Genomic DNA, 58,400 nt, shown 5'->3' with positions numbered 1-58,400 from the left:
GCAGGGCTGTATTAGGTTTCTATAACTGTTAGATCAAAATACTGTAAACCAGCTGGCTTCAACACACAATTCACTGTTTATCTCAAAGCTGAGATCCAGAAAGTCCAAGGTCAAGCTATGGCAGAATTGCCTTCTTGTGAAGGAGTCTGTCCACATATAGCAGATGCCTCTTGCTCTCTGTCTGTGTCTTTGTCTCTTTTTTTTTAATATTTATTTATTTATTTATTTATTTATTATGTATACAATATTCTGTCTGTGTATATGCCTGAAGGCCAGAAGAGGGCGCCAGACCTCTTTACAGATGGTTTTGAGCCACCATGTGGTTGCTGGGAATTGAACTCAGGACCTTTGGAAGAGCAGGCAATGCTCTTAACCACTGAGCCATCTCTCTTTAATCACCAGCAGATACATTAGATTAAGGTATATCTTAAGTTACCCATTTTAACTCAATTGTCTCTTAAAGATGGAGTACTGAAAGGTAGAACTTCATCATATGAATGAACATGGGGTAACAAAGCAGCCATAAAAGATGCACCCACCTACACAATACAAGGGTAATTTTCTCACTGCTCTCCTTGGACTATTTCTCCATGTTCTTCTAATGGTTTTCACCTCTCAGGAGCAGCGTAGAATCCTCCCATGTCCAATAGAAGGCAGAATCTTGGAGCATTCATATTGTGGTAGGAGTGGTATTTTAGTTTTAAAGACAGACACTGCCCAAAAAGTGGGGAAACATTTCACCAAAATGAAAAGAAAAGGAAGAGAAATATGATATGGAATCTGAATAGGGTGGGATACTTCGGAGAAGGAAGAGAAATTAGCAAGAGACAATGAACAGTGAGGTAGAAGAGGGGTGAACTAGAATAAAGTATGGTGCATTGTATGCCCATGGCCATATACTGAAATAACAAAACTGCCTCAATGAAGCACATCACTTTGTATGTCAACTTCGAGTTTCTTAGTGAAACACTGCATCTATAAGTATATGCAGTTACTATTTGTCAATTAAAAATGAAAATATTTTTCAAAACAATGCAAAACCTTTTTTTAAAACACGGGCCCAGTGACTATAATCAACTTGAAGACTGTGAATGACATATCAATTATCACTGGAAAAAATACAACATATTTCACTTGAATTCATTCACAATTCACTTCTGCATCTTTCTTCAATAGTTGTCTCACCTAAAAAGAATGCACAGAGCAGGTCTTTCTCACCCTTGTAAGGTAAAATCTAAGCAAATATCACAAATTGTTTTAGTACTGATTTATTTCCATATCTAAGTTTTTCATATATATATATTTTTACATATATTTATTTTTACATATTTGTACTAATACCTTATTGTACATAACCTAACCACCATATACCAAAACGCAAGTTGTGTATAGTAAGACATTAGTAACAATATGTAAAATTAAAAGTTATAATACTCTACAATAAAATTTGTATGAATGTAGTCTCAAAACATCTTACAATGATACCGTATTACCCATTCTCATTCATCTCTAATGTGAAATGATGCGATGTTTAGGGGACGAAATAAAGTGATGTGATTGACTAAGCACCTGCCAGTCATTGGGGACATGCCTTTGGTAGTTTGAAGGATGACACACATCGTGCTTCTTTTCCTTCTTCAAAATTTCATAAGATGAAGCTGGGTTCTTACTCCAGATCTGGACAACCTCAGTGCATGACTTTTTTAAATTCCATAATAAAACATAGGACTTCTACTTAGTGGAAGCCATTTCTGGCTGCTCTGTGGCAAATCTGAATTGACAGCATTGCTATCTTTGTGCATGGAGGTCATTAACCAAGCGAGAGACACTGGTCTCAAGCACTGCTCTCCCACAGTGGTGAACACGACCAAGACAGCTGCTGTATGGCTAGTGGGCCGATCAGCATTCAGTGTGTAGATACTAGAGAAAGGAAGACGACATTACTCAGAATCATGCTCAGTTTAAAATTTGACTTTAACATCTGTTCTCTGTGACGCTTAGGCTGACCTGATTCTGAGGGGATCCTCTACCCTAAAAACTGGTTACTAGGGATGCTAAAGAGATGGTTTAGTGGGGTAAGTGGCTGGCATATAAGCATAAGTACCCTGGTTCAGTCTCCCCTCCCCCAGCAGCCATGTTAAAAGCAGGGCATGTCAGTGCACAGCAGAAATCTCAGTGCTGGGAAGCAAAGAAGGGGGAATTCCAAGAATTCCTTGATTGATTAGACACTCTAGGAAGTCAGCGAGTTCCAGTTTTAGACAGTAAGGTGATAAATGTAGAGAAAGCCATTTAGTCTTGACCTCTGTCTCACCTCTCCACATGCACACAAACTGTGTGGCTCCACACACTTAAGTGCACACATGTGCACCGTATACACACAAATGGTGGCGATGATGGTGAAAGAAAAATTTACAGGAGTGTGCCACCATGTCATTTCTGGAATTTCCCATTTGGCCTTGTTGATGAAAACCAGTAGTGAATAGCTGAACTAAAGAAAGCAAAACATGAGGGAGTTTGCGTAGGAAGGAACATTGGTCTTTGCTTTCCCATCTCCCACTCTGTCCTTCATTGTACGATGAGGTAGCTCCTTACCTGATTCAGCACATACTTAAGGAAGACCTGTGGAAGCATCCTCTTTAAAACCAAGATGACAGCCGGGTTCTTATATTATCCAATATTACCACATGGTTTGAATATTGCTTTAGAAATGCTAGTTAATAAGGATGAAACCAACGGAAAAACAAATATGGGAATTTGAAATTAGGGAATTAAACTATCATTATTTTGAGATGTGATGGCTGAAAATCAATTTGTTTACATTTACTTCTTGGCATTGATGTCTATTCCTACACTCCTGTAAGTCTTTTTGTAATGCTGAAGCAGATCACAGAAGCTCTCACACATAGAATTGTTTGGTTTTCCTGAAATATGAAAATGCTTAGTCTTAGGTTATGTTACAAGGAACACTTTACATAATTTCCTTCCTACACTAGTTAAAAGTTCCACCCTCGGGGCATCTTACTCCAGTGATGGTGGAACACATTATGCAGACCAATATTTCAAATGAGAACATTTAGAAAATCTGGGGAAAGCATTTTTAACAATATTTTATTATCTGAATGAACTTTATACATGTATGAAATTATCAAAGGACAAATTCAGTAAGCCCACAAACAAAATGCATCAGAGGGGTGAAAAAGCAGTAGGAAGTTATTCAAGGCTCACTGGGGGAAAAAGAAGTGAATTTAAAGTTTAGGATGACATTTTCTATCTACCCAATATTATCCAATTCCAGAAGAAATACTTGAAAGAAGGAAAATGGAGCACAATTCTGCCAGACTTAACAGGCATGGAGAAAAGATTAGATTTGTTTTTTTATGTCCCAGCCAGAAAGAGGAGCCCACCTCAAGCCCACAGCCAGTGTTTTTAGTAAAACCTTGGAACACAAATATTTCCTGAACAGGAGGGTTGGCCTTTCCCATGAATTATGGTGGAGAGAGACAGCTCGATCTCTTAGTGACACGCCAGAAGTAAGTGCATCTGTTGGAAAAAGCTCACATCCACCAGTCCCTTAAAGCATAAAAAAACGCTTCACAAGATCAGGTTCAACCTCACTAAAAATGAGGACCAAAATGATATGAGACAATATTATGGAAATCAACAAATAGTATGGATAATATGAAATGTACGGAAATTCATGTTATTCTTTTACAATAACTAAGTTGAATCCCATTGATAGTTTTAATACAACTATGTTAAGAATATTCAATGAAATGATAATCAAATTTGGAAAGTTCAGAAAAGAATTATAAAATGTTTCTATTTTATTTTTATTTAAAATAGTTTCCCCTCCCTCTATTCCACCCAGTTCCTGTTCACCTCCCCTCCCATCCAGATCCACTCCCTTTCTGTCTTTCATTAGAAAACAAATTGACATCTAAGGGTTAATACTAAAACAAAATAAATTATAAAACAAAACAAACAAAAAAATTAAATCAGAATAGCATAAAGCAGACGAAAGAAAAAGAGCCCGGGAAAATACACAAGACAGAGATGCAGATGCAGCCACCCACTTGTTCTCACACTCTTCTTCTCTGGTTCTTTTCTTTCTTTTTATTTGTTTTGTTCAATTGCAATGTGTTTGCTTTTATTTTATTATGCTATATTATTATATTATATCACATTTTACTTTATTATTACCCCATAGAAGCCTGTTTGTTTTATTATGAGAGACTGAGAAGGGGATGATCTGGATGCAAGAAAAGATGGTGAGAAAGTAGGAGGAGTGGGGGGGATGGGAAAACATGATCAGGATATAGTATATGAGAAAAAAAAATCTATTTTCAATAAAAGGAAAAATATAATTCAAATATAAACAAAAATGGCATTTTACTAAAAGAACAAGCAAAACCCACGTCTTAGCTGATGGATAAAATAGAAATTGTGCCTATGTAAACTCTAATGGCACTAGCAGTTGCTCAACTCCACCAATGGCCCTGCAGATCTCATAAATTCCGTAATCCTTCGGGTCCTGTTACAAAACAAAGGTTTGTAAGACCTCCAACTCTCTCTACACTATCACTCACATGCTGTAGTCAGCCCAGGAAAGCTATTAAGATCAGGGCTGGAGAGATGGCTCCAGGGTTAAGAGCACTGGCTGCTTTTCCAGAGGACCCGGATTTAATGCCCAGCACCCATATGGCAACTCACAACTGCTTGTAACTCCTCTTGCAGGGGATCCACACCTTTACTCAGACATATATGCAGGCAAAACACCAACGTACACAAAATACAAATAAATAAATTATAAAACTAAAATGTGTGTTTCTTGTAGACAACAGATAGATGGATTTTAAAAAAATGAGATGCACGATCCATTCCCTCCCCAAACAGATGACTGACTATATTTTATACTAAAAATTATCCCCACTGTGAGTCTAGTATAAAAGAAGGCAGAGGCAGGTGGTGGTGGCACGCACCTGTAATCCCAACACTCAAGAGGCAGAGACAAGTGGATTTTTGTGAGTTTGAGACCAGTCTGGTCTACAAAGCAAGTTAGTTCCAAGACAGCTGGAGCTGTTACACAGAGAAACCCTGCCCAAAAAAAAAAAAAAAAAAAAAAAAAGCCACACAGGGTTTGGCAAACAAAGGTTTGGGGTCTCAGTAAGGGAGCAGAGACAGAAAGTTTTCTGTTGAGATGCAGTTAATCTTAACATGCCCCAACCTTTGTTTGGTACAGGAGCCAGGGAAGAAACCTGAGAGTCATCCTCACAGGTGTGGGAGATATTCTAGAGTTTCTCTGTGCCACAGACATCTGAATTACATACCCACTGAAGCCCTAGACATAGCATCATTACTTGGCTCTGAGGCCGTTCAGAGTGTAAAGTGGTATCTGCAATGACTTCAGCACAGACAGAGGACTGTGAAGTGTGTGTTTCAAGAAGTCCTACCTGACACTGTTTCACCAGATGGGCAGACATGGGAGATTAACATATGAAATTAAAAGACAAAGAAAGGAGCAAAGTTGGAAGAGGTGTTTAAAGTCACTAAATGCCACAAAAGGACTGATAAGCATGATATATTTTTAATTCTCCTCATCAAACTATTTTGAACTTATCAACTTTAAAAGTTAATGCTTTCTCAGAAATAGGAAGATGACTGAGACAGGACATAGCTGTAAGAGCAGAAGTCTGGCTGGTCATGAACACTCAAAGAAGAGACAACAATGCCCATCATGTCTCCCATTGTTGGGAGTGTGTGTGTGTGTGTGTGTGTGTGTGTGTGTGTGTGTGTTAACCTTCCCCCAGGAGAAGTTCTCAGCATTCAGAGATAAAAGAGAAATTTCTTTAATTGCAGCTGTAGCTTCTAGTTATGGCTTAAAGAAGCCCAGCTTCTTCGAGCAGAAATATTTAACAGTTATGTAGAGTTAGACGTTATCCTAATCTTGTGGGCATTTCGGGGTTCTTTTGTTGTTTTGTTTTGTTTTTAATCCCTGCCCCCAGAGGAGAGTTTTCCTGGAGCTAAGGAAGCTTTGTAGAGCTGGAACTTGCAGGTTTCTAGTAGACAGCTTTATCTTTAGGAAACATTACTTGTTTTCTAAGTGTCTAGTGGTGGTGGTTGCTTCTCAAGGGAAAAGGCAGCTGTTAATCTTTCATAACAGAGGAAGGGGCAAGCAGGCTTACAGAAGCAGAGATTGCAGTTCAGTTGTAGTTTTGTTGCCTCAGATGAGTGTTCCTAATTCTGTTTTCTTATTCCCACGTAACTGAATATTTCCTAGGTAAGTGTGTCAATCATATTTAATTAATGTTAAAGTTTGCTCTTTTCTCTTTCTCCTTCACCATCATGGCTAGAAAGGAGGGTCGCCCAAGTTTGGGGTGGGGGTAGCTGCTAAGTCTGCTTCTTGGAGTTAGAGAATTGCACTCCAGAAATGAAGTACAACCAGAAGCAACATGGGGTTCGTGAATGCGAGCCAGCAGAACAGGAGTGTATCCTAAACCTACTGAGCTGTATTTCTTGTACTTTGTGGAATGCCAAGATTGAGAAATCCTGTTTATAAGAGCTAGTTCCAGGACAGGCTCCAAAAACCACAGAGAAACCCTGTCTTGAAAAAGAAAAAAAAAAAAAAGAGAGAGAGAAATCCTGTCTCAAAAAACTAAAAAAAAAAAAAAAAAAAAAAAAAGAAAGAAAGAAAAAGAGTGAAGCGAAGCCCCATGCTGTGTGAGTCAGAATCGCCACACAACTGGGAGCTGTGATTACTAAGTGATTGGACACATGTGACCTTTGAGTTAATCATATCAATATTCATCTATTATCCCTGCCACTAAATAACATACTCTAGAAAAGCCATTTTAGTTACTTCATTTACAAAATGGAAATTCTTAACAGAAATAAGTAAATTTTATTTATTTACTTAATTTTTAAACCACTGGTTTATTTTACTTAATTTTTAAACTACTTAACCATTGAATTAGCTTGAACACTGTATCCTTCAAAGAGCATATATGCGTACCTTCAAAAGCCAAAGAATCTTAGCCATACCTATTGTTAAAAGACCCAAAGGCCTTTCTCTCTCTCTCTCTCTCTCTCTCTCTCTCTCTCTCTCTCAATGCTCATATCTGATTCTCTCACCTCTGCTCACTAAATCCAACTACATTTCATGCTCACTCATTCTGAAATCTTTCTTTGATAACGATGCAGTCTTAACCTGTGTGGACTTATGTGACTGGGCTGGGCGACTCCCAGGCACGACCAGCAGCCCTGGGCTGCACTTGCACTGCTGTCTTGGGGAGCTCAGGCCAACGTGGCAGCAGCCAGAGTTCATGCAGAAGGGGAAAAAATTGCGTGAGTGCAGGAGAGTGACTGGTGAGCTGGAGATGCCAGAGTGAGGAGCACCAGCTGGGGAGAAAGGACAAGAGTTCCTCTTCTGGGGGAAACTGAGAAGTCTTGTGAGCACACACTTGGCACCAGTCCTGTCTGCTGGGTGGCAGAGTCACAGGATTCACACAGCAGTTCCTACTGATAGCCACTGGGTGTGCGGGTCTAACCACTTGTGTGTGGATTGAAAGATGGACACCCTCACAGTGGGAGACAGACAGACAAACACTGGGCAGGAAGCATTCCAGTGCCTACAAGCTGCAAGTTCACACAGAATTTGTTGTAGCAAGAGGATGAATATGAGAGAGACGGAATATGAATATAGCAATCCTAACAACCTGTTTTCAGAACCCAAGGAGGGTTTTGTGTAATGAAGCACCCTGACCTGACTCCCGACAGACTGTGAGGATGAGGATGCTGAGCAACCACAGTCATCAGCGGATCATTTGCCAGTAGCCCGCAGCATGAGGGGTACTGAAAACAAGAGCGTGCAAGCTCTCCCAATCCGCTGCAGATATTCTCTGCAGAAGGATTAATAAGCACCTTTTTCCTTTGTGCAAATCTGTTCTTATAACCTCCATATGTGTTTGTTTACTTTTTACTTACTTATCTGTAGGAATATGCAAATAGAAGTCAGGGGACAACTTGCAGGAATTGGTTCTCTACTTCCGTTGTATGGGTCCTAGTGACCAAACTCACGTCATCAAGTTTAATGGTTGGTGTCTTTAGCCTCTGCATCATCTCTCTGGCCTTCACATTTTGTTTCTGTTCTTTTCCTTTTTTTTTCATAGTATATTGCTATAATTCTTCTATTTAGTTTGCTACTAATAACTGAATTTCCTGATGAACCCAATTTATAAGCTATACTTCATCTATATCCCCAGATAGTTAGACAGACTGACAGATAAATAGATGAGAAAACTGTATAAACAGGGTCAGGTGCCGTCTATTATTTCAGTCATCCATCGTTATCTTTATCTTGAGAGCAAAGAAGTACGACACATACCATTTTGGGGTGAAAAAAACAGTTTAGATCTCATGCATAAGTGAATTACACAGTGCTTAAGTTGACTATGTTTGGTATAGCTTGTTCATTGTGCCAAGCCTATGTGGTAGAAAGCCTTGCGAAGTTTCTGGAAATCTTTATACTAATTATATGGCCACCAAGGCCGAATTATTGGTTCTATATTATTGTATGTGTTCCTAGATTCTTTCTCAATACTGAGTACAAGAAATTTGCTTTAGTCCCCCAATCTCCTGCTAGGGACAAACACTGAAGAAAGGGGGAGGGGATGTCACGGAGTAGCAAGAAGTAGACAGCCGCTTGCCTAGTGTCATCAAACTTAGATAGGTCAATTATAAGCTGAATTGTGTCACTTAAACTATACAAGTTAAAGTGTTAATTCCAAACACTCCAGTAGTGACTAAATGGTTAAATTATGTACTTAACATCCTATCAAATCCAGTATGATAGATGTGGTGCTTGCAGGAACAGATGACAAGGCCACAGACACACAGATGCTGAACCTGTGGGAGTACAGCCATCTCAGAACGTCTAACCCAGACTCTTGAATAAAACGAATGCTGACACCCCATGATCCTTGACTTCAAGCCTCTAGAAACCATCTACTCATGGAACATTTTAGCATCCCTAGTCACTCATGAAAAATTTCAAAAGAAAAGAATTACCATATGAGAATTATGACAGTCCAGCATAAACTAGAAGCTTAGAAATTTCACATCAAAAATGATTTCCAAACTAGAAACCCAAGTGAATACATACAAAACGCAAATGAAGATGACACAAACCAAACATTCATTATTCATTATTTAATGCAATAAACATCTTCACAACAGTTTAATCTGCCCATGACTTCTTTCTCACTCAACTAGAAAATACTGTTTCTCCAACTCAGAAATATTTTCACATTAGTAAGGATGAATTCATTGTAAGAATTTACTAATGTGAAAATATTTTTAACAACATAGTGCTAATACTTATTCTGAAAACAAATTCATAGTAGATGAATGACTCTTTAGAACCTCCCCACTTAAAATGAGTTTTATGGCTTTCCTAAACCAAGGATAAAAGAAAGCATAAATCAAAGGATTCATGGCTGAGTTATAATAGGCACTCCAGCAACAAATTTCATAGATGTAGGCAGGAGTAATGAAACCCATGAAAGCATCAATCAGTGTGTCAATTGTATATGGTAACCATGAGGACACAAATGCCACTACAGTGACCCCCAAGGTCTTTGCAGCCTTCCTCTCTCTCTTGGCCACTCTGGCTTTGTAAGTCTCTGAGGATGACTCTGTTTTGTTGCCACCTATGGTAGTTTCAATTTTTACAGCTTGTTGTTTCGCTATCAAAAAAATTTTGCTGTAGAGAATGATCATAACAAGGGTAGGTATGAAGAACAAAAGAAAGTCTATCAAAACCCAGTCTTGATTGACAACAATTTGGCAGCCTCCTACACAGTTGAGAGCACTCACTAAGCTTTCCATCCCCTTAGCACTGATGCCTGTGTAGAACACAGCGCTGCTATACACCAGGGGCAGAATCCAGGAGACACTGATGCAAATTCCTGACACAGACACAGTGAACTTGGTGGGATAGACCAGAGGGTCAGTAAGAGCAATGTACCTGTCAATGGAGATGAAGCACAGGTGGAAGAGAGAAGAATAGCAAAATGCTGCATCCCAGCAACTGTGTAGGCTACAAAACTTGTCTCCAAAGTACCAGCAGCTCTCGATGGACCTGACCATGCTGAAGGGCATCACAGAGATACCCACCAAAAAGTCAGCGCTGGCTAGAGAGGCGATGAGGAAATTGGCTGGAGAGTGCAGCTGCTTGAAATGGAGAACTGAAATCACCACCAGGAGGTTCCCACACACTGCCAGCACAGCCCCAAAGCCAAAGACCATGTACAGGATGGCCCTGGCCCCTGGCGAGTAGGGAGTTTTAATGCAGGATCCATTCATGTTCTCATAGCAGAGCTGCAGGACTGGTTGGGAAAAGTTGCTGGTCATGAGTCTGCTTTATGGTGCTTGAGGGATTTCTGTCCTGCTGGAAGACAACAGTAATTCTGAGCTCTAAAAATTAAAGAGTTGGATCTCCTTATCTGAAAAATTATCTTTAAATATTACCCAGGATTATATTTCTTTTTAATTTTATTTTTTTAAAAAATTAAACTCAGAAAATTGTTTTGATAATTACATTTAGTTTCATCTTTAAATTCTGGTGTATCTAATGCAAACCTTACTTTAGTCCAGGAATTATTACCTGAATAGTTGAAGAAAAGTATTCTCAATAAAATTTTGAGTTCTGAAGTTAAAAAAAATATTACACAGTATTTGATCACTTGCTTTAAGTATTTTCCTAGATTACATCCTTCTACGTATAATGAAAAATTAAAAGACATAAATTTCAGAAAATTATCGTGAGTTCCTAATCACATGATAATTAACAATTATCTCTAAACTTCATTGCTAACCCACAGCAAATGTCCTATGAATTGTTATCAACCCAGGAATCACATTAGATTAATCATTTGGAAACTTTTTACTTAACTACCTGTTTCCAGCAGTGACACTTTTTTCTGCAAAGGCAAAGAAGGGACCTTTTAATGGGTTTCTCCCTTTTAGAGTTTTAGACAGTCAGCCAACTCACTAAAACCATTATAAAGTCCTCTCAGAGAGTCCCTGTGGCACGAGGTGTGAATCATAAAGGGAAACTTGCTTTGATAATTATAATCACCAAGTTCTCTGAAGTGTGCTCTCTGTGCTGTGCCACTCTGTGGAGAAGATTCTCAGTTCCACCACCCAAGGGTTTCTCTTAGTTCAATCTTGCCTTCTTCATTAATCTACCTTCAGGTTTTCTAAGGCCTAGGACAACACAAAAATGAACATAAGAAAGACTGTTTACTTCAATAAAGGGGGAGGGGTATATGAAAGGCTTAAAGCATCAAGCTTTTACCTGTCTTATGTGGTCTCTCATGGAGTTTGGTGTTTGCAATGGTTTACTTCATTAGTGTCTCAATTACTTTTCAATTGCAGAGACAAGCTTGCTGCCATGATCCACACCACGGTGGTCATGGACTAGATCCCAAGACCAAAGAGACTTATCAAAAAGCATTACTCACAGCTCTAGATGGTTAGAGTCCATGGCCATTGTGGTGTGGATCATGGCAGCAAGCAGACAGGCATGGTACTAGAGAAATAACTGAGAGAGCCTACATCTTGATCCATAAGCACCAGGCAAAGAGAGCTGAGATTGCCATGTGTTTATGTAACCTCAAATATTAGCTCAAAGTCATGTCTACTAACCCTTCCAAATAGTTTCACCAACTGAGGACCAAGTATTCAAATTTTATGGGACCTATAGAGGCCTATGGGAGCAATTCTTATTTAATCTACCACTTAGGTACAGGTTTTTTTTCATATTTTGGTTTCTTTTTTTAATTTGATTCTCTGTTCCCCTCCCTGACTCTCCCCTTCCTTCAGCCCTCTCCCATGTTCTCCATGCTCCGAATTTACTCAGAAGATCTTGTCTTTTACTACTTCCCATGTAGATTAGATCCATGTATGTCTCTTTTAGGGTCTTCATTGTTGTCTAAGTTCTCAGGGATTGTGATTTGTGGGCTACTTTTCTTTGCTTTATGTTTAAAAGCCACTTATGAGTAGAACATATAATAATTGTCTCCTGGGTCTGGGTTACCTCACTTAAAATGATGTTTTCTAGCTGCATCCATTTATCTGCAGATTTCAAGCTGTCATTATTTTTCTCTGCTGTGTAGTACTCCATTGTGTAAATGTACCACATTTTCCTTATCCATTCTTTGGTTGAGGAGCATTTTGGTTGTTTCCAGGTTCTGGCTATGATAAACGATGCTGCTAAGAACATAGTTGAGCACATGTCCTTGTGAACTGAATCGAAGACCCAGATGTTAATTCACATACCTATGAATACCCAATTTTTGACAAAGAAGCAAAAAATATCAAATGGAAGAAAAGAAAGCATATTTAACAAATGGTGCTGGCATAACTGGATGTCAATATATAGAAGAATGAAAATAGGTCCATATCTATCACCAAGCACAAAACTCAAATCCAAATGGATCAAAGACCTCAACATAAAGCCAGCCACACTGAACCTCATAGAAGAGAAAGTGGGAAGTACACTTGAATGCATTGGCACAGGAGACCACTTCCTAAATATAATCCCAGTAGCACAGACACTGAGAGAAACAATTAATAAATGGGACCTCCTGAAACTGAAAAGCTTCTGTAAAGGAAAGGACATGGTCAACGAGACAAAATGGCAGCCTACAGAATGGGAAAAGATCTTCATCAACTCCACATCAGACAGATGTCTGATCTCCAAAATATACAAAGAACACAAGAAATTGGTCATCAAAAGAACAAATTACCCGATTTTTAAAAAATAGGATGCAGACCTAAACAGAGAACTCTCAACAGAGGAATCTAAAATGGCTGAAAGACACTTAAGGAAGTGCTCAACATTCTTAGTCATCAGAGAAATGCAAATCAAAGCAACTCAGAGATTCCATCTTACACCTGTAAGAATGGCCAAGATCAAAAACACCGATGACAACTTATGCTGGAGAGGCTTGGGATAAAGGAAACACTCCTGCATTGCTGGTGGAAATGCAAGCTGGTGCAGCTTCTTTGGATATCAGCATGGTGATTTCTCAGAAAATTAGGAAACAACCTTCCTCAAAACCGAGCAATACCACTTTTGGGTATATATCCAAAGGATGCTCAATCATGCCACAAAGACATGTGCTCAACTATGTTCATAGCAGCATTGTTTATCATAGCCAGAATCTGGAAACAACCTAAATGCCCCTCGACCAAAGAATGGATAAGGAAAATGTGGTACATTTACACAATGGAGTACTACGTAGCAGAAAAAAAAATAATGACATCTTGAATTTTGTAGCCAAATGGGTGGAGCTAGAAAACATCATATTGAGTGAGGTAACTTAGACCCAGAAAGACAATTATCATATGTACTCACTCTTAAGTGGCTTTTAAACATAAAGCAAAGAAATCACAATCCCAGAGAACTTAGACAACAATGAGGACCATAACAGAGACATACATAGATCTAATCTACATGAAAGTAGAAAAAGATAAGTTCTCCTAAGTAAATTAGGAGCATGGGGACCTTGGGAGAGGAGCAGGGAGGGGAGCAGAGAAGAGTAGAGCTCAATAAAAATTAATAAAAAAAAGAGTCTAAGTTTTTAAAACATTTTAAATGCCATATTCTGTAAGTCTTTGAAGTGTTTAAAGAATACCTATCAATTTGAAATATATCTCTGCATATCTAGAAAAATTAACATGGCTATTAATTTTGACAATTACAGATAACTATTAATTTGCATTTCTTAGGTATATATTACATTTTTAAATAAGCTGCATAAACATAATACCTTAAACATGAGTAGAAATGTATATAGTATAACAAAATTGACATTAAATTTGCATAAGTAAACCAATGTAAAGTATTTTGAGATTAAAAGTCACATTTTATTAAAGCAAATTTAACAATCTACCATTTTATCATTTCTATATCATATCCCCATTTTCTCTCTAGGAAAAGATTGACTATGACCATTAACCATTTATAACCAATCCCCTTTAAATGAAGATATACATTTATAAACAATATTTAGGGAATTTGGGTGTAGCTTTCTATACTACTTCTGGCTGATTGGGGGCACTAGCAATCTCATGGGGATCTTAAGAAAATTTAGAATTATGGTTAAATCTTGGCTGTAGTGGTTTGTGAGATTACATAGTCTCAGCCAATTGCATTGAAGCTGTTACAGATGTTGGATCACCTGGGCCACAACTCCCATGGAGAGCTGGGGGGGGGGTCTTACTTGATCAAACCATATTAGCCTAGAAGGAATCTATAGTTTTTCATCTTCTGTGGAAATAAAAGCAGAACCCCTTTTCCAAAGCAACATATCCTTAGATCCAAAGTTCTAAGTTAAGTTACCTCTATATTCATTTAGCTTAGCAGCCCCCACAATCAAATGTCTTTCTGCAGCTAGTTTATTAGCAGTCGAAAAAGTTTCCTATCATGGATAGACTTCCAGCAGGGATGGGGAGTGGTCCACTGAAAAAAAATCTCACCCACATGGCTCAGCATGGCTGGATTCCTCCTATGAATTTGGGTTTCTTTAATACCACAGTGCTTACATTGCTTTGGTGACCACCTCATGGACGTTGTCCATCAAGGAGGCTACATGACTCTTACACTCGGGAAAGTTGTTTTCCTGGTATCAGTATTCTCTTTGCTTTATGTTTTTCAATTCTAGACAATGAGTGGTTGTATAAAGAGGGACTGGAGAGACCAAAAAATAAGAGATATCATTCAGTGGTCTGCATCTGGGTGGCATGGGCAGGAAAGATAAAAATGTACTAAATTGTATGTGATTTTGAAGTTTTAATTTAAATTATATTTTGAATAAGCTCTGAAATTCATATGCTATGTAGGATTTCCAGAGTTGGTGTGTTTTCTACTGGGTCCCTTCAATAAAAAGTCACTGAAATAAGGGCTTATGCAATAAACCACCACAAGCAGAGAGATTCTTAGAGATTAATCATGCACTAACATGTTCAGATTTGTAATCAGTCTTTCAATGCTTATGAAAATAGTTAGAAAACTTTATTGATCTTGATAAATTGTAAAATTATTTGTCTAATTAATTGAAAGGTGTCTTAGTCAGGGTTACTATTGCTGTGATGAAACACCATGTCCAAGGCAGTAGGTGGAGGGAAGTGTTTAATTGAGCTACACTTTTAGGTAACAGTCCATCACTGAGGGAAGTCAGGGCAGGAACTCAAATAGGCCAGGAACCTCCTAGAGGCAGGAGCTGTTACAGAGACTTATTGCCTTGCTCAGCATGACTTGCTCAGCCTGCTTTCTAGGATCAACAGCCCAGTAATAGCACCACTCTCAGTGGGCTGGATACTCCCCCTTCATCACTAATTGAGGAAATTTGTTACAGCTAGAACATATGGAGGCATTTTCCCAATTGAGATTCCTTCCTTTAAGATAACTTTAGCTTGTGTCAAGTTGATATCAAACAGGCTACAAAAAGGGAATGGCTACTTGGAGTATACTGAACTGAATATTAGAGCTACTTTTGAATGCAGACATTTACAGTATGCATCGATTATTAAGAGCTTTTATTTATGTATACTGTCTGTCAGTCAAGTGAAGAAGGAATCCTGTTCTATGGCTGCAGGAAAAGACTCTTGTTGAAACAACTGAAGTCAAAAGAAACTGATGACGTTTAATATCTAAACTGAAGAGTTATGAGCAGAGAACATTAATGAGTCTGAGGAGCCTTTAGTCATCTGCAATCACACAATGACAGACTTCCTCAAACATACTAAAAATAAAAAAATAAGCCAAGTGTGGTAGCTTAAGCCTCTATTCAGAACATTAAGAAAGTTAAGGCAGGGGGATTTCCTGGAGTTCCAACACAATATAGAGTCTGAGCTATAGAGAAAGACTCTATCTTAAATAAAAATGAGAAATAGGATCTTACCTAAGGGAAAGTTTTAAATATGCTTGACAATAAAAGACAGCATGCATTGATAATAAATAGCACCCCAGCCACCTGGCTAGCTTATGCCCCGAAATAACAACACACAAACTGTATTCATTTAAACACTGCTTGACCCTTTAGCTTTAGCCCTTACTGGCTAATTCTGATATCCCGATCAATCCATCTCTAATAATCTGTGTAGCTCCGGTCTTACCGGGAAAGATTCAGCATGTCTGACTTGGCGGCTTGCTTCATCGTGTGTGTCTGCCCAGGAGAGCGGAACATGGCCTCTCTGAGGCGTCTGCTCCCGAGAGGAGAGCTGTCGAGTCTGAGCTCATTTCCTCTTCCTCCCAGCATTCTGTTCTGTTTACTCCTCCCACCTATGTTTTAACCTATGAGGCCAAGCAGTTTCTTTATTACTTGACCAATGACCTTCCTCCATCATTAAGGCAGGGGGATTTCCTAGAGTTCCAACACAATATAGAGTCTGAGCTATAGAGAAAGACTCTTTCTTAAATAAAAATGAGAAATAGGATCTTACCTAAGGGAAAGTTTTAAATATGCCTGACAATAAAAGACAGCATGCATTGATAATAAATAGATTTGGTGTATGTCACCATAGAAATGAAAAAAATAAGAATCAAGAACTCTTCAATATGTCTTGATAACTTTGCCAAATATATAAGGCTCAAATTTTTCCTTTATTTTTCTATTATATGTATGGGTTTTTTTTCTTCCATGTATATCTGTGCACCATGTGCTTGCCATGCCTTTAGAGGCCATAGTTCCAGTTGGGGCTAGAGTCACCGATGGTTGTGAGCTGTCATGGAGTTTTCTCTTAGAAGAGAAACCAGTGCTCTGTACTGCAGAGCTGTTGCTCCAGCCCCAAATCTTGCAGTTTTATAATTTCTTATCTGAAACATGCTAATCGAGAATAGTCTATACAGCTAGCTTATTTCTCTACTGTACACTGCCCTCTAGATCATTATTAAGATAGTCATCTCAAATATACACAATTGTATTGTCCAGAATTAATTGTTCAAAAATTCAGATTATTAGAGCATGAGGCTTTAGAAATACATCTCAGAATCCTAATAAAAATGTGTTTTTAAGACTCGGGGTGACTGTATATATTGTCCCTTACCTTAGTGATTTCTTCTTCTGAACACATTATTAATTGGCTCTTGTGTATATTTTTTGAAAATTTCAATAAATTTTTAGAAACCTTATAAAAGACTGGTGGATCAAAAAATTATACATTGCATTGAATGAATAAAAAAATTCCTCAAATTCTACATTAAAACAAATAACAATTTGTAATGCTTCTAGACTGTGACCAATCCTATATACTTGCTCCCTAGAAAATAGGTCACTAAAGATATATAACTATTTGTGACACCGTTTTTCTTTCCTCTGTAAACAACTGTGTAGGTGTTAGCTAATACATAAACAACTTGGTTTATTTTTGCTGGCCTTAAAAATTACATTTTTGAATGTGCAAGTAGTGGGCTTCAGAGAGTAGAGACCCACACATCCCACTTTTCTGAACAAGAGACAGCCTATAAGGGTCACTTCATTTCATTTACATTGAATTAGAAAAATACTACTAAGGGACTAAAAGGCTAAATATTAAAAAAAAATGAGGCTTCAAAAGATTAACAAAAGGAAAGAACTAGAACTTTAGGAAGACAGGAAAGGGAAACAAGCAACATTAATCAACACAAAACACAGTGGAAAATGATTAGGTCTAGAATCATCTGATTTCATTACAGATAGAAACTAATTTTACATTTCTTGAAGAAAATAGAAGCTGGATTGAAGTATTTTTATCAGAGCTAAAGCATAATTCATGCCTCTAAAGACTGAGTTGTGGCATTCAGTCTCCCGGTAATGTTCTTCCCAAGTGTCAATTCCCAATAACCCAAGAATCTACTCAAGAAACAAGTTAGTGGCAGAGGAGTTCTCTCTCAAGATCTGCCAGTGGCAATCAGTTTAATGGCTTTTCGAAACCAAGGATAAAAGAAAGCATAAATCAAAGGGTTCATGGCTGAGTTGTAGTAAGCGATCCACACTAGGATTTCAAACACATACGTGGGAGTGATGAACCCTAGGAAGGCATCAATGATGGAGTCAATGAAGTATGGCAGCCATGACAGGAGAAAGGCTGTCACTGCGATCCCCAGGGTTTTGGCTGCTTTCCTCTCCCCCTGGCCACTCTGTCCTTGTAGCTGTCTGATGCCTTGGCAGTCTGGTTGCTCATTCTCTCAATCTTCTGAGCCTGCTGGTTAGCAGTGAGGAAGATCTTAGAGTAGACAGTTATCATTACAAGTGTAGGGATAAAAAATATCAGGAAATTGATGAAGACCCAGCTCTGATTAACTGCAATTTGACAGCCTCCCACACAGGTGAGGGCAGTCACTAGATCCTCCAGCCCAGCTTCATTTGCCCCTGTGTAAAGGAGGGAAAAGCTATAGATAATGGGAGGAGCCAGGAGAAGGCAATGCACTTGCCAGAAGTAGAAGCTATGAACCTGGTGGGGTAGGTGAAAGGGTCACTGACAGCAATATATCTATCTACGGAGATGAAACACAAGTGGAAGATGGAAACACTACAAAATGACACATCAAAGCAAGTGTGTAATTTACAGTAAGTGTCCCCAAAGTACCAGCAGCTCTCCACAGACCTCACTGTGCTGAAGGGCATCACGGTCAGTCCCACCAAGAAGTCAGCACAGGCCAGGGATGCCACCAGAAAGTTAGCAGGGGAGTGCAGCTGCCTGAAATGGAGGATTGACATCATCACCAGAAGGTTTCCACACACAGCCAGCACAGCCCAGAGCCAAAGACTGCATAGAGGATGAGGCGAGGGCCTGGGGAGTATGAGTTCCTGATGCAGGATCCGTTCAGGTTCTCATCGCACAGCAGGGCAGATGGGGCAGAGAAAAGATCTCTGCTCACTGTGCTGTCTTGATCCTGCAGAAAACTTTCATTATCTGTAACCAAGTATGCTATTCCGGAAATCCTCAGAAAAAAATGCAGATTGTGTATTTGCTCATGTGTTTTCACTTCCTAACATTATTTGCTTCCTAATTCACAGTCAAACTTTCTTATTTCAGGGATGTTCTTTAAGCCTATTTTAATTTTTTCCCTGCTCTATCTGTTTCTTCACATCTCAAAAGCAGAGGTCTGGTCTGGGATGCCAGTTTAAATCTCACTTTTTATTGGCATTCAACCCTTATTTAACTCACCTACACTATGCCTCCAGCACCTTTAACTCTCAGGATGAGGCCTAATGATGCCCAGAACTGTCCCTAGACTGAATCCCCATGGTGTAAGGTGAGGTAAGTGAGAGCTCATCAGTAGGGATGTTGTTTGTGCCACAACCAAGTCCCTCATTCTAATTTGGGCATAGCTAACCTTTCTGTTCAAAGCATGTGAATGTGATTCCTGTTCTAAGAGAACGTTACACAGAATTTCAAACTTTGTCCATTCACTAAAAATAACCGTTCCCCTTCATGAGAAATTTTGTCAATGACTCTCATATTAAACGTGAATAAAAGTTTTTTTTTTGCGTTAAAAATCTTTCTTCCTTCAGGCATTGGTCTGTATTAAAGAAACAAGATGCAGTCGTGAAAACAATTCCTTTTCTCCTAGTTCAGCTTTAATATTTTTTTATTTGGTAAAGTTGGGATATTGACTGCAAGGACTTCCTTGTGGGATGAAGCAAGGAGGCCAGTATCGCAAACAGGAGTACATTCTCTGTGTTCTATGAGTTAACAGAATCATTAGAAAGATACTGTAAAATGCACGTGCGGAAGGGTACCATGGTCAGGCCCTCCAAGAAGTCAGCACAGGCTGGGGATGCTATCAGAGTGTTGGGGAAGAGTACGTGATTCTATTTAACTTTTGAAATGGTTCTCCTCACAAAACACTGTTACAGAATCTGCCTCAGCTCTGAAAAACTTATTCCCTTATAAATTTGGACACTGCTAGTATTGGTTTTTCTGTTTTGTTTTGTTTTATTTTGGGGGAGGGTTGGTATTAAGCTGTAATTCTACTCTAAATACTTCACATTAAAATCTATCTAAAGATTCCTAAGCAATTTTTTGCTTTCGTCAATGCATGTGAATATGAACCTTTTCTGTAGCTTAATGGTAGTCAACATGGAATTGAATTTTTCATAACAATGATAATGATAATAGTAACAATAATAATAGTATACAAAATACATTTTTTTTCTTATTTGCCTACTGCAACAAAAAAGTGTAAAACACTTTCAATTATATTTATGGTTATATTCAAATAAAGCCACACTTTCAGGGCAGGGAGCTGCCCAGTACACAGACAGTAGCTGCCCTCAGTACCCATGTGCGGATGGGAGTTTGGATCCTCAGAACCCTAATAAATGTCTGTTGAGCATGGCTGCCCACCTGGAATTTGGGGGCTCAGAAGAAAAAGACATAGCAAGTTGGCTAGCTAGAGTAGTAGAATTGGCAATCTCTGGGTTCAAGAGAGAGACCTTGGCTCAGAGAATAAGGGGAGAAGCCGGGCTGTGGTGGCGCACGCCTTTAATCCCAGCACTCCGGAGGCAGAGGCAGGCAGATCTCTGTGAGTTCGAGACCAGCCTGGTCTACAAGAGCTAGTTCCAGGACAGGCTCCAAAAAAAAAAAAAAAAAAAAAAAAAAAAAAAAAAAAAAAAAAAAAAAAAAAAACAGAGAAACCCTGTCTCGAAAAACCAAAAACCAAAAACCAAAAAAAAAAAAAAAAAAAAAAAAAGAATTAGGGGAGAGCAACTGGAGATGTCTCCCAGTGTCACATACACATGCAGACATGTGGACATTCTTACAAATGTTAAATATAATGATAATAATTTTTTAGTTCTCTGTTTAATTGCAAGCTGTTCTTTTTATTATTGGAGATTTTTTTTTGCCTACACTTTATGATTGTAGGAACATTTATTTAATTTTAATTGTTTGGATAGTTGATGGCACAGTATCATCTTTTAATATATATTACTTGGGTGGGTTTCAATCTATTGGTCATAATTTCAAGCATTTATTCATCTTTTTAGTTTCCATCTTTGTGACGAACATGTCACAATCTATGTTTATATTTAATAGTATTAATACTTTGTCCAAGTAATTAAAACCAACTTTTTCTTCAGAATCCAAATGAATTTCCCCAGCTAGGTCTTTGGGCAGCAGAGGAGAAGGTGCCTGAACTGGCCTTATCCCATAGCCACACTTATGAATATCTTGCATATTACCATAGAACCTTCATTTGGATGGAGCTAGAGACAGAGACCCACATTGGAGCACCGGACTGAGCTCCCAAGGCCCAGATAAAGACCAGAAGGAGGGATAACATGAGCAAGGAAGTCAGGACCGCTAGGAGTGAGCCCACCCACTGAGACGGTGAGGCTGATCTAATGGGAGCTCACCAAAGCAAGCTGGACTGGGACTGATGGAGCATATGTTCAAACCAGACTCTCTGAGCGTGTCGGACAAGGAGGGCTGACTGAGAAGCCAAGGACAATGGCACTGGGTTTTGATCCTACTGCATGTACTGGCTTTGTGGGAGCCTAGTTTGTTCGGATGCTCACCTTCCTAGACCTGGATGGAGAGGGAGGATCTTGGACTTCCCACAAGACAGGGAACCCTGACTGCTCTTTGAACTGGAGAGGGAGGGGGAAGGGGATGGGAAAAAGGGATGGGAGGAGGGGAGGAGGTGGAAACTTTTAAGTAAAAATAATAATAACAAAAAAGAAAAAAACAAAACACCCAACTTTTTCTTCTAAGACGTCAGAATCCAAATGAATTAATTTATAATTTCCTGAACTTATTTACCATTTTTAAACAGTCCTAAAATCCATTACCATTTCCTAAATAATTTATTCTTTTTTTCAGGTATTATTTTACATTATGAGTTTTTTATTATCAGCACTGTAGAAACAGGAGTGTTTATAGAAAATCATGACAAAATTACTGTATACTATCACTTACAGAGGAGAGGAGTAATTCTGACTACTCCTATCTGGTCATCTTGCCAAAGTAGAGCAGTTCAGAGTCACACATTCCACCAAACAGAGGTGAGAGGACTGGGAGGGGTCTAGCGGGGCAGATGCCCTCCAGGCACACGCTCTGAAGGCAGGAGGAGTTGGGGGGTGGAATGGGCAGGACACCATGTACTCAGAGGTCTGGCCAGCCGTCTGTCCTCCACAGAAAGAGCTGCCAAGTTAGGGTGTTTTGGTTTAAAATTTCTGGTGGGGACAGGAACCCCTGAAGGGAACACATGTAAAAATAGTGGACACAGCGGGGCGATGACAGCTGTTGTCCAAGAGCTTCTATGCAAAAATAACAATTAATAAGGAGAGAGAAAACTAAAGAGTCTGTCAATGGTTTGCAGTTCTAACGATGAACTGAAAGGATGAGGCGGTGGAGACGACAGTTTTTATTGCTGGCCTGTTCTGCGTGGCTTAGCTGGCCTCCATCCGGAGTTTCTTCCTGCTCTTGGCTCTTCAGGCTCGGACTCTGAGCTGGAGTCTGAACCCCCATCGAAGGCAGAGATGGTGCCGCCCTTGGCGTTGGTGTAAAGGCTGTGGTCTGAGGAGGGGTAGTTGGTCTGCAGTTGGGCACTTGACCTTGCCTTCCCCAGTGCACGGACTTGCTGCTCCAGAAGAGCATTCTACCGCTTAGGTCATCAATGTCGTGCTGGTGCGTGTGGTTTTTCCTTCGCATATACTGGATATACTCTGTTGTTTTGTCTAAGATTTGGGCCTGGGATGCCTTCTCTCCTTGGAGTGATGGGACTGAGTTCCGCAAACTGTGAAAGCTGTCTCCAGTGCATTATGGTGAGCCCTTTTGTCAGCGTTGCTCTCTGCCTCGATGTTGGCCGAGGAGGGGAGGGATGGAGGGAAGGGGGACGTCACCTACAACAACAAGCCAAGTGCCCCCAGGCACTCACTCACTCACTCACTCACTCACTCGCTCCCTCACTCACTTACTCACTCACACACACTCACACACCTACTGTAACTCTTCTACACTTACATTAGACAATCCAAACTCAATAAAGACATCCAGGCTAATCTGGCTTTTGCCTTTAGACTAAATGAAAACCTAATGCTGAGGTAAGATATAATTAGGAGATATTCCCCATGCCTGTAACATTCCTGTACAAATGCAAATACCACTGTTGTTTGCAAAATTGTGTTCACTAAATGGGTCTGCTAAAAGTCAGATCAAGATTAGACAGTAGTTTTGTTGCCATGGGGTTGAAGATTCTAATACTGAAAGCATGATTTTCATGCCAGCGTTTGGTTCTTTGGTGAATATAAGTTTTCCTTCTCATTTCTGCATTAGTGTTAGTTTAGAAGCTGTTGGTTGCTGAACACATTATTTAAAACCCACACACTAGTAATTATCCAAGTGATAAAGAGTATGAACCATTCTTTATTAGTGAAGGATTTTGTAATGATGGTCTATAGTCACAGCACAGCCAAAATTAAGAAGACATTTAGTGAAAGAAAAAAGAGATAATGGTTTAATGCCCCATCTTTATGTGTTAGACACTAACACAATGGTTCCCAGTTTTACTAATGCTGTAATCCTTTAATTCAGTTTTTCACATCGTGAAGACCTGACCCCAACCATAAAAGTATTTCAGTATTGCTACTTTGTGACTGTAATTTTGCTCTGGTGTGAATAATAATGAAAATATTTGATATGCTGGAGCTCTGCTATTTGACCCCACTGAAAGGGTAGTTCATCCCTACAAAAAGATTGAGACCCACAGTTTGGGAATGTAAATATTTGATATGCAGGATATCTGCTATGTGACCCCAGTGAAAGGGTAGTTCATCCCTCCAGAGGTATTGAGACCCCACAGGTTGGGACTCCTTGGAATAGAGGATAGCAACAAACAGACATAAGAAAGATCAAAATAAAAGCCTGTATATGAACAGCAGTGAGCAATGAACACAGGCAACAAATTGTCTACTAATGGATCTAGGTAATTCTTTGAGTTGATGAATAATTGTACCAGTTCAGCTTGATTCACCACATAATCTATGTGTATTTCACAAACATTTTTTATAGATACTGTTAATTGCCTAAGGAATTCTTAGATATGAGTATGAAATTATGCTTGTTTAACCATAGAATGAAAATGTTCTTCAACCAATCTTGCTTTTTCCTCTTTTGATAAATTCTCAATTGTCAGTCTCCACGAGCACTGAAAATGTGGATTTCTTTCAACTTCAGTTCCACACGCTCAGTCCATATCTGAGCATTGTCCCCCTTTCTCCCAGCAGAAGACAAGTGATAGTGAATAATGTTTGGTTTGAGGAAGATAAATGTCTTTCTTCATGTTCAGTATACTACAGCCATTTCTGTTTTTATCCCAAAAGGAGGAGCAAAGGGTAGATTAAAACGGATGAAATAATTCTATAACTAATTTCATCTGCTCTGGTTAAGAGCTCACTAGGTAGGCTACATTTCTGTCCATCAAGCCCCTAATCATGAAGGCCTAATCTCGTCAGGAGCTGTTTCTTCCTAAAATCATTACAGGAACCATCACCCTGGGGAGTCTGCAGAGAACCCCACACCCCCAATTGTGTTAAGAAACCATTCTATTGACAGAGCCTACTCCACACCCAAATTGGCTATTAATAGAGAGCTATCTGTTAGCGGAACCCGCCCCACATTCCAAACTATCTAGAAAACTAGGTGTGTCATCTCGTGAATTCCTGGCCTACGTGACCAACGTGAACCACGTGACCAACGTGAACCACGCGGCAAGAGTCCAGGCCCCTGTGCCCACCCCCCAATTCCTTATCCTATATAAGCTGTAACCTGTCTCTAATAAACGGAGGCTCTGACAAACCTAGCATGGCCTCCTTCTTCTCTCTTAGCCCATTATCTTCCAGATAGTGCCTCTCCGTGACCCTGGAATAACTGACTGCAGGGTAGGTTACAACCCCTAGACTAAGTAACCCACCCAAAGACAGTTTACATAATCTTAAGTATTCTGTGGGAAGCATAACAGTCCACAATAACAAAGGGCTCGCATCAAGATGGCCTCTTTCTATCAATTCAGCTCCTGTATGAAATTCAGGCAAGCTCTGCCTAGGCTCTTTACCTTCCATGAGTGCTCTATATCTTGTAGAACTCACATTTCTTTGTTTTATGGCAGAGAGAGTTAGCGTTGGTTTCTTCCAATCACTCCAATTACCTTCCCAATTTTACCTTCTTCCTTCTCCAAATAAACATGGCCAAGTTTAGGAATATAAATAAATAAAGAAACTTGACTGGGGACTAACGCTTTAACCATCTTATCTGTGCCTTCTTCAAAGTCATAGTCCTTAAAAAACAAGACATTATGAAAATCCCATAAAGCTTCCTGTCATGCACAGACTGCCAGTAGGGACTGGGAGAGATCCACTGGAAAATCTCAGCACATGTCCTGATCATGCCCACAGGATCAGATGTGTACCATATCACAGAGCTTACATTTGTTTGGTGACTTGTCCGTTAAAGCTACATGACTACTACGCACAGGTATTTATTTTCCTGGTATCAGTACTCTACTTTTTTTTTTTTTTATCTTTCTTGATTCTGGACAATGAATGGGTTTATAAAGAGTGACTGGAGGGACCGAAAATTAAGAGCTTTCATTCAAAAAAAAAAAAAAAAGAGCTTTCATTCAATGGTCTGCAACTGGATGGCATGAGCAGGAAAGACAATGTGCTAAATTGTACATGATTTTGAATTTTTAATTTAAATTATATTTTGAATAAATTTTTAAATTCATAAACTATGTAGTATTTCCAGGGTTGGTGTGTTTACTACTGGGTCCCTTCAATAAACAGTTTTTGAAATAAGGGCACATGCAATAAATCACCACAAGTACAGAGATTCTTAGACATTAATCATGCACTGACATGTTCAGATTTATAATGAGTCTCCAAATGCTTATGAAAATAGTCAGAAAAGTATATTGCTCTAGGAAGGGGCTTGAGAAAATTACTTTTTAAATTTGTTTGAAAAGTATCTTAGTCAGGATTACTGTTGCTGTGATGAAACACCATGACCAAGGTGAGTAAGGAAGGAAAGCATTTACTTGCGCTTACACTTCTGGGTATCAACCATCACTGAAGGAAGTTGGGGCAGGGAATTAAACAGTCCAGGAACCTCCCAGAGGCAAGAGCTGTTGCAGAAACTTTGGCACTGACTGCCTTGCTTGGCCTGCTTTCGTATATAACCCACTTTCACCAGCCTAGGGATGGCCCCACTGAAAACTGAGACGTAAGGATTTCCTGGAGTTCTAAAACAATGTAAGTTAGTCTGAACTACAGAGAACCTGTCTCTAATAAAAATCAGATACAGTATCATCTCTAAGGGAAATGATTACCAATTTAAAATAGATCGAATAATCTATTTTATTTTAATCTAAAACCAGCCATCACTAATAATAAAATTCATGGTATACATCAACAAAAATCAGAAAAATTACTAAGCAAGAAAAACACAATGTGTATCCATAACTTTGCTAAATAGAAACGGCTCAGATTTTTTTCCTTTATTTTTCTTTTATATGTATGTGTGTTTTGCTTGCATGTATGTCTGTGCACCATACACTTGCAATGCCTACCAAGTCCACAGTTGCACATGGGACTAGAGTTAGCAAAGCCTGTGAGCGGCCATGGAGGGTCCTCTGAAAGAGCAGTCAGTGCTCTTAACTGCAAAGCTGTCCCTCCAGCTACATGGTTTAGACCTTTTTATCTAAAATAATAATAATAATAATAATAATAATCTAGAATAGAGTATGGAGTTTGTTTATTCCACTGCTGTATACTTACTGCTCTCTAATTTATGATTTAAGCAAGTCATCTGTATAACACTAAGTTGATTTTATCCAGGATTATTTTTAAGACAAATTCAGAAATTTTGGTAGGCGGGCATTAGTGTTTTCTTTTTCAGAACACATTATTAATTTGGCTTTTGTGTATATTTTAGAAAACTTCTATAAATCCATATAAACTTTACAAAATATTGATGTATCAGGTGATTTATGTATGTCATTGAATAAAGAACAACCACATTTAAATCCTTAATTTAAACAAATAACCACTTGTAAAGCTTATGAACTGTGACAATTCCTATGTGAGTTTTTTCCTTAGAAAGCAGGTCTATGGACAGAGGTTATTATTTGTGATATCATTTTTTTTCCTCTGTAAACAATGCAATAGGTTTTAGTTAATACATACACTTCTTGGTTTACTTTTCCTGACCTTAAAATTCACATTTTACATATACAAATCTGGGCCACAATGAATAGAGAACCATACACACCACTTCTCTAAGGAAGAGTCAGCTGGTAAGGGTCTTTTTGATTCATTTATATTGTATTCAGAAAATTAAAGACTATTAAAGACTGTATATTCAAAATTGAGGCTTAAAAGGTTTAACAAAAGGCAAAAATCAGAAAGTTAGAAAGACAGGAAAAAAGGCTACAGGATACCAAACAACAATAAAAATCACAAAATACAAGATCATCTAACTCAATTACAACTAGAAAATTTTACATTTATGGAAGAACATGGAAACTAGAATTAGGTATTTTAATCAGAGCTGAAGCAAAATTCATGACTTTAAAGGGTCACAGCTGGCACTTAGTATCCTGATGATGTTCGTCTGTTAATCTCTTGCCAACTAACCCAAGAATCTACTCAAGAAACAAGTTGGTAGCAGAGGAATTCTCCCTCAAGATTCTGCCAGTGACAATCAGTTTGATGGCTTTTCGAAACCAAGGATAAAAGAAAGCATAAATCAAAGGGTTCATGGCTGAGTTGTAGTAAGCGATCCACACTAGGATTTCAAACACATACGTGGGAGTGATGAACCCTAGGAAGGCATCAATGATGGAGTCAATGAAGTATGGCAGCCATGACAGGAGAAAGGCTGTCACTGCGATCCCCAGGGTTTTGGCTGCTTTCCTCTCCCTCCTGGCCACTCTGTCCTTGTAGCTGTCTGATGCCTTGGCAGTGTGGTCGCTCATTCTCTCAATCTTCTGAGCCTGTTGTTTAGCAATGAGGAAGATCTTAGAGTAGACAGTTATCATTATGAGTGTGGGGATAAAAAATATTAGGAAATTGATGAAAACCCAGCTCTGATTCACTGCGACTTGACAGCCTCCCACACAGGTGAGGGCAGTCACTAGATCCTCCAGCCCAGCTTTATTTGCCCCTGTGTAAAGGAGGGAAAAGCTATAGATGATGGGCAGGACCCAGGAGAAGGCAATGCACTTGCCAGAAGAAGACGCTGTGAACCTGGTTGGGTAGGTGAGGGGGTCACTGACAGCAATATATCTATCTATGGAGATGAAGCACAAGTGGAAGATGGAAGAATAACAAAATGATCCTTCAAAACAAGAATGAAATTTACAGTAAGTGTCTCCAAAGTACCAGCAGCTCTCCACAGACCTCACTGTGCTGAAGGGCATCACGGTCAGTCCCACCAAGAAGTCAGCACAGGCCAGGGATGCCACCAGAAAGTTGGCAGGGGAGTGCAGCTGCCTGAAATGGAGGATTGACATCATCACCAGAAGGTTTCCACACACGGCCAGCACAGCCCCAAAGCCAAAGACTGCATAGAGGATGAGGCGAGGGCCTGGGGAGTATGGGTACCTGATGCAGGATCCGTTCAGGTTCTCATAGCACAGCTGGGCAGATGGGGCAGGAAAAAGATCTCTGCTCAGCATACTGTCTTGATCCCAGAGAAAACTTTCATCATCTGTAGCCATGTAGGCTATTCCGAAGGTCCTCAGGAAAAAAAAGAAATACAGAATGTCTAATTGCTAATGGGTTTTTATTTTCTAAAATATCTCCTTCCTAATTCACAGTCAAACTCTCTTATTACATGAATGCTCTTTATGTCTATTTTAATTTTTCTCTACTCTATTTCTTCACATCTCAAAAGCAGAAATCTATTCTGTGACACACATTTAAATCCCACTTTTTATTAGCATTCTCATCCTTATTTAACTCACCTACGGTAATGCCCTGAGCACCTTTAACCCTCAGGAAAGTAGCCTAATGATGCCAAACACAGTGTGTCCCTAGGACTGAATCCCCATGGTGTAAGGTGAGGTAGGTGCGAGCTCATCAGCAAGGATGTTGTTTGTGCCACAACTAAGTCCTCTTCTAACTTGTTGGTGACAGCTGACCTTTCTGTTCAATGCATGTAATTGTGATTCCTGTCCTAATAGAACTTTACCCAGAATTTGAAAATGTGTTTATTAAAAATGATTTTCCCCTTCATAAGAAATTTTATCAATTACTCTTATATTGAAAGTGAATAAAATTCTTGTGTTAAAATTCTTTCTTCCTTCAGGCATTAGTCCATGTTAAAGAAACAAGATGCAGTCATGAGAACAATTCCTTTTCCTCAGGTTCAACTTCAAGTTATTGATTTAGTACAGTTGAGGTACCAAGTATTTGCTCATGGAATGAAGCAAGGAGGCGAGTATCACAAACATCACTAACTTCTCTGTGTTCTTTGGTTTAACTACATCATTAGAAAGATACTGTAAAACTCAAATGCGGAAGGAATCTTTGGAGTGTGGTGTTCCAGTGTATGATTCTATTTCACTTTGGAAATGTTTCTCCTCACAAAACACTGTCAAAGCATCTGCCTCGGCTCTGAAAAGATTTTCTGCTGAAAACCTGGACAGTGTTTGTGCTGTTTCTCGGGTATTGAGTTGTAAATCAAACTTTAACTACTTCACATTAATATCTATCTAAAGATTTTTAAAGTATTTTTTTCCTTTCATCAATACATATGAACCTTCTCTGTAGTTTAATGGAAGTCAATGTGTAATCATATTTTTATAATAATGATGATGATAATAATATTAATATACAAAATGGTTTTTTCCTTATTTGCCTACTCTAACAACCAAAGGGTAATACACTTCCAATTACATTCATGGGTTTATTCTAAATAAAACTATACATTCAGGATAGGGAGCTGACCAGTAAACAAAGTGCTGCCAGTACACATGCTGGAATGGGAGTTTGGATCCTCAGAACCCTAATAAATGCCTGGTGAGCATGACTACCCATCTGTTACTTTGGTGCTCAGAAAAAAAAAAAAGACAGTTGATTCCCACAGAAAGATGGCTAGCTAGAATAGTAGTACTGGCAAACTGTGGGTTTAACTGAGAGACCTTGCTTCAAAGAACAAGCAGAGAGCAATTGGAGAAGACTCCCAATGTCACCTAAAGGCTATCACATGAATGTGCACACATGTGGACATTTTTACACATGTTAAATATAATGATAATAATTTTCACTTCTCTGTCTAATTGTAAGTTTTCCATTTAACTATTGAAGATATTTTGGCCTAAAATCATGATTTTAGGAGGATTTATCTAGTTTTTGTTGTTTGGATTTTAGATGATACAGTGTCATCTTTTAATATACATCTTGGGTGGTGTGCAATTTCTATTGCTAATAATCTCAAACATTTATTCATCTTCTTAGTTTCCATCTTTGTGACAAGTATACCACAATCTATGTTTACATTGAATAATGTAAACATTTTGTCCAGAAAATACAATCAACATTTTCTTCTAATATTTGAAAGTCTAAATGAATTAATTATAATTTTCTGAAAGATGTGAGCAATTTACTTAGCCCTTTTAAACATTCCTACCCTTTATTGTCATTTCTTAAATAATTTATTCTTTTCTTCAGATATTATTTTACATTATGGGTTTCTTTTACTATCAACACTAGAAATATGAGTGTTTATAGAATATCGTGATAAAATTACTGTATATTATGACACTAGACATAAAACTTCAGGTAAAGAGTAATAGGATCCCAAAAAAGACAATCTCCAAGGGCTGGAGAGAGGACTTAGTGATTAAAAACAATTGTGTTCTTGCAGTTCTTGCAGAGGACCCAGGTTCAGTTCCCATCACCCACATGGAGGTTTACAGCTCTTATTAATGCCAGTTCCAGGGGATCTAATACCTTTTCCTGATATGCAAGTGGTGCACAGACATACTGAAAAACAAAACACTCACACATAAAATGAATACATCCATTTAAAATATTTTAAGACTTAAAGAGAAGTCTCTATCGTAAAAACTGTATTTGTTTCTCATAGTAAAACATTGATGGGAGGCTTTCTTTTAGTTATAAACTGATTTGTCTAGTATCTCCGGCTTCTTATTTACTCTTACAACTTAAACTAGCCCATTATTCTTTTTTATTTTTATTATTTATTTATTTATTAAAAATTTCCACCTCCTCCCATTTTCTCTCCCACTCCCCTCACTGCCCCTCCCCCTCCCTCTCCAGTCCTAAGAGAAGTCAGGGTGCCCTGCCCTATGGGAAGTCCAAGACCCTCCCCCCTCCATCTGGGTCTAGGAAGTTGTGCATCCAAACAGACAGGCTCCCAAAAAGCCAGTACATGCAGTAGAATCAAAACTCGGTGTCATTATCATTGGTTTCTCAGTCCAACCTCATTGTCAGCCACATACAGAGAGTCCAGTTTGATCACATGCTCGTTTAGTCCCAGTCCAGCTGGCCTTGGTGAGCTCCCATTTGATCAGTCCCACCCTCTCCGTGGGTGAACACACCCCTCGCGGTCCTGACTTCCTTGCTCGTGTTCTCCCTCCTTCTCCTCTTCATCTGGGCCTTGGGAGTTCAGTCCAGTGCTCCAATGTGGGTCTCTGTCTGTATCTCCATCCATCGCCAGATGAAGGTTCTATGGTGATATGCAAGATATTCATCAGTGTGGCTATGGGATAAGGCCAGCTCAGGCACCCTCTCCTCTGCTGCCCAAGGACCTTGCTGGGGAAATCCCCTTGGACACCTGGGAACCCCTCTAGAGCGAAGTCTCTTACCAACCCTAAAATGGCTCCCTTAGTTAAAATATCTTCTTCCCTGCTCCCATATCCACCCTTCCTCCATTTCAACCATCCCATTCCCCTAAGCTCTCCCCAGTCCTCCCCTTCTCTCTCCCCATCTCCTCTTCCCCCCAACCCACACCCACCCCATGCTCATAACTTTTGCCTGGTGATCTTGCCTATTTCCAATATCCAGGAGGATAAATATATGTTTTTCTTTGGGTTTACCTTCTTATTTAGCTTCTCTAGGATCACGAATTATAGGCTCAATGTCCTTTTTTTATAGCTAGAATCCACTTACGAGTAAGTACATACCATATTCATCTTTTTCAGTCTGGGTTATCTCACTCAGTAAGGTGTTTTCTATTTCCATCCATTTACATGCAAAATTCAAGATGTCATTGTTTTTTACCGCTGAGTAGAACTCTAAAGTGTGTATCGCCACACCTTCTTTATCCATTCTTCTATTGAGGGGTAGGTAGGTTGTCTCCAGGTTCTGGCTATTACAAATAGTGCTGCTATGAACATAGTTGAACAAATGCTTTTTTAGTATGATTGTAGCCCATTATTCTTATCTGTGTTAGCCATGTGGCTTGGTACCTTATTTGGTGGGGCAGTCATATCTTGCTTCTTCTGTGGCAAGAAAGATAATGTACTAAATTGCACATGATTTTGGAGTTTTAATTTAAATTATATTTTGAATAAACTTTTAAATCCATAAATTAAATATTAGGCTGTGGAACCTATCTAACAGATTTACCAGGGATGCTAAATTGGTGCAGGAAGAGTAAACAGAGCAGACAAACAAAATGATCATATTTACATTCTTAGTAGGCCAAATGCAGACTAAAATAAAACTAGAGACACATTTGATTGGTCAGACTTCATGTTACAAGAGGTAAAGAGCAATTTGGTGGTTAAACTCTGTTCCTTGTTCTTTTTCAGAATAATTTAAATATTCCATAATATGCTATCACTTTTTTTGAGATATCTCATTTACTTATTTGATGTGGGAGTTCCCTCTGTGTGTTGTGATTACCATTAATGAATAAAGAAACTGCCTTGGCCTGTTGATAGGGCAGCACTTAGGTAGGTGGGGAAAACTGGAGTGAATGCTGGGAGAACAAAGGCAGAGAGAGAGAGAGAGAGAGAGAGAGAGAGAGAGAGAGAGAGATGCCATGGAGCTGCCTCTGAAGATAAACATGCTGAAATTTTGCTTGTAGGGCATGACCTTGTGGTGATATATAGATTAGTAGACATGGGTTAAATTAATGTAAGAGTTAACCAATAAGAAGCTAGAGCTAATGGGCCAAGAAGTGATTTAATTAATACAGTTTCTATGTGATTATTCCGGGGCTGAACAGCCAAGAACCAACAAGCTTCCCTCCTCCTATACTTATTGAATATAAATAATAATTGGTGCCTTAATATTCTTTAGATACGTCTTAAATGCCTATATTTGGGCTTACTTTATCAAAATTTAAATTTATTATAATGAAATGTTCAACATTTGTAATCACTTGATTTCTAAGTTCATATTACAAAACCACAAGAGCAAGACATAGGCAGTGACCAACCAGAATCTCCATTACTCCAAGGGCGGGGCAAGACCCTGAGATGACATCAGCTTCTTGGCCCACACAGCAACATGAGAAGTGCGGAGGAAGGAGTCAGATCACTAGATACTTTCTAATAAGTAAGGGCACAATTTCACATTTTAATATCGAATGGGTAAATCAGTGTACACTACCTAACATCACACTGACTGAATTCAAAGTTATGCTTACATTATTCCTAAATTCTCACTGAAATGATATAATACAGAGATCTGAAAGGTATGAAGCAGAGATGGGTCAAGCTTGGGGAATGCTGCTAAAGAGAAGGAGGACTGATTGTATGGGGGCCAAGGACATCACAAAGGAACCCACAGAAACAACTAACCTGAGAACATAGGAGCTCACAGAATCTGGACTGACAGTCAGGGAGCCAACAAAGGCCCTTTACATGTGAGTGGCCGTGGTGAAGTTAGTCTACTTGTAGGACTCCTAGCAGTGGGAGCAGGGGATTTCCTTAACATTTTGGCTGGCTTTTTAGGAACTTATTACTCACTCTTGGTTGCTGTCCCCAGCCTTAAAAGAAGGGGAAGAGCTTATTTCTATCTTAATTTGATAGGTCATGCTTTGTTAAAACCCATGGGAGGCCTGCCCCTTTCTGAACAGAAACAGAAGAGGAGTGGAATGGGGCAGAGCAGAGGTGGGGAAGTAAATGGGAAGAGAGGAGGAGGGAAAACTGTGGTCAGGATATAAAATATATTAATTATTTTTTTTAAAAAGCAGAGGTGATCAAATTGATGAAAAAACAAAATAGCATATATATATTATGATCTGTACACATATATCACACACATATATAAATACACACTTAGCTGTACATATACAAATACATATGCACATATATACATAAAACACGTGTACATATATAAAATACATACCTTTAATTATAATTTTATTGATAAATTTATTTATCTTGAAATAATTATATGAAACATATGTGCTCCACAATTTGAACTTTAAACAACTTGGCTGCATTTTACTTCATGATGGGAGGAACATTTAGGAGCAGCATTACTTGCTCTCTGAATTCTAGGTTGATGTGGGATTCCCCTATGTATACTGTGAATATCACTGGTGAATAAAGAAACTGCTTTGAGCATATAGCAGAGCAGGGCAGAACAGAGGTAGGTGGGAAAATCTAAACTGAATGCTGGAAGAAAGGAGGCAGAGTCAGGGAGAAGCCATAAACCTGCTGCCAGAGACAGGCATGCCAAAACTTTGTCAGTAAGCTGCAGCCATACGGCGATACACAGGTTAATAGAAATGTGTTAAATTAAGATGTAAAAGTTAGCCAATAAGAATCTAGAGCTAATGGGTCAAGCAGTGATCTAAATAATATAGTTTTTGTGTGATTACTTTGGGAGTCTGGACAGCCAGGAAACAAACAAGTGTCCTCCTACTACAAATTAATGCCCAACTACTTGGATCCTTCCCCACATTGTACGGGACACACCAAAAACTGGAGCCTGAACATTCTATACTGATGCAAATAAATCAGGAAAGACAAGTTACAAATCAGAAGATTTAAGTAAAATTATATGCTATTCTCATGGTACTAAGGGATTTTAAAGAATCACTTAGTATAGTTACTGACTCACAATATGCAGAAAGAATTGTCTTGCATATTGAAACTGCTAAATTTATGACAGATGATACATAATTGACTTCATTATTCATACAGGTTCAAGATACAGTCAGGAATAGTCTCTACCATATACATAACACACATTTGATCCCATACAGGTCTGCCAGGTCCTCTAGCACAAGGTAATGCATAAATTGATCAATTATTGATTGGAAGTGTGTTTAAGGCCTCAGATTTCATAAGAAATATCATGTCAATAGCAAAGGTTTAAAGCTAAAGATATTATAAAGAGATGTCCTGCTTGTTCTTTCTATGACCAAACACTGCTACCTGCAGGGAATAACCCAAAGAGTACTCATGGGAATGAAATCTGGCAAATGGATGTACTCCACTTTGCAGATTTTGGAAAATTAAAATATGTAACCACACAATTGACACTTATTCAGGTTTTCAATGGACAATTACTTTGAGCTCGGAAAAGGCTGATTCAGTAATCACACATTTATTAGAAGTTATGGCCATCATGGATGAACCTGCACAAATAAGGACAGATAATGGTCCAGCATATGTCTCTAAGAAAATAAAACAGTTTTTTTGCTTAATATAATATAAAGCATATTACAGGTATACCAAACAATCCTACAGGTCAGGTAGTTATAGAAAGATCAAATCGAACTATAAAGGATATGTTAAATGAACAGAAATGGATGGAAAATACCCCCAGAAATAGATTGCATAATGCTTTATTAACCTTGAATTTTCTTGAGGCTAATGAGAAGGGAATGAACAGGCAGCTTCCTGCTACAGCAGGTGGCGCATGTTCACATCTGGTTGTGATGACTTTAGACATGAGACTTGACCTCCTCTCACCTAAGTATGCTCAATAACAAAGGAAGTCTTACTTGTTCTACCAGATTGTGCTAAAGAATAAATGAGCTGTTGTAATTAACACAGTTCACAGCACAGAATAAATGTCCCATAAACTCATAGGCAGACTTCAGAAACTCTAAGTTCCCTCCCTATTATCTGCTTCCATTTCCAGAGTCAGCATGTCTACTACTGGGTTCACAAGCTATCTTGTGATTCTAGGCCTCTTAGCCGTAGAAGATGCCTTCATGGTCAGAGGTAGTTTCCAAAGAAATTTCTATGTACTCCCAGCTTGAGCTTTATTGTGTGCTTAGAATTGGAATGATTACTGCTTGGAATTCTATTGTCCTTAATATATCTATGATAAAAGCACCTTGCATTAGACTAACTGAAGTTTGATCCTAGTTCACACAGTCAGTCTGAACTGAGTTTTTATTCTCACCTCTTCATTTGCCTGCCTGTTATGACACCTCCAGAGATCCCATCTGCTGTGATAAAATACCATAGCCAAAGCAACTTCTGGAAGAAATGGTTTATTTCAGCCTATATTACACTACTTGGTAACAACCCATCACTGAGGTAATTCAGGACTGGAATTCAAACGGGGCAGGTACCTGGAGGCCAGAGCTGATGCAGAGGCCATGGAGGATTGCTACTTACTGGCTAGCTCAACACAACATGCTCAGTCTGTTTTCTTGCAGAAGCCAGGACCAGCACCCTAGGGATGACACCACTCACAATGGGCTGGGACATGCCCCATCAATTACTAATTACGAAAATGCCAAGCAGCCACACAGAGCATATGGAGGCATTTTCTCAAATGAGGTTCCATCCTTGAAGATAACTCTAGACATAAAAACTAGGGAGCACAAAGGGCTACTAGAAAAGCAGAAATTGCTTTTTAGAGAATTCTGAAATAAATACCAGAGTTATTTTTTAATGCAGATGTTTACAGTATGCATCGATTACTGTAGAGCTTTTGTTTATGTACACAGTCGATCAAGTGAAGAAGGAATCCTGTTCTATGACTTCAGGATAAGTCAGTCTTATCCAAACTTCTGAAATCAAAAGAAACTGCTGATGTTTAGTATCTGAACTGAATATGAGCAGAGAACATTAAGGAGCCTAAGGTGACTTTAGTTATCTGTCAGTCACACAAAGGCAGACTTCCTCAAACACATAAAAATAAGCAATAAGGCAATTTCGGTAGCTTAATTTTCTAATCACAATGTTCAGGAAAAAGAGGCAGGGGCATTGACAGGAGTTGCAACCCAGTATAGGTTAGTCTGAGATACGGAAAAACTGTCTCTAGTAAAAGTCAAATAGAGTATCAATTCTAAGGGAAATCGTTACCACTTTAAAGTAGATCTGATAATAGAAGACTGCAATCATTTATAATAAATATCCATTTTGTATATGAACACAGAAATTAGAAGAAAATGGCAAGCAAGACCATCTCAATATGTATCTCTAAGTTTGCCAAAGGTAGAAGGCTCAGATGTTTGCCTTTATTTTTCTATCATATGTATGGGTGTTTTGCTTGCAAGTCTGTCTGTGGGACATGTGTTTGCAGTGCTCACAACGGCCAAAGTTATAGATGGTATTAAAGTTCCAAAGGACTGTGAGCTGCCACGGAGTGTCATCTGGAAAACACCACGTTGGCTTAGTCCAGGATAATTTTCATAAAGAATTCAGACTTTTCAGGTGGGGCTGCATTAGAAAGAACATCCAGGAATCCTAATAAAATGTGTTTCCCAGCTTCAGAATGACTGCATGGCTTGTCCTTTATCTTGGTGTTTTCTTGTCCGGAACACATGATTAACTTGGCTCTTGCATTTATCTTTAAAAATTTCTACAACTCTATAAACACTTCACAAGACATGTGAAGGATCAGCTGATTTACAAACCCCACTGAATAAAGAATAACAACTTTTAAATCCATGATTTAAACAAATATCAACTTGTAAAGCTTTTAGACTGGAACCATTCTTCTGTGCGTTCGTTCCCTAAAAAGAAGGTTAGTAAACAGATGTTATATTTGTGGCACCGTTTTTCTTTCCTCTGTAAACAATGGAATAGGTGTTAGTAAAAAAAAAATATTAATTGGTTTATTTCTCCAATCAGATATTTAAAAGAGCAACTCTGGGACTCAGTGAATTGAGAACCACACACACTCCTTCTCTAAGGAAGACTCACTTTCATTTCATTTACATTGGATTAAGGAAATATTGGTAAGATACATAAATAGTGTATATTCAAAATTGAGGCTTAAGAAGTTTAACAAAAGTCAAGAATTGGAATTTTATAAAGGCAGGAAAAAGAGGCTACAGGGAGCCAAGTAACATTAACCAGTACAAAACACAATGGAAAATGGTTAGATTCAGATTCATCTGGTTCTATTAAAACAGGAAACTAATATTAAATTTCTGGAAGAAAACAAAGGCTGTATTTAAGCTTTTTGTTCAGAGAACTGAAGCAATATTCATTCTACAAGATCAAATCGTGGCACTCAATCTCCCCGGTAATGTTCTGCTGTGGACTTCTTGCCAATCCCCAACTAACCCAAGAATCTACTCAAGAAACAAGTTGGTGGCAGAGGAGTTCTCCCTCAAGATTCTGCCAGTGACAATCAATTTGACGGCTTTTCGAAACCAAGGATAAAAGAAAGCATAAATCAAAGGGTTCATGGCTGAGTTGTAGTAAGCGATCCACACTAGGATTTCAAACACATACGAGGGAGTGATGAACCCTAGAAAGGCATCAATGATGGAGTCAATGAAGTATGGCAACCAAGACAGAAAAAAGGCTGCCACTGCGATCCCCAGGGTTTTGGCTGCTTTCCTCTCCCTCCTGGCCACTCTGTCCTTGTAGCTGTCTGATGCCTTGACAGTCTGGTTGCTCATTCTCTCAATCTTCTGAGCCTGCTGTTTAGCAATGAGGAAGATCTTAGAGTAGACAGTTATCATTACAAGTGTAGGGATAAAAAATAATAGAAAATTAATGAAGACCCAGCTCTGATTAACTGCAATTTGACAGCCTCCCACACAGGTGAGGGCAGTCACTAGATCCTCCAGCCCAGCTTCATTTGCCCCTGTGTAAAGGAGGGAAAAGCAATAGATGATGGGCAGAAGCCAGGAGAAGGCAATGCACTTGCCAGAAACAGATGCCGTGAACCTGGTAGGGTAGGTGAGTGGGTCACTGACAGCAATATATCTGTCCACAGAGATGAAACACAAGTGGAAGATGGAAGAATAACAGAATGACCCATTAAAACAAGAATGTAATTTACAGTAAGTGTCCCCAAAGTACCAGCAGCTCTCCACAGACCTCACTGTGCTGAAGGGCATCACTGTCAGTCCCACCAAGAAGTCAGCACAGGCCAGGGATGCTATCAGAAAGTTGGCAGGGGAGTGCAGCTGCCTGAAATGGAGGATTGACATCATCACCAGGAGGTTTCCACACACAGCCAGCACAGCCCCAAAGCCATAGACTGCATAGAGAATGAGGCGAGGGCCTGGGGAATATGGGTTCCTGACACAGGATCCGTTCAGGTTCTCATAGCACAGCAGGGCAGATGGGGCAGAGAACTGTTCTCTCCTCAGGATGCTGTCTTGATCCCAGAGAAAACTTTCATCATCTGTAGCCATTTATGTCATTCCAAAAATCCTCAGGAAAAAAATACAGAATACATGATTGCTAATGAATTTTGTAAAATTATATTTTCTTCCTAATTCTCGGTCAACCTTTCTTATTGCAGGAATGCTGTTTAAGTATTTTTTAATTTTTTTTCTCTGCTCTATCTATTTCTTCACATCTCAAATAAACAGTCTAATCTGTGACACACATTTAAATCCCAGCTTTTATTAGGATTCTCATCCTCATTTAACTCACCTATGGTAATGCCCTGAGCACCTTTAACCCTCAGGAAAGCAACCTAATGATGTCAAACACAGTGTGTCTCTAGGACTGAATCCCCATGGTGTAAGGTGAGGTAGGTGTGAGCTCATCAGTAGGGATGTTGTTTATGCCACAACCAAATTGTTCTCCTTCTCATATGTTGGTGACAACTGATCTTTCTGTTCCATGTATGTGTGTGGGATTCCTGCCCTAACAGAACATTACCTAGAATTTGAAACTTTGTTAATTTATTAGAAATGGTTTTCCCTTTCATGAGAAAGTTTATCAATGACTCTAATATTGAAAGTGAATAAAGTTCCTGCACGAAAGCTCTTTCTTCCCTCAGACATTGATCCATGTTAAAAGAATAAAATGCAGTCACGAGAACAACTTGTTTCCTCAGGTTCATCTTTAATGTTTTTAATTTGGGAAAGTTGGGGTATGGACTGCAAGTATTTGCTCATGGAATGAAGCAAGGAGGCTAGTATCACAAACAGCAGTTTAGTCTCTGTGTTCTTTGATTTAATGAAATCATTAGAAAGATACTGTAAAACTCAAATGTGGGAGGAGTCTTTGGAGTGTGGTGTCCCAGTGAATGATTCTATTTTACTTTGGAAATGGTTCTCCTCACAAAACACCGTCACAAAATCTGCTGCAGTTTTGAAAAGCTTTTTCTGTTGAATGTCTGGACAGTGTTATGTAGTGGGGAACGGCAGGGCTGCGTCCCGCCACCCGGCTAGCTTTACACCCAAAATAATTACATGGAAACTGTATTCTTTTAAACACTGCCTGGCCTGTTAGTTTCAGCCACTTATTGGCTAGCTCTTACATATTTATCTAACCCATTTCTAATAATCTGTGTAGCCCATGAGGTGGCTTACCAGGGAAAATCTTAACCTGCGTCTGTCTGGAGTGGGAGAATCATGACGACTGCTTGACTCAGTTTTTTTCTCCCAGCATTCTGTTCTGTTTACTCCGCCTATCTAAATTCTACCCTATCAGAGGGCCAAGCAGTTTCTTTATTAATTAACCAATGAAAGCAACAAATAGATACAAGACCCACCTTCATCAGTGTTAGTACTGTTTTTTGGGTATTGAGCTGTAAATTATACTTTAAATACTTCACATTAAAATCTATCTAAAGATTTTTAAACAATTTTTGGTGTCATTAGTACATATGGATATGAAACCTACCTGTAGTTTAATAGTAGTTAACATGGAATTGTATTTTTCATAACAAGGATAAGGATAATAGTAACAATAATAATAATACAGAAAGTAGGGTTTTTTCTTATTTGCATTCATAATAGCTAAAGAGTAATATACTTTGAATTATATTTATGGTTCTATTCAAAATACAATCACACTTTTAAGGCAGGGAGCTGGCCAGTACACATGTTGGGATGGGAGTCTGAATTCTCAGAACCTGATAAATGCCTGCTGAGCGTGGCTTCCCACTTGGAATTCTGGTGCTCAGAAGAAAAAGACAGTTGATTCCCACAGCGGGTGGGATAGTTAGAATAGCAGTATTGGCAAGCTGTGGGGTCACCTGAGAGACCTTGTCTCAAAGAAGAAAGGGAGAGCAACTGGAGACTACCAGTGTCACCTACAGGCTTCCACATGCGTGTGTACACATGAGGACAGTCTTACACATGCTAAATAGAATGATAATAATTTCCCAGTTCTCTGTTTAATTTCAAGATGTCGCTTTTATTATTGGAGATACTTTTGCCTATACTTGATGACTATAGGACCATTTATTTGGTTTTAATTGTTTGAATACTTGATGGCACAAGTCAACATTTGATATGCCATTCCAAGGGTGGTATGCAATCTATTGGTCATAATTTCAAACATTTGTTCATCTTCTTAGTTTCCATCTTTCTGGCAAATATACCACAATCTATGGTTATGTTTAATAATATTAATATTTTGTCCAAGACATAAAACCAACTTTTTCTTTTAATACTTGAGAATCCAAATGAATTAATTATAGTTTCTTGAAACATATGAGTAACTTACTTAACATTTTTAAACAATCCTACAATCCATTATTATTTCTTAAATAGTTTATTCTTTATTTCAGGTACTATTTTACATCATTGTTTTTTTATTATCAACATTACAAAAACAGGAGTGTTTAGAAAGTCATGACAAAATTACTATATACTATAACATTAGTCAAATAAAATTTTAGGTAAAGAGTAATAGAATTCCATAAAAGATAACTTCTATGGGCTGGAGAGATGGCTCAGTGGTTAAGAACACTTGTGCTCTTGCAGAGGACCTGAGTTCCATTCTCGTCACACACACGATGGTTCACAGCTTTTGTTACTACCAGCTCCAGGCATCTGGCATCTTTTTCTGATCTCTATGACCAACAAATATACAAGTGTTGCAGACATTGAAGCAAGCAAACATTCGTACATAAAATGAATGATCTAATAGAGTATTTTAAAACTTAAAAAGACATCTCTATTTTAGAAACTGCATTTTTGCTCATAGAAAAGCCTGGATGGAGGGCTTTTGAAGATAATAAGTAGATACAGACAAATTCGGCATCTAGGCAGATTTGAGTTTAGGTACCTAGGAAAAATCACATGAACTAATATTTACTAAACTGTACTTCTATCAAGTTATTTAAGATGATCATGCAACCAAGAACCTACTAGAATAAAGGCTGTGTCATGAAATTTGCATATCATTTTCCCTCGTCACTTAAGACAACATATTCATGGGCTATACGATAGCTGTCACAATGACAACAAAAGTCTCATTCTGTTGACATTCCTTAATTGCAGATTTGGGCTGCTTATGCTCCGAAATAACAACACACAAACTGCTTGGCCCATTAGTTCTAACCTCTTAATGGCTAATTCTCACAATCTTGCCTAACCCATATTTAGTAATCTGTGTAGCACCAGTCTTACTGGGAAAGATTCAGCATTCCTGACCTGGCGGCTGGCTGCATCACGTCTGCCCTGGAGAGGAGTGTGCGGAGTGTGTGTCTGTCTCAGAGAGCAGAGCTAAGGCATATGAGCTCACTTCCTCTTCCTTCCAGCATTCTATTCTGTTTACTCCACCCACCTAAAGGCTGGCCTATCAAATGGGCCAAGGCAGTTTCTTTATTAGCCAATGACCTTCCTCTATCAGTGGTGGTGGCACATGCCTTTAATCCCAGTACTCGGGAGGCAGAGGCAGGTGATCTTGGTAAGTTTGAGACTAGCCTGGTCTACATAGCAAGTTCCAGGACAGGTTTCAAAGCTACAGAGAAACCCTGTCTCTAAAAACCAAAAAAATAAATAAATAAAAAAATAAACCTCCAATAACTTATAATCATCCAAGTGACAAAAAGTGCGAACCATTCCTTATTAGAGAAGGATGTAGTACTGATGGTCTATGGCCAAAGGATAGCCAAAATTAAGACATTTAGTGAGAGGAAATAGAAAGGTTTATGCCCTATCTTTATGGATTAGATCTAATGTACTGGTTCTCAAACCTCCTAATGTTTTGACACTTTAATCTCGCTCCTTGTGTGTAGCCCCCCCCCCCAAGTTAAAATGACTTTGTTACTACTGCAGAACTGTAATTTTGCTACTCTTAGGAATCTTAATGTAATCATCTGATATGCAGGAAATCTGATGTGTGACTTCCTTAAAAAGGTAGTTAGGACCCCAAAGGGGTCAAGACTCACAGGATGAAAACCCCTGGATTAGAGGATGGAGGCAACCAAAGCCCTGAAAGATCAAAATACCAAGCTTTATACAACATGCAGCAAGCATTGAACACACACGCCATCTGTGCAATTCTCTGAGCTCATGAATAATTGTACCAGTTCACTACATAATCTAGGTGTATTTCACAAACATTTCTGCTTGTATTTCCTGCCTAAGGAATTCTTAGAGATGGATGTAAGACTGTATGAAATTATGCTTGCTTCAACTATAAGTTTTCTGAAGCCAATCTTCTCTCCTCCCCTTTTGGTAAAGCCTCAACTGTTACTCTCCATGAGCACTGAAAATTTGGATTTCTTTCAACTTTACTTTAAAACTTCAGGCCCTGAGTATTGCCACTCTTTATTCCAGTGGGAGACTGGAAGTAACAGCACATGATGTTTGGTTTGAGGAAGATAAATGTCTTTCTTCGTGTTCAATTTACTACAGCTTTTTCTGTTTCCATCCCAAAGGGAGAAGCAAAGGGTAGATTAAAACGGATGAATTACTTTTATAAGCAATTTCTTCTGCTCTTAGCCTTCACTAGCCAATCTCTGTGTTTCAAGCCTCTAATCATGATGACCTAATCTTAAATACTCTATAATAACCCCCGGTTATAAATGTGTAGTAATATGGGGCGGCGGGGCTGCGTCCCCAGCACTCCGGCTGCCCACATGGCTAGCTTATGCTCCAAAATAACAACACACAAACTGTATTCATTTAAACACTGCTTGGCCCTTTAGTTCTAGCCCTTACTGACTAATTCTGATATCCCGATCAACCCATCTCTAATAATCTGTGAGAACCAGTCTTACTGGGAAGATTCTAGCCTAGTCCATCCTGGGTCGGAGCTTCATGGCGTGTGTCTGCCCGGGAGTGGGGCATGGCGTCTCTCTCTGAGGCGTCTGCTCCCTAGAGGAGATGTGGAGTCTGACCTCACTTCTTCTTCCTCCCAGCGTTCTGTTCTGTTTACTCCTCCCACCTATCTTCTAACCAATAAAATGGGCCAAGGCAGTTCCTTTATTAGCCAATGACCTTCCTCCATCATTTCCCCTTTTTCGGTTTAAACAAAAAAAAAAAAGGCTTTAACTTTAACATAGCAAAATTACATATAACAAAACAGTTATCAAGTAAAAGTTACAATAATCTTTATCATAACTAAGGAAAACTATAACTATAACTAACTATTCTTAACTCCATCAAAGACTCCAGAAAGATACAACACTACCTAAGCAAACAGAAAAAAAGCAACTTTTAAAACTCTAGAAATGACAGAGACATCTCGCTGCCTGGACAGTCACCCAAAGTTCCTCTGTACCATTGGGGCATCCATCTTCAGCCTTCAGACCCATGGTATCCAGCAGACATTTCCATAAAGCAGGAACATTCAATTCTATCTGTTGTGTCCTGCAGAATGTCTTGCAGACTCTTTCATGAATCAGGAACCCCGAAAGATCATCTCACCTTAGGCAAGTTCAGTAGTCCTCTCTCTGCAGGGTCTCTGTGTCCAGTTGATGCAATAGTCCAGGCAAGAGCAGTTTCTTGCCCAAATGGCTCAAACTCCATAACGAGCCTCTTCGATGCCCATCTTCCTCTTGAAGTAGATTGGTGCTGCCAGGAGCAGAGTGTCTCATTGTCATGAAAAGTCCTAAGTTATTAAAACATTAAATGTCCTATTCTGTAATCTTTGAAAGACATGAAGAATGTCTATCTAAAATATATTTCTATATATCTAGAAAATCTAACTAACATGACTACAAGCTTTACTATTATCGATGATTATGCATTAACAACCTATATTTCTTAATTATATAGTACATATTTAAATGAACTACACAATCACAATACCTTAATCAAAATCAGAAACACTTATACATATAACAAAATTGACCTTAAATCTCTATCAATAAAGCAAAATCTATACTAATGTAAATTATTCATATGTATATCATATCCCCCTTTAAATGTAAAAGGACGTTTATAAACCATATTTGGGAACATGGGTGCAGTTTTTTCTCTCCAAACTGCTTCCTGCTGAATGGGGGCGTTGTTAATTAGGTCTTTCATGGTATAACCTGTGTGCTAGTTTCATCTCAGTTGGCAGTTGAGCAAAGCAATTTTCTGAAGGTGTTCACACCAACCCTTCAGGAGGGCGTGGTCCATCATACCAAATCAGAATAGAAGAAATGAACAGCGTCTCATCCTCTGTGAAAACAAAATAAGAAACTCCTTTCCAAAGCATCATGTCCTTAGATCCAAATTTCAAAGTCAAGGCATCAAAATATCTATGTTGGATTAGTTCAGCAGCATTTATAAATAAATATCTTTTAGTAGCTTTTGCTCTTTCCTCAGCATTCAAACAATTCAAAGAGAGCATAATAGCATACAGTATCAAAATTCTCTGTGTATTTTCCATCTTTGTGCAGCTTTGTTTTAACCTCTATTTTGTTTATTTTTACTTTTAACTCTTTGCTTTTTGAGACAGGTTCTCTGTATCTTTGACCTGAAGTAACTCTGTAGACCAGGCTGTCTTTGAACTCTCAGAGATCCGCCTGTCTCTGCCTCCCAGGCATTCGGGATTAAAGGTGTACACTAATACACCTTGAACTCACAGAGATCTGTTTGTCTCTGCCTTCTAGGCACTGGGATTAAAGTTGTGTACTATCACACACAACAACTCTCTTCCTTTTTTTTTTACTTTAAGAACTTCAACTTTGAGCTTGCATATATTTTTAACACACAGTAAACCATTTAGAAATTTTCTTTGTCTTTGAATCTCTCTTTACTGTATATCTCTTTTTCTGACCACATGAGTCTTTAATTTACCACGCAATCTCAGTAGGACTAAAGCCGTGGCTTTGCCAGCTAGATCCAGTCCATTCCTTAGCTTTCTAGCCTCATGGCGGATATACAGGCTGCAGCCATGTTTATAGCCAAAACTCTATGGCGTTTCAAGGTCCCTGCCAGCCAGTGAGCTACAACAGACAACACTCAAGTCCTCTCTCGGTAGCCGGCCCTCCTGCCTCAAATAGTCAGAGTTTGCCCTGGCAGGACAGCCCAGAAAGCTGGCATTTTTAAATGGCACAGCTTGTTTTCCTGCTACGGCTGAAAACTGAAAAGCATGCGTTCAGCTTTTCATCTACACCGTTTAAGTGTTTCATGGCAGGACCTCTTAATGAGCTGCAGGCTTTGCAGCTAAAGCTGAGTCAGGAAGCCTCTCTTAGATGAGGCGCTTGCTTGCCTCTGGCAAGCAGAGTAGACCCGAGAAATTGTTGCTACCATGTCGGGCGCCATTTGTAGTAATATGTGGCGGCGGGGCTGCGTCCCCAGCACTCCGGCTGCCCACATGGCTAGCTTATGCTCCAAAATAACAACACACAAACTGTATTCATTTAAACACTGCTTGGCCCTTTAGCTCTAGCCCTTACTGACTAATTCTGATATCCCGATCAACCCATCTCTAATAATCTGTGAGAACCAGTCTTACCGGGAAGATTCTAGCCTAGTCCATCCTGGGTCGGAGCTTCATGGCGTGTGTCTGCCTGGGAGTGGGGCATGGCGTCTCTCTTTGAGGCGTCTGCTCCCGAGAGGAGATGTGGAGTCTGACCTCACTTCTTCTTCCTCCCAGCGTTCTGTTCTGTTTACTCCTCCCACCTATCTTCTAACCAATAAAATGGGCCAAGGCAGTTCCTTTATTAGCCAATGACCTTCCTCCATCACAAATGGTTTGTATTAAGCTATCTTCCCATGGCTACAGTTCTCATATGGAATTCATGCAAGAGGCTCTTCACCTTCCATGACCTCTCTGTGCCATGTAGAACTAACACTTCCTTGTTACATGGCAGAGAGGGCTAGTGTAGACTTCTCCCAATTACTCAAATTACCTCCCCCATTTTATTTTCTTTCTGCTCTTAGTCTAAGCAAACACAGTGCTAGTTAAGGAATATTTCTAAATAAGGAGACAAAAGTAGGAGCTAAAGCTCGAACCCTCTTGTTGGCACCCTTTTAAAAGACAGCAGTTCTGTAGACATCATGACCTTATGATAATCCTGTAAAGTTTCCTGTCATAAACAGACTGCCAGCAGGGACTGTGAGAGATCCACTGGAAAATCTTCCCTCATGTCCTGGGGTTGGGGTTTGGGGCACAGGATTCTCCCAATGCAATTGGGTGTGAGCCATATCACATTTGGAGACCACACTCACATCATCCCTGATACCATCACCCCACATGATTGCTAGGCATGGGAAATATTATTTTTCAATTACCAATATTCTCTTTGTTTCATCTTTCTCGATTCTGGACAGGGAATGGGTTTATAAAGAGAGGGATTAGAGAGGCTGAAAAATAAGTGACACCATTCTCTGGTCTGGAACTGGGTGGCATGGGTAGGAAAGACAATGTGCTTAATTGCCCATGAGTTTTAATTTAAATTATATTTTGGATAAATTTTTAAATCTATAGATTAAGTATTAGACTGTAGAACCTATCTAGTGGATTTATCAAAGATCTTGGGAGAGCAAACAGACAAAATGATAAAGTCACTTTGTGTTTTCGGTAGACCAAGTTTAGACTAAAATAAAACTAGAGACACATTTGACTTGTCAGGTTTCATGGTACAACTAGAATTAAGGAAGAATTTGGTAATAAATTCTGTTCCTTTTTTGAACAACTTAAATATTCCATAGTATGCCATCACTTGTTTTGAGATATCTCATTTATTTAATGAATATAAATAATAACTGATACCCAAATGCTTTTTGAATATACCCTAAATTCTTGTATTTGGACTTACATATTTTAAATTTAACCTTATTGTAGTGTAATGTTCAACAACATGTAATCACTTGATTCCTGAGTTCATATTCAGAGTCCAAATTCAAGAAAAGCAAGACTCAGGCAGTGACCAACCAGAATCTACATTATTCTGAGGGTGGAGCAAGGCCCTGAGATGACATCAGCTTCCGGACCACATGGCACCATGAGAAGTATGGAGGAAGGAGTAAGATCTCATGGGGGCCCAAGACATAGATGTTTTCTAGTAAGTAATGTGGCAATTCCACATTTCAATAATCGAATGGTTGAATCACTGTACACTACCTAAACACTGCAATAACCAAATGCAAAGTTTCACTTACATTATTACTAAATTCTCACTGAAATGCTCTAATACATAGACTTGATGGGAAAAATAAAATAGCACACACATACATACTCCCACACACACACATATGAATCACCCTACACACATATAAATATGAACATGTATATGTACATAAAAGCACATGCACATATATAAATATTGGCTTTAGTTACAGTTTTCTTGAGAAAAATCATATTTTTCTCTTGATAATTATGTGAAACTCATGTGTTCCATAATTTTTGCTCTAAACAACTTGGTCTACTACTTCTTTGTTATGGGAGGAACATTTAGGAGCACACAACTTGCTCTTTGAAACCTACGTGGTGCATGTTCACATCTGGTTATGATGACTTCAGACGTGGGACTTGACCTCTTCTCACCTAAGTACACTCAAGAACAAAGGAAGTCTTACTTTTCTACCAGATTGTGCTGAAGAATAAATGAGCTGTTGTAATTAAAACAGTTCACAGCACAGAATAAACATCCCATAAAAATCACAAGCTGGCTTCAGAAACGGTAAGTTCCCTCCCTGCTGTCTGCTTCCATTTCCAGAGTCAGCATGTCTGTCACTGGGTTCCAAGCTGTCTCATGTAGAAACCATAATAGATTCTAGACCGCTTAGCCATAGAAGATGCCTTCATGGTCACATGTAGCTTAAGCTTTATTGTGTGCTTAGAATCAGAATGATTACTGCTTAGAAAACTTTTCCCAAATTCTATTGTGTTTAAATGTGCTTATAATAAACCACCATGTTTCAAACTCCCTAAATTGATACAGGTTGACACAATCAATCTGAACTGAGTTTTTATTCTCACCTCTTCATTTGCTTGCCTGCTATGACACCTGCAGGGATCCAATCTGCTGTGATAAAATACCATAAGCAAAGCGATCCACACTAGGATTTCATACACATACGTGGGAGTGATGAACCCTAGGAAGGCATCAATGATGGAGTCAATGAAGTATGGCAGCCATGACAGGAGAAAGGCTGTCACTGCAATTCCCAGGGTTGTGGCTGCTTTCCTCTCCCTCCTGGCCACTCTGTCCTTGTAGCTGTCTGATGCCTTGGCAGTCTGGTTGCTCATTCTCTCAATCTTCTGAGCCTGTTGTTTAGCAATGAGGAAGATCTTAGAGTAGACAGTTATCATTACAAGTGTGGGGATAAAAAATAATAGAAAATTGATGAAGACCCAGCTCTGACTGCGACTTGACAGCCTCCCACACAGGTGAGGGCAGTCACTAGATCCTCCAGCCCAGCTTTATTTGCCCCTGTGTAAAGGAGGGAAAAGCAATAGATGATGGGCAGGAGCCAGGAGAAGGCGATGCACTTGCCAGAAGCAGATGCAGGACAGATTTCAGCCATCAGGATTTTTTTTTCTTTCTGTGACCATTCATGAGCTTCTCAACTTTCTATTTTCTGGTAAGCTAAACAGTATCTGTAGTGTTCATGACATAATTCGATATACTCAATTAGCAGTGTGGTGAAAGTAGCTGGCTTGGTAAACGTGTTCAATGCAGCTAGCCCCATTCACTAGTTTTTAAAGAGATTTCTCACTGATTCCTATGACTTTTGTAGTCTATTTTCTCACCAAGCATTGATAAGGATCTCTTTTCTCTACAGTTTTTCCTGTATTAGTTATTTTATTTTATTATTATTGTCTTTCTTTTTGTACTAACCATTCTCCCTGGGTAACAGGTTTCTCATTGAGCTGTGGTTTGAATTACCCTGATGTTTCAGAATGTGCACTTTTCTTGGGTAATTATTAGCCATTTATATTATCTCCTGAGAAGCGTTGGTTTAGTTCACACATTGATTGACTGATTACTTGTCGTTCCATTTTCTTCTTCCTTTCTTCCTCCCTTTCGTCCTTCCTCCCTTTAAGCCAAATGTGCCACAACATCTGGCTTAAACCATTTCTTTTAAAGATTTATTTCATTTTTAGTTTTGTGTGTTTCCCTTTGGGGTATCTGAAGGCTCAGAAAGGATGACCTGATGAAGGGAGCTATGAGACAACGGAGATATCAAAATCAAAGTTACAATGTCTAATCAGCTAAATGAAGAGAAAATTCAATCAGTAAAATAAAAGAAAATAAAAATTGTGTGATGCAGGGTGAAATTTCTGACCGGGGCTGCACGTGATGAACAATTGCTTGTCTGCACTCCAACCCTACATAGGCAGCAAAGAATGGGAGCCTAATGGACCCAGAACAAAGATGGCTGAGATAGTTGGGGAATTAGCTAGGAAAGAGACACACTGAGCTGAGTGGGGGTACTCATCAAAGATTCTTACATCTCTGTAGCATCTGTTCTTCCTGGAACCCACGAAAACTAAGCAGAAAATGGTGTTTTAATGGTCCACTTTTAAGTAGCAATTGAGAGCTTACTAAATTATATTAAAGCACCTGTCAAAAATACTGCACCTATGCTTAGCTTGGCTTAAGAAAACCAAATCTTGAACAAAATATTAACATTACAAAATATAAACAGGTTTTGGGGTACTTGTCATAGAAATGGAAAGTAAGGAAATGAATAATTTTTTGAGATTATGACCTATATAAATTGCACATCATCCCTGAGATGTATAGTAAAAGCTATGTCATTTAAAATTCATAAAATTAAAACTAAACAATGCTCCTAAAATCCTAATCTTAGGCAAAGTATCTCCAATAATAAAATAGAGAGTTCGTAATTAAACAGAGAGTGAGACATTATTTGTCATTATGATTAGATGTGTTTGAATGTCCACATGTGTGCACGTGCATGTGGAAGTCTGTAGAGACACTGAGAGTCTTCTCCAGTTGCTCTCTCCTTCTTTGAGGGACGTCTCTCAGTTGAACCCATAGCTTTCTAGCTATCCCACTTGCTATGGGAATCACCTGTGTATTCCTTCTGAGCTCTGGAATTAGAGGTGGGCAGCCATATCTACCAGGCATTTATTAGGCTTCTGAGGATCCAAGCTCACACCCTTACATATGTACTGCCAGCACTTTGTGTACTGGGCCACTCCCTGCCAAGAATATCCACTCCTTCCACATTCGATTAATACATTACATTTCCAAAGAATCCATTAAACCAAATGCTGGACACGGAGAAGAAACCTCTATTTGTTGTAAGAGCCTTTTGCTTCTTTCCCTGACCTCACTTTCCCAATCCAGAAATAGAATCCAGAAATATCAAAGCTAAACCTGAAGAACAAGTACGGGTTTCAAGATTCTGCACCATATTCCTCTAAGACAGATGAATGCCTGAAAAGAGAAAAAAATCCTTTATGAAGGGATTTTTATACCTTTCAACATGAGGGCTTTTGATAAAATTTCTCACAAGGAGAAAAACGAGCTCTAAAAAATGAACAAAGCTTCAAATTCTGTGCAAAATTCTGTTGCAGCAAGTATCACATTGACCTAAGTCATACCTAAAGGTCAGCTGCGACCAGCAAATTAGAAGGGGGAAAGTTTGGTTGTGGCATAAACAACATACTTACTAACAAGCTGCTACCTGCCTACCCTTACACCATGGGGATTCAGTCCTAGGGACACGCCGTATTTGGCATCATTAGGCGGCTTTCCTGAGGGTTAAAAGTGCTTAGGGCATTGCCGTAGGCTAATCAAAAACAATGGAATTGTTAATAAAAGGTGGAATTGAAATGTATGCCACAGAATAGACTCATGCTTTGAGATGTGAGAATAGACTAAGCAGAGAAAATATTTAAAATAGATGTAAAGAGCATTCATGTAATAGGGAAGGTTGACTCTGAATTAGGAAGGAGATAATTTTAGAGAATGAAAATCTGAATTGATGTCAAAACCTGGTGCATATATGTGCAGGAAAAGAGAAACTGTGACAACTATAAGCTCTGCTTTTTTTTTCTGAGGATTTTTAGAATAGCATAAATGGCTACAGATGATGACAGTTTTGACTGGGATCAAGTCAGAATCATGAGTGAAGCTCCGGCCCCTCCCACAACTTTGCTGCTGTGCTATGAGAACCTGAACGGATCCTGTGTCAGGAACCCATACTCCCCAGGCCCTCGCCTCATTCTCTATGCAGTCTTTGGCTTTGGGGCTGTGCTGGCTGTGTGTGGAAACCTTCTGGTGATGATGTCAATCCTCCATTTCAGGCAGCTGCACTCCCCTGCCAACTTTCTGATAGCATCCCTGGCCTGTGCTGACTTCTTGGTGGGTCTGACCGTGATGCCCTTCAGCACAGTGAGGTCTGTGGAGAGCTGCTGGTACTTTGGGGACACTTACTGTAAATTTCATTCTTGTTTTGAAGGATCATTTTGTTATTCTTCCATCTTCCACTTGTGTTTCATCTCTGTGGACAGATATATTGCTGTCAGTGACCCCCTCACCTATCCCACCAGGTTCACGGCTTCTGTTTCGGGCAAGTGCATTGCCTTCTCCTGGCTCCTGTCTATCACCTATAGTTTTTCCCTCCTTTACACAGGGGCAAATGAAGCTGGGCTGGAAGATCTAGTGACAGCCCTCACCTGTATGGGAGGCTGTCAAATTGCAGTTAATCAGAGCTGGGTCTTCATCAATTTTCTATTATTTTTTATCCCCACACTCGTAATGATCACTGTCTACTCTAAGATCTTCCTCATTGCTAAACAACAGGCTCAGAAGATTGAGAGAATGAGTGACCAGACTGCCAAGGCATCAGACAGCTACAAGGACAGAGTGGCCAGGAGGGAGAGGAAAGCAGCCAAAACCCTGGGAATTGCAGTGGCAGCCTTTCTCCTGTCTTGGCTGCCATACTTTATTGACTCCATCATTGATGCCTTCCTAGGGTTCATCACTCCCACGTATGTGTATGAAATCCTAGTGTGGATCGCTTACTACAACTCAGCCATGAACCCTTTGATTTATGCTTTCTTTTATCCTTGGTTTCGAAAAGCCATCAAACTGATTGTCACTGGCAGAATCTTGAGAGAGAACTCCTCAGCCACCAACTTGTTTCCTGAGTAGATTCTTGACTTATTTGGGGACTGACAAGAGTTTAACAGAAAAACATCATGGAAAAATCGAATGCCCAGAAATGCTCCTGTAAAGTGATGAATTATACATCAGCTGATACCCGAACACATAAATTCAGCTACAATTGTTCCCTGATTAACATAACGTTGAATTTTAATTGTAAAGGTTTTAATAGGACAGAATCCCCAAAATGGGGGCATTCTGGCACATTCTGGCTTTTTTCATTGTGGTTTTGGTCTGTTTAGTTCTTAGTTTCCGTCTATTTCATGAATTAGTAAGCCTCTCCTTGTAGTACTCTTGAGAAAACTCTGTGTGTGTATGTGTGTGTGTGGATGTTTGTGTGTGGATATATGTAGATATATTCTATTTCTATCATATCTCTCTGTTTTTAATCAGATATATACATATAATGTCTATATTCTAAACTATTGAATTTCTACATTCATGTTAGTTAAATCCCTGGGCATAACACATCTTCATTCTTCTATGTTTTTAAAATAAAATGTAAACGCAAAAGAAGAATGTATGTATAAGATGAAAACAAAGTTGCATGGTGTTATTCAGAATTGTGTCACAAATTGCAGTCTCAGTTATAAAAATTATTATTAATGATGCTAGTTCAATTGCTGGAAATTATAAAGAAAACTGACATGATATGGAATAACATCCATTCACATATCATCCACCTGGAAATAAGCATTCACATCCTCAGAGTCGAAGGACATGAGGTTACTCCTAAATATTCTCTACTTACCCACCAGACTAGCATACTCAAGCTCATTTGTTCACCCTCAGATTACCTGAGATAACAGACCATAAACTACACTCCTCGCGGATACTAATTTGCTATTTGGAAGAACAATGTGATCATGTCTGTGAATTGCATACCCCTTCTCTGGCTTATGTATTTGACAGCACCTTGGCAAGCTTTCTACATAGGAAAGTTTAAGGCTAATGCGATTCTGAGAGCCTTTTTCTGAGTAGCCCAGGCTTTAAGACCCCGTCGATGGAGTGACATTCTGCATTCAAATGAGCCACACATATTTGCTTCCTTTCCCTGTTCATCTGCATGCCTCCAGCACGGACCTTCCATGAATGGAAGGATTAATCAATGGATTTTTGCTGAATAAACATGTTTTTCCTTTAAATTCAGGAATATTTTAATATCCTTCTTTTAAATCCAAAAGTAGTTAAGAATTAAAATGTGCATGCTCACATGCGCTCAGTGACTAGGATCCTTATACACTGAGGTAGCTGTTAGACACTGGTGCTGTGGTACTGCAGACTAACCTTCTGACATTTGAGTGGGAACCGTCATGGACATGAATTTCATAGACATGAACTTCCTGGACCTTGTAAATGTAGGGTGTTTACTGCTAATTCAAGGGTGGCATAAACATTAGCAAACCAAGACTTCTTCCCACATTCTTTTTCCTTGTCAATCAACATGCCACTATGGCAAACCCAAAGTCTTAGACACAAAAGCCCATTTAAGATGATATGAAGAATCCTTTTCATATAGGATATGGTTATGATGTTGAGACTCAGTCTTGGAAAGGTGTATGGTATGTCAGACCTGCTTCTGCTGTTTCTGAACATTCACAAGGCCAAGAGTAGTCTTTCAGGAACAGCCAATGTTCCCCTCTGGTCACAGCACAACTTCTTCCCCCTAAGCATTTCCTTAACTATCCTTATAAAATTGTACCAGCCTATTTCTGTGGATCCATGGCTATCTATTCTGTACTCTAATAAAATATATAAAATATTATAATTATATTTATTCTTTATTTGCTTATAAAATATTTATGGTGTTTCTATTATAATTATACCAAGTCTCTCTGAATTTTGAAAACATATCTATTTTTTAAAGTGTGTGTGTGTGTTGTGTCGGTCTGTGAGTGTGTGTGTGTGTGTGTGTGTGTGCGTGCATATGCATGGTGTATGCATGGGGTTCACAGCTGCACGCACTCAGAAGGCAGGAAAGGGTATCCAGTGTTATCCTTTGTCTCTATTGGTGTTGTCTTGAGATGAGAGCTCTCACTGAACTAGAAGCTCACCATTTGGGTTGATCTTGCTGAGGTGCCTGTTCTCAGGGTTCACCTGTCATTGCTTCCCAACACTGGTATTAAAGACATGCATGTCAATGTAAAAGGTCTTTTACATGGGTTCTGGAGGTTTGAGGTCAGGTACTCAAGCTCTCAGAGCAAATGCTCCTGTCTACTGGTTTTCTTCCTGGCCTGAAAACATTTCTTTATTTCCTTCGAATAGCCAGTATAATGAAGATGGATTTCTTCATTATTTGATCTCTTTTCTAAGAAGTTTATGTGGTTTTGTTATGCCCAGATCTGCGAAGTCCCCACAAAACGAACAAGGACACCTAGTCCCATATGTAAAAGCAAAGAGTCTTTATTCTATACAAGTTTGCAAACTCAGACTTTCTGTGTCCAATGTATTGGAGTGATCGAAGAGGCTCGAGCTCAATTAGAGTTGGTTTGTATAGTAGTAAAAGTGGGGCTGAGGGATTTCAAAGGTTCAGGACCCCTGACTGGCTGACATTTATCTAGGGGTATCCTGGTGAATGTGTGCTGGTAGAAGATTCTATCTACAATGGCTGGAATGTTAGGAATTCCCTTTGGATAGTCTGTCCCTGGCTGGTGCCTGGGTAATTTCAGTTTGTGGTCCTTTCTGCAACCAGGTATTGCCTCAGGGTAGACAACTGAGTCTCAGGCCTCTATCATGGCTAGCTATGTCCTACACTGGCAGGTGATAATGTTTGGAAGTTAAGAACATCCTTTAGGTGATCTGTTCCTATGAATCTTATCGTGATTGGGCCCCACAATTTTATTTCATACTTATCTGTGATTAGTGCCTGTTTGTTTGTTGTCTTTATTCTGATAGACATGCTAATAATTTTATTAACATATATTCATTCTGTCTATTCGAGATTCATTGTCATATTTCTGCACATCTACAAAGCATGTATTAACCAAATAAAACCTTTATCGTGATACAACCCCCAGCACCTAACCCAATCCCTAGTAAATTCTAATCTCCTTATTTTAGCTTCCACTAATGAAAAAGAATTCATGATGTTAATCCTTCTGTGTTGGTAGATACTTTTTGATGCTTGAGCATTTCTTTAATCCAGATGAAGCTTTGTATAGAATTGATTGTCTTGTATTCACTCCATCCTTCTCTCTGAAGACTCTTCTTAGGCCATAGAATTTTTCTCTGGCTCCACCGAGAGGTGAGGAAAAGATAGCTCTTAGTCCTGGAGCCACCTCCTGCTGTGTGTGCTAGACTATGTGATTCTTTTCTTTGGTTTTTCAATCGATTTGATTCCATATGCTTTCTCTCATCTACACACACTGGGGTGGGCTTTCTGAGAAGATTTAAGAAATAATACCACTGAAACCATGGGCTCAAGTGGATTGACGGGTGATCTTCAGATGGTCTGTAACATTTCCACTGCCGCAAATGCTAAAGATAGGAATGCTTAAACAGAAAAAGGCCAGAGTGATTTACTTTATAATTATCTGCTATTGTGAGTCCCCATGCAAGACTTTGGTACACTGACCCAGATTCTTTCTGTGTGTGCTCCAAGCTTCTTTGTGATACAGAAACTGAATGAACAGTGTGAAGAGAAGCATCCCAAGAGTGTATCCTTTCAGATCAAGGCCTGGCCTACCACCTGCCACAAGGGTATCTTAGTGCGTGAACGTCAAATCTGAATACTGACCCAGAAGTAAAGCTGTTACACTTTAAGGATGACTGCATCAGCAAATTGTTTATTTTTTATTGTGTGGTGATCAAACACATGATAAATTTAAGACTGGAATTTGAAACTGACTTCAGTAATATTATATGATAGTTCACTGTTTGATTTTAAGATTAAATGAGATATCCTGGCATGCAATCTGTCATTTTTTCAATATTCAGGAAATCCACAGTGAATGATCTCTGAGTCTTCAGAGCTAGTCTTCCCTCCTTCTATCTAGGAAGTGTGAACACATCTCTACTTATGGGATAGTTTGAACTTGATACATTATGGATACAAAGTGTCATTACCATTACATCAATTCATAAGTGGAAGGTTGTTCCAGTCAGTCTTCCCCCCCCCCCCCCCCCCGGTTTATATGACTATATGGGAAGTTCATACAGCTTGATTCTCAGCTTCTAAATTCAAAAGTCCACTCCAAAGTCCATTCTAATTGTCATTATAACTTTAATGCATACTTACTAAACACTATTATTTTTCTGCCCTTATTCCTAGCCTCTTAGGATCAATAACAGGAGAGGTAAAGTCTGTTCATTTGTTTTGTTTTTCATTCTTTCTTTCTTTCCCTCTCCCTTTTTTTTATACAGCCCCACTCACGCCTCAGAATAGAAAAGAAATTAAAGATTTTTGAGAGTGGATCAATAATTCTCTTTGTGTCAAATAGTGTTCTTGATGGGATCTGCCATCAATGTGGCAAACCTAGAGTTGGAGGTTGTGTCATTGGGTTCATGTGTGATTTCTCTGGAGAACGTATGTTCACAATAGATCCCTGGTGTGGGTGGAACATTCCAACAGAGCTCCCCATGCTCTCATTTAGAGTCTGAACATGGAAAGAATCCATGTGGACTCGTGTACTCGAGTTCATTCTGTCCATCACGTTTCTGAAGAATAAATGAAAAAAAAAGTGATTTAAGCCTCATTCTCTTTTAGGCTTCTTTATTCGGTGG

The 58,400-nt window shown here is 39.1% G+C and overlaps 4 protein-coding genes and 2 pseudogenes across 4 annotated transcripts; 1 reads left to right on the top strand and 5 right to left on the bottom strand.

The window, feature by feature from the left end:
* Positions 1-9,372: 9,372 nt before the first annotated feature.
* Positions 9,373-10,448, bottom strand: LOC121449619 (trace amine-associated receptor 8b). Its single transcript, XM_041654183.1, has one exon. It carries the CDS (start codon positions 10,405-10,407, stop codon positions 9,373-9,375), a length of 1,035 nt encoding a protein of 344 aa, XP_041510117.1. The 5' UTR covers positions 10,408-10,448.
* Positions 10,449-17,894: 7,446 nt separating this feature from the next.
* LOC121449268 lies at positions 17,895-20,332 on the bottom strand (annotated as a pseudogene).
* A 2,107-nt stretch (positions 20,333-22,439) lies between these two features.
* Positions 22,440-25,294, bottom strand: LOC121449267 (annotated as a pseudogene).
* Positions 25,295-27,688: 2,394 nt separating this feature from the next.
* On the bottom strand, positions 27,689-28,765 carry LOC121449626 (trace amine-associated receptor 7c). Its single transcript, XM_041654192.1, has one exon. The coding sequence runs from the start codon at positions 28,763-28,765 to the stop codon at positions 27,689-27,691; it is 1,077 nt and encodes a 358-aa protein (XP_041510126.1).
* Positions 28,766-38,517: 9,752 nt separating this feature from the next.
* On the bottom strand, positions 38,518-39,594 carry LOC121449624 (trace amine-associated receptor 7e). Its single transcript, XM_041654189.1, has one exon. The coding sequence runs from the start codon at positions 39,592-39,594 to the stop codon at positions 38,518-38,520; it is 1,077 nt and encodes a 358-aa protein (XP_041510123.1).
* Positions 39,595-52,589: 12,995 nt separating this feature from the next.
* On the top strand, positions 52,590-53,666 carry LOC121449682 (trace amine-associated receptor 7c). Its single transcript, XM_041654303.1, has one exon. The coding sequence runs from the start codon at positions 52,590-52,592 to the stop codon at positions 53,664-53,666; it is 1,077 nt and encodes a 358-aa protein (XP_041510237.1).
* Positions 53,667-58,400: the final 4,734 nt, after the last annotated feature.

The sequence above is a fragment of the Microtus oregoni genome, unplaced genomic scaffold, assembly GCF_018167655.1.
Source record: "Microtus oregoni isolate MIOR12 unplaced genomic scaffold, Mior012 000006F_ref0000085, whole genome shotgun sequence".
NCBI classification, from domain to species: Eukaryota; Metazoa; Chordata; class Mammalia; order Rodentia; family Cricetidae; genus Microtus; species Microtus oregoni.
This window is presented reverse-complemented; position numbering and strand designations above follow the sequence as displayed.

Coding starts and splice junctions, on each gene's coding strand:
- LOC121449619 (XM_041654183.1), bottom strand. CDS start 10,407: ATGACCAGCAACTTTTCCCAACCAGTCCTGCAGCTCTGCTATGAGAAC.
- LOC121449624 (XM_041654189.1), bottom strand. CDS start 39,594: ATGGCTACAGATGATGAAAGTTTTCTCTGGGATCAAGACAGCATCCTG.
- LOC121449682 (XM_041654303.1), top strand. CDS start 52,590: ATGGCTACAGATGATGACAGTTTTGACTGGGATCAAGTCAGAATCATG.
- LOC121449626 (XM_041654192.1), bottom strand. CDS start 28,765: ATGGCTACAGATGATGAAAGTTTTCTCTGGGATCAAGACAGTATGCTG.